This window comes from Mytilus galloprovincialis, chromosome 7 (genome assembly GCF_965363235.1).
Source record: "Mytilus galloprovincialis chromosome 7, xbMytGall1.hap1.1, whole genome shotgun sequence".
NCBI classification, from domain to species: Eukaryota; Metazoa; Mollusca; class Bivalvia; order Mytilida; family Mytilidae; genus Mytilus; species Mytilus galloprovincialis.
In genome coordinates, this window is record NC_134844.1 from 53432894 (window position 1) to 53504982 (window position 72089).

The window sequence follows — 72089 nt, forward strand, 5'->3', positions numbered from 1 at the left end:
GTCGAACGAATACTCTGTAAGTATTAAATTTCATATTTTATTGTTGTCTATTGTGATACGAATAGTCAAACACATGTTTACTGGTACAAAGATCAATGAGTCTTGGTTTGAGCACCATTAGTTATATTTTGTGGAGAGCATGAAGTTTTAATAATTGTATTCGACTTTAATACAAAAAATAAATCCATGTTGTTCTATTTTTTTTCATATATTTTTCAATTGAGTCCCAACTATTTTATTCATCGATCATCTGAAACAAATCATATTCGTTTCTAGAATTTAAGAACCAAACAACTTATTTATACAAAAAAAAAAACATTTTACTATAATTGGTCGGGTCCTTATGCATAAAAGGCTATGATAAGTACAAGTTCATGAAAAATACACATTCACTTGACCTTCGTGGCCATGGGTTGACTTGTGTATATATACTGACACTTTTACTTCTTCCATCCAAACTGCTTAATGGGAGTCTGCTTGATTGTGCAGAATGTATAAATACGCAACCATGTCAAGTCAGAACATTACATCATGGCACGTTTAGAACGAGCACCATCTCTTCTGGATATCAAAGATCGCGTAGTCCCTGGAACAATTCTTTGAGGAATTCTTTTGTAGTAAAGTTTAAAATCTTTGTCCTTCTTTTCGAGGGTTCTCGGATAATTAAATATCTTTGACCTGGAAAAGAAAACGAGGTTCGCTTGAATTATGACTTTAACATTAATCATTTCAATACAATCGTTCGCACGCAACGGACACATGTTTTGCAATAAATTCTCACTACAGCTGTTATAGTCTTCAGAATAGTCAAAAACAGCTTTAGAAATGTAATGAAATATGCCATTTTAATAATAATTACTGTGGAGCAGGATCTGCTTGCACTTCCGGAGAACCTGTGATCACCCCCAGTATTTGTTGGGGTTCATATTGTTAAGTCATTAGTTTCCTATGTCGTGTCATATGTACAATTATTTGTCTGTTTGTCTTGTTTTTTTAACCATGGCGTTGTCAGTTTATTTTCGATCTTATTTATATTTATACAATTTAATAATTAACATCATACAACGTAAACATGCAAAGTCCCCTGTCTAATGGTGTTCCTTTTGGGAGGGGTAGCATTCGATTATCTTAAATAAAAAGTAAATTATATTTGAACGTTATGTCTGAGCGTTGAACTATTGAAAAGCTTTGAAAGATATGGTAATACAAATGTTATTAAGATACAGTGCATGTATATCATTACAAAATCAGATGAATCCGAGAGGTATTTAAAATCAGAGCTTTCTAAACGTAACGTGAATCTGTAATTTAATCTTGTCAACGACAGTGCAATAATCATTATGTCATTTTAAATACAGTGACTATCAAATGAATTGCAAGCAGGAGTTCGTTTTATATTATTAATTTACTTTCACAAACAAACCACCAGTCCATAGTAACATATTAAAACAATTAAATATTAACATATTTTTTTCACACTTTATACTTACCCGACACCATTCGTCAAATTTTTATTTCATATGATACTGATAAATATTTTTTTTTTATACAATTTCTACGTCGTTCTAAAATTTTATTTAATTAAATGTTGAAATACTAAACAGATCTCGGATAAAATGCTAAAACAACACAACACCTAGGACAAAGACAAAGCTTCTTTTTTCTTTTCTATTTTGTTTGTATAGGGAATGGCGTAGAGCTTGCAATGTCTGCCATATTTTTGTTTCACACAAGTGGTCAAACACAGAATGTTGGTATAAGTAAGTGCCATATACTATCGCGCCAGCATGAAAATCATATGTGGTATCATGTCTAATGAGACAACTTACCACAAGATACCAAAAGACACAAAAATTAACAACTAAGTGTCACTGAAATGAACTTACACACGCCGATGCTAAAATTACACACTGAGATTATTATACAAATTACTGATAATTCAGCTGTTACCTTGTTTCGCAAGGTGAACTTTCATATTTTTGTTACGTTACTATGCTATAATATGCACTAGGGTAAAAATTTCTCGCTGAACGTGCATTGTTTGTCTTATTGCAGCTTGTTCCAATGTTTTCTTATCTATTATCAGGATTTTTCACCATTTAGTTATATTTTGTAATGAGAGTAAGTGGGTAATTTCTTGTTCTATCGGTCATTTAAAACGTAGTTACAATGTATCTATACGCTGTATTTCTAATATATACTTTTTAAATAACTAAATCAAAGTTCTTACGAGTTATGACCCCTAATTGTTTTAAGCTTGTCATAGGTCTCGGATAAGTATGCTTATAAGATATATGCGCCCAAATCTCATTAATTAATTATAAATTATCAGTATGTTTATTTTATCTCAGTGTGTCTTTTTGAAATCTCGATGCATGTTTTACTTAAAATTCTCAGTATGCATTGCTCAATTTCCAGTGTATTTTTTTTATCATTTATTGTAATCCTAGTGTGTCTGTATGAAATGTCAGTGTGTAATTTTTTATTTTAAGTGTATGGTTATAAGTTTTTAAATATCAGTGTGTTTTCCTAAATTACCAGTGTGTAAATTTTTGGTAAAATAGCTTAAACATAGTTTTGGCAAAACCGGCTTGCCATACCTGATTATCAATATTTACAAAATGAAGGTAATTGTTTGGTGATACGTTGTTAGAAAATATTTAATTTAAAGTACTTTATGTCAAAGCATTGTATAAAAGGTTGCTAAATTGAGTAAAAGTGATACTCATCTTCTGTGGAGTAGTTTGCGTCTTCCTGCCTTCACCCCTTTTTGAAACAAGAGGTTGCATTGAAAATCTAATTGTTGAACAATCTCTATGATTATGGACACAATATTATGTACAGTTATTTTAAACATGTCGATATACATGTTTGTTGATATTTAATCCAGTTATGTTTGTTGTTCCTGTGTTGTATACATCTGTCATAACGTAATATCGATTAAACAACACACATTCATGTATAAACTTACATCCTCAGAACAATATTGTGTTTCAACGTTCAAACATTAAGAGTGTCTCGGAGAACAGGTAATATATAATATATTCTTTTAAACATTTTTTTGTTTTTGAAAAAGAAAATATAAAGTGGACATTATCCTTTTAACGTACCGATCTTCTTATTATCTGTGGGCAAACATGGGATGCTGTTTAAAATAAACTATTTACTTGTCAAACAATTTAAAAAAAGATACAACTTAATTCATAGTAATACAAAATATATGCTAAACACGTCGACGAACAAATGACTAATTACTAGGAGTGTCAAAGGATCTAATATTTAATACTCGGATAATCGGTCAGGATACTCGAGTACTCGCTAGTACTCGGATGAATCTTAAACGTCTACTGAAAAGTATAAATTTTAGATGTGATGCATTATTTTTGTTATTACCTTGCATAAACATATTAACGAAAGACAAACGTACTTTTCAAATAGCTTGATCCTCTGTTTTTGTGTCAATTAAACAGTGAATTACCGACCGCCGTTTCTACAAATTACCTATCATAATATCAATTATTTTTTATGCACGCGTTCATGAACCAAATTCCAATAAAATCATAAATATTTGCATTTCAAGTCTAAGAAAGTAGGCAACATATGTATCAACTATAGATTAAAGCTGATAAAGATATAAATAAACATATATTACATTAAATGTACATCTCATACCAATCATGTTCACTAATAACTATTGATTAACAATAAAAGGTGATAAAATACGAGGATCAAGTTTACGGCTTGTAGTATATATGTTCCAGACCATACGAGTATTTGGACCGTACGCGTACGGTCCTGACCGTATATGTATACTCGTACGGTCCGACCATACGCGTACGGTCGGACCGTATGGGTATACGCGTACGGTCCAGCTGATCATACATGTTTTGGGATCATATGGGTTAAATGTTAACAAACATTTATCAAAATCTTTATTTTTAGTTATACAAATTGTTATTATTACAATTAGATGGATAAAGTGAATAAGCGAACAATTAAATATTAAATTTTGTTTAATTTTATATCCGTGAATCCTATTTTGTTACTCTGGCCTAAGATGACACTTGCTTCCACAAGGAACGTCATATATTTTTAACATTAACATGTTTTGTTCATGCATGTTCCTTTGCATATGCATTTTTTGTAAAGTTCCTAAACATTCTAAAACAATTGTCCTCCCACATTATGTTTACTTCCGATAACTTCAATTTCAATGAGCATACTTGGCTGTAATTAATGAATTACTGACATGCTAAGTACAGGAGATTAACAGATTAAATAAGCCTGATTTTTTACAAATAGTTAAAATATTAAGTTTTTATTTCAATAACTATTCAACTTTTTATGTTAATTTGAGATATAAGTTATGTTGATCTGTTATATACATTTGTATCTAATAAACTTGACCAAATTCTTAATATTAGTCAGACCGTACGTGTACGGTCCGACCGTATGCGTATATTGAAAAAGTACGCATACGGTCCAGACCGTACGCGTACGGTCCAAATACTCATACGGTCTGGAACATATATAAGATATTGACCCGTGTTTGTACACCGTTAAAAGTCACTTATCAGATGCTTGGGGTGCACCGATTACCTCAGGGCATACAGCAGCGGACATATCTTCCACCTGCGGTTCAATGCAGGTGACTTTTATCTTGTTTTTGTTTAAAAAAATTATCTGATCTACAACTTCAGCTGAAAGTCTGTTCTCAAGTTTAGTAACAACAAGTCCGGCACACGAAAATATCCTCTCAGAAGGAACGGACGAATACACGTGTGGCAATGATAGATACATGTGGGTATTTCGTCTCGTTCTCAAACCACCATTCAAGCGGAGATTTATTGAAATCAGATTTATCTAGTAAATAACTTTGTAGTTCTAACTCGTCTTTAGACTCCGGTTTGTCCGGTGATTTACTTAGGAAAAAGTCAATTCCACGTGGTTGTCGTTGTCTCTTTGGTGGTGGAGTATCGGAGCCGCTTGTCTCTATCAACCGTTTTAGAGGCATTTCATCGATGAGATCTTCTAAAAATTACTCTGCCTTTTTTCTTTGTTCAGAAGATAAGAAAGTTAACTGTTTGTATCGGGTGTCCATGAGCAATGCAATCACAGATGTGGAACAGGCAGACTTCATGTCATATTGTGGATAACGTTGATTCAACTCGTAACTGATGGCAACCTTGGTCTTACGAATTATAACTCCGTCAGCATCATAAAAGAGGGACAAAAGATACCAGAGGGACAGTCAAACTCATAAATCGAAAATAAACTGACAACGCCTTGGCTAAAGATAAAAAAGACAAACAGAAAAACAAAAGTACACATGACACAACATAGAAACCTAAAGAATAAGCAACACGAACCCCACCAACAACTAGGGGTGATCTCAGGTACTCCGGAAGGGTAAGCAGATCCTGCTTCACATGTGGCACCCGTCGTGTTGCTCATGTGATAACAAATCCGGTAAATAGTCTAATTTGGTAGGTCACTTTCATGAAAGGGAAAGGGACATATTTGATATCATTTGTGAAACGGTTATTCCATAACGGTCAACCAACTCGTGATGGCGTCCGTAAACTTTACGAAGGGATGATTTAAACTTCACCATTTGGAACTCTTGGTTTAATAGCTTCCTTGTGAGCAGCAACCCTCTATCAAGAAAATCATGATAGGAAATGCAAGCACGGGAATATCGTATCAATTGGGAGATATATACCCGGTATGCAGTTGCTGCTGGAATTTTGATATTTAGAAATGGAAAGTTCACAATTGGAAAGCTGAAATCATCTCTGTTTTAAACTTTAAACTCATTAATTCACATACAATCGGATAGAACTCAGACAAAGAAACGTTGTTTTCTGAACATATGTACGTCGTAACATCAGATAATTCCATAAGAACTGTGGAAAGATCGTTCATCAATTCCCTTTCATGATCTTTAGGAAGAAATACAGCGGAATCTGCTTTTTGTTGTCACTTTCTCGTCGAACAATCTATCCGTGAGAGTACGACGTTGTTCCAACAGACGTGAAAGCATTGCCTGTGTTGAATTCCACCTTGTTAAAACATCCTGTACTAACTCATGTTCAGGAATCACAAGAAGTTATTGTCTATTGCGTATTTCTGCTGTAAAATAGTAGTTGAATGTTTGAAATGACCAACAAGTTTTCTACATTTTTGAATCAATTTTGAAACAGACGCTTATTCAAACACAGGTTTGATACACAACTGCAATTTTGCTGGTGACTTTTAGTACGGATAAAGAACTATTCCATATTGTTCCAATTTGCTAATTTTATTGAATTTGGTGGTTTTATCTGACATGAATAGGCAAACATTTTTGGACAGTATTTGTTTTAAACAAATCACATATTGCTATCATCTTTGGACCATATTATGATAATCAATTATTTGACATAAACAAATGACATATATATTATCATATCAGAGACTGACCAAGGTCTAAAAGATATTTTTGTTTTTTAAGTAGCCACATTTGTTAATATATACATGTAAGAACTATAAAAAACCGATCATTCTAGAAACAGAAAGAAATAGAAATACTTATGGAAAGCCCCCAAAAGAAATGTATTGTGAAAACCTAACAGAAACCGATCAAACGATGGTAAGATCCCCTTAATTTTTCAATGTCCATAAAATTCGACGAAATCGTAGCCTCATTATATATGTATTTTGAATCAAAAGTATTTCCAAGAATATAGTCGTCTTCGATATCTACGGAGAGCTGAGATTTTGTTTTCGGGGGGGGCGGGGGGGGGGCTTTCTATAAATATTTCTATTTTTATTTCTTTATGTTTCTAGAGTGATCGGTTTTTGGTATGCATTAGATATTATATATATAAGTTTACATCTTTGGTGTTATTTTATTGATAAAAATCTATATAAACAAAATGCATTTTATGTAATGGTTTTTATTTTAGGACAACGAGAATTTACAACAATTTGAAAGGGGTCATAAAACGATTTCCTACGTATCTTTTCACTTTTCTCACATGAAACTACAATGTATGAAAGTTGTAAATATAATGGAATTTGATGCGACTGTCATACAATTGAGAGGTTTAGCCCTATAAAACCAGGTTCAATCCACCATTTTCTACATTTGAAAATGCCTGTACCAAGTCAGGAATATGACAGTTGTTGACCATTCGCTTGGTGTGTTTTATCATTTGATTTTGCCATTTGATTAGGCACTTTCCGTTATGAATTTTCCTCTGAGTTCAGTATTTTTGTGATTTTACTTCTTTTTCTTTAACAATCGGTGAAATATAAAAACAAAAGTACATTGATATGTATACTTATTAATATTTGCAAGTTGAGTATAGTATGTTGTTGTTTCCTTTGAAAAAAAAAAGAATTTTAATGTGTAAAAATAGTGTTTTCATTTATTCTTTTATTAGTATTTGGTAGCTTTTGATGGTTTATAACAGAATGGTACACAAGAGATTTGCAAGGACTTGAATTTTTACCATGTTTGTAGCACTTTGTCATCATATTTCTTTTAAATCCAATATATATATATTAAATATATATATATACAACTCGTCTAAACATCAACCCAACAATGTTAGATCTGTAAATTTGCTTTCGCAAATTTTTTGTTATAATAACTTTTTTTAAATATTAAATAAGCAACCAATAATGTTCCTGTATGATTTTTTACTTAATATTTCCGACGGCAGTTGATTTGACAGCAGTTTAATGTGGGAGTGGCTACTTGTAACTTTTCTGCAATCAGCTTTCCAAACCTGTTTGCACTGATTCCTTGAATATTGGCAATGATATTGTAAAAGATTTTTCAACTTCAATGTAACTTGTCAGAAAAGGGACGAAATTTTGCTCACGACACGCAGATATTATCGATCAGTCTCAGTGATAATATGCCAATCAATTAAATGTTACCTTTGACTTCGTTTTTCACTAGTCAAGCTTATTGTCAAAATGAGAAAAAAAGAATATGTTCCATTTAAATGTGCCGTAATCAAAATTGGAAATCGTAAAAATCATACACAACTCTTTCTACGTGGATGCAGTTAATAAGCAACGGATACATTGTATGTGATATATGTATCACTTATTTGACATCATTATTAAACTTTTCGTAGTTTAAATTCCCCGAGGGTATCATCAGACAAATAGTCAACACTTCAGGATGTACTGACATGCATTATCATCGATACGGTCATATTTATAAATTAACTGTCTACAACATTTTTTAATTTTTGAAATACTAAGGCTGTTCTTCCTCAAGAATAGATTATCTTAGCAGTATTTGGAAAAATTTTAAGCAATCTTTGTCCTCAATTCTCTTCAACCTCGTATTTGGCCTTTTTTTTTCTTTTTTGGGGATTTATGCGTCACTGATGAGTCTTTTGTCGACTAAAGGCGCGTCTGGCGTATATACAAAATTTTATTCTGGTATCTATGAGGAGTTTAATACAGATAGATACAAAGTTATTATTCTCACTGATATTTGACATTCATATTTACATGCGATAGTTTTTCATTTGGAGAATTTGGAATCTTATTGAAAAACATTTACGCTCGCGAGCACAAGTCAATTGACCGTTATGGAAAATCCATTATAATGATGATAGTGGATTTGTTCACTATGTCGTATCTACAATCATTTTCTCTTTTCCCAGAATGTAATCTACAGACTTATTATCGGGCCTGTACTAGCATGAGCAACACGACGAATGCTTCATGTAGATCAGGATCTGCCTCCCCTCCCGGAGAACCTGAGATCACCAAAGTTTTAGTACGGTTGGTGTTGCTCAGTTTTTAGTTTTCTGTGTTGTAATATTGTTTCTCTGTTTGTCTTTTTCTTTTTTTTAGCCATGGCGTTGTTTGTAAATTTTCGCCTTTTGAGATTGCATGTCCCGTTTGCTTCACTTTCCTGTAATATATAATAAATACATCAAATAGGTATATCAGCCCTACAAATATGCCCAAATAATTATTTCTTCATTTTAGAGAAGCGTTATAAATAACCCCTCTGTATAAACAAATTACAATTATTAGGTTGTGGTTCTAAAGCAATGAATTCCTTATTTTCTTTTTCTTGACAATTGTTTGTACTTGTTTGGCTTTATGACTCTTTTGATCTGAGCGTCACATATGAGTCATATGTAGACGAAACGCGCGTATGTTTACAAAAGTATGAATTTTTCGAAATACTAAGGATTTTTTTTTATCCCAGGTAAAGATTACCTTAGCCGTATTTGGCACAATTTTTTGGGAATTTTGTGTCCCAAATGCTCTTTAACTTTGTACTTGTTTGCCTTTATAACTATTTTGAAACTCAAAGTCGAATATATACTGACAACGGCATTGCGAAAAACAAAAGCAGACACACAACAGTACAGACTTCACAACACAGAAATGCCAAGACTGAGCAACACGATCCCCATTAAAACTTGGGGTGATCTCAGTGGCTTCATAATCGTAAGAAGATCCTGCGCCACACATGGCATTCGTCATGCAACTCATATATGTATAAACAGGGTGACAATGCTAATTTCGTAGGTCACAATCGGGGAAATCGGACGGGATTGTAGTTAAAATTCAAACCTATCCCTTGTCATCTGTGAAACGGATATTCAATAATTGTCTACCATCTGGACGTTGGTGATGGCGTCCACAAAATGCATTTTACATTTACTAGTATATGTAAAATAAAATTATATCGTCCAGATTAATGTTTATTCCTGTAAAGATTAAAATATACATTTGTTTTTAACAACAATAATTCTATTCCTCAAATATTGCTTGTTACATAAACCATCACGATTCCAAAAATCTCTTAACTTACCCTGTGTCAATCCACTGACTACCCAGATAATAATCAGCTTATTAGATTTATTTATATACATTTTGTTTACAAAATAGTATAATAACAATACTAGAAAAATTATTCATTGATTATGTTTCTTTTAATTGTAAGTAACAGTGAACATATTGTCTTATGTCAATTAATATTGGTATCTATTCTCTTGGTGTGTTCATTTACAATGTAACAATTCATTATGCTGTAGACTTTATAAAAACTTTCACTTCATGTTGTGACGACTGATCTTCTGTTTCAGAACCAACATTTTGAAAGTTTGAAATGAGTTTGCTGCTTAATACAATCTGAAAAAGCAACGTTTTCAAGTATAAAATTGTGGAAAATGACATGCTTAGTAAGTATTTAGCACAATTTTATAGTCTGTGTAATTTATTTGTTAGCCGTTTTGGTTGAATTGGGGCTATTTAGAACCTCAAGCTATTATTCATGAATAATTGTCGTTTGTAGAATGTAAGTAGAAAAAGAAGTGATAGAATTTTTGTAAGACGATAACAATAAAAACCAAGGAGTAATCAAAGACTCAAAAAACCAAAGGACATTTACATCAACAGTTATAAATAAAAAATAAGAAACAACACGAACTCCACTAAAAACCGGGAGTGAAATCAGATGCTCCGGAAGGGTAAGCATTTCCTGCACCGTATATGGCACCCGTCGTGTTAATCTTTGTTTTTTTGTAAATAAGACAAAATTCAAGCAGAGAAAAAAAAGAAGAGAATGTTAATACCAGTCTTAAGACTGTATGTATTTTAGTATACATTTGGATGAATACCAGTTTCTTTAATGTATACCCCTTATTTTTATTTTATTTTATCTCCACACAGATACGCTTGATTTCAGTAGTCATGCACGAAACTAAATTTAGTTCGAATAATAGATATAAAGCTACATTATAAAGTTTGTTGGTTGATTAATATCTAAATATTTTTTTCATTCAATTTAGAGAATGTGCAAGAATCTATCATTGACAAAAATGATTTGTATGAGTTTGGTATTGTGTAGCGTATTATACTTGATCCGATATAAAGTACTATTTCCAAAAGGCACAAGTTTACATGAAACGTTATCAAAAACAGAATCTTCAGCTTTACCAGTATTGTTTCCTAAAGGTATACGTGTACATAAAACGTTTACGAAAGCGACATCTTCTGCCTTACATGGAGAACGAGATTCACAGCGGAATGATTTTCCAGATGTATTAACATTTGCTGACAATAACTGGCAACATGAGAGTCTTTGTAAGCCATACAAAATGTTCCTCAACCATAGTGATTTCCTTTTACTAAGATATACAACAAACGCTGGGAGTGTGAAAATATTTACACATTCTTTAAAAGACGGAATGTCGTTAATAATCAGTAGATCAGGTGCTTTTGAACTTAAAACAATAAACAGAGTACTGTATCAGCTGCAACAAGATCCAAATTTGAATCTTATTGATATTGGAACCAATATTGGACAACATTCAATAGCTGCAGCACTGATTGGAAGGGATTCGATCGCCATTGACAATGCAGTATCGAATATCGAACACGCATGTGCGTCTGTTGATTATCTAAATATTGGTTCACGAATAACATTGATTCATAACATTTTGTCCGACTCGAGCGGGAAACGGATGTTTAGATACAGTGCTACCCATACTGATTTCGGTGTTAATCATGTTGATTCTGATGGAATATGGGACAAGATGAAAAAGAAATTCTACGAATTCAATTTCGGAAAAACTGTGCAAGAAAATTCTACCACGTTAGATAACATTTTGTTCCTTCCACAAATGCACAAGTTTCAGAAAATATTTGTAAAAATGGACGTAGAGGGTCACGAACATAGGGTTCTTCTCGGCGCTAAACAATTTTTTAAACGACTAGACGTGCATGGTATAATTATGGAATGGACGTGGCATGTAAGGCGGCCGTCATCGGAAATTATAAAAACTCTTATGGCTGAATGGAATTTCAAACCATATCAATTTTTTGAAACTACAGAAAGCGATCTAAGTTTAAAAAATTCTGACCTGTGGCCGCCAGATGTTCTGTGGCTTCCAATGAAAATACATTAGATATTTTATTAGCTCTTAGAAATACATATATTCTATAGTTATCAAAGGTACAAGGATTATAATTTAGTACGCCAAATTACAAAATATGTATAAAGCCAAACAAGTACAAAATTGAAGAGCATTGAGGATCCAAAATTCAAAAAAGTTGTGCCAAATTCGGCTACGGTAATCTATGCCTGGAATAAGAAAATCCTTAGTTTTTCGAAAAATTCAAAGTTTTGTAAACAGGAAAATCATAAAAATACCACATTATTGATATTCATGTCAACACCGAAATGTTGCCTACTGGGCTGGTGATACCCTCGGGGACGAAACGTTCACCAGTAGTGGCATCGACCCAGTGCTTTAAATAGATATCAAAGGTACCAGGATTATAATTTAGTATGCCAGACGCGCGTTTCGTCTATATTAGACTCATCAGTGACGATCATATCGAAATATGTATAAAGCCAAACAAGTACAAAATTGAAGAGCATTGAGGATCCAAAATTCCAAAAAGTTGTGCCAAATACGGCTAAGGTAATCTATGCCTTGAATAAGAAAATCCTTAGTTTTTCGAAAAATTCAAAGTTTTGTAAACAGGAAATTTCTAAAAATGACCACATTATTGATATTCATGTCAACACCGAAATGTTGACTACTGGCCTGGTGATTCTATCAGTGACCATTAATTACAATTTGTCAATTATGTTTACTTATCAAAACGTCAAAAAAGGGGAAATATATAAGGAACATGAACTCCGATATAGTGTTAACACTAATTGACTGAACGTTTCCAGTTTCATTAATTAACACCCATCATGTTACTCTAGCTTGTACGAAGTTTCCTGTTGATCAATATAGATTATTACATTGATACCAGTGGATTATCGGATTTATCCAATCGAGGTAGTCAAATTATCAATTTTAAAGTCCGATCCTAGGCGAGAAACTATATATGTAAGAATCTGTTTCTCTAATGAAAAAAACCCATTAATTTTCATTTTTTGTTAAAAGAAAATCCCCTTCGAGTGCTTTTCACATTCCACAAATTTGATGGTCAATTTAATTAACCATATCAACACCTGTGAGCACATTTTGATTCATCCAGTGAGTTGATTAAGGTTATGACCCTTTATCTCATCAAATCATCTTCTGAGATCACACCACACGTTGAACGATTCTTGTTATACAATGGGTTTCGAAAAAGGTTAAATTGCCACAGAATTAGTGAAGGGGTTTGGCAGAAGTAGCTAATGGAGTGATAATCATTTATCTATAACCATAAGCTGATTGTACAGATTCTATGAACAAGATTTCATTTCATTATAACAGTTTGCTCGCTACAGTCGCATTTTTGCAATAATTTCTGTCCTAACTACCTGTTATAATGTTCAGGATAGTTAGTTAGACAAAATGTGTTTTAATAGTATTTAAATCGTCATTTGTACAAACAAGTACTCATATAAGAAGTTGTTTTACAGTTTTGGTGCAAGAAGACTATAGACAGAGCCCATCATTTAGTCTTAGATGCATGATTTTTTTATTAGTTGTTAGATACTTTGAACTAGCTGTCAGTTAACTGCGAGTACTCTCAAATATGAACATAGTGTCTTTTTGTTGTTAGGATGTACAAGTACCCGTCCACGTCCACTTGTATTTTTGTCCATCTGATGAGTTAAGCCATTTTCAACTGATTTTTATAGTTCGTTCTTATGTTGTACTGTTATTCAACTGTCCCAGGTTAGAGGAGGGTTGGGATTCCGCTAACATGTTTAACCCCGCCACATTCTGTATGTATGTGCCTGTCCCAAGTCAGGAGCCTGTAATCAAGTTGTTGTCGTTGGTTTATGTGTTACATATTTGTTTTTCGTTCATTTTTGGTACATTAATTAGGCCAATAGTTTTCTCGTTTGACTTGTTTTATATTGTCATTTTGGGGCCTTTTATATCTGACTATGCGTTATGGGTTTTGCTGATTGTTGAAGGCCATACAAGGACCTATAGTTGTTAATTTCTGTGTTATGTTGGTCTCATTCACAATTATACCACACCTTTTTTTTATATTATACACATTTTAGTCTTTTCTGATTATAAAATATATTGGTAATGGTATTAAAGATTTACCTAAGACAAAAATGTATTTTTCCACTATATAGATATAGGAAGATGTGGTATGAGTGCCAATCAGACAACCCTCCATCCATGTAACAATTCATAAAAGTAAACCATTAGAGGTCATAGTACGGCGTTCAACACGGAGCCTTGGCTCACACCGAACAGCAAACTATAAAGTGTCCCAAAAATACTAGTATAAAACCATTCAAACGGGAAATCTACGGTCTTATCTATAATCTATTTTAAGACATACATGTATCAGTTATGCTAGTGTGAATGTGGAATCATGGGAAACATTTATTCAACTAGAAACCTAATTATTCCAGAGGAAACCATTTATACGACGGACTCTTAGTGACTGGAATGGGTCACTTGACCCTTTGGATTTAGAGGAGCTACATACAGTTGTACTACACAGAACAACTTATTTTTTACAACTGTGAAAATGAAACAATATAGAAATAAGGAGATTGTGTATGGGTGTCGATAAACAACTATCAACCAGAGTCCGGATGACGTGAAAGTCAGCAACTAATTAAAAGGTAAACACACAGCCTACAATAATATTAATTCAGTATCAATATAATTAACAAGCATTCTCACCAGTTTTATACAGCATGATCCAATCAAACTGATGACATTTTTTGGAATTTTTTTTTCCTTATTCAGACTTTTATTCAGGAACCCATTGTGCAGTTGTAAGTGTTCCTCTTTTTTTTTTAGAGATTAGACCGTTAAATTACATGTGTAATTACTTTAATCATACGTATGTTCCTTATACTTGCTGTTGGTGAGAGTCAACTTGAAGGCTACGCGTTGAATGCCGTACTTTGACCTAAAATGGTTTACTTATTACAAATTGTGACTAGGGTGTAGCGTTGTCTCATTGACACTTATAACACTTCTTTTTTATATTTATACAATTATAAAATTACCATCATACAAACCGATACAGTGATGGTTCACTGTCCAATGGTGATTCTTCGGGGAAGGGGGCATTTGATTATCTAAACTAACAAGTAGAGTTTGGCAATAAATTTATACTTGAGCGATTAGTATTCGTAAGTTATGTATGAAAGTCACACTTTGACTAAAGGCTTTGAAAGATATAATTATTCAAATGATATTAAAATACACTTCATGTGTATCATTACGCCACCATCAGAGGATTCCGAAAGGTATATAAAAACAGAATTTTCTAAGCGTAAAGTATACCTGTATTCTAATCTCATCAATGACATTGCAATAATCCTTTCCAGCCTAGTACACACAATTTAAATGTATACAAACCAATAACTGTAGTAAATTAACACCAAATAATTTGTCATTATATCCAGAGTTACTATAAAAGAGGGACGAAAGATACCAGTAGGACAGTCAAACTCATAAATCGAAAATAAACTGACAACGCCATGGCTAAAAATGATAAAGACAAACAGACAAACAATAGTACACATGACACAACATAGAAAACTAAAGAATAAGCTCCTGTGCATACATTTGAGGTTGTTCGTCAACCTTGGTCCTTCGACTCGATGATGGTTCAATAGCTGTCGGTTGCCTTAAACCCATTATGTTGTGACGTAGTCCGGAAACTAAGCGGTATTTGCCGATAGGTTATAATTTTCCTGGTTTTCAATGCATTGTAACCGACGTTTTCTTTTTCAATCTGATTCTTGGTATCAGAGGAAAAACTGCTATCCTGAGTATTAGTTAATTAATGTCTGATTCTCTTTTTCATAGTTGGCGATGAGTCCTGTTGTCGCAATTCCCTCCAAATATTCTGAGCAGAGTGAAAAAAAAAACTTTCAATAGTGATTCCTGGAAAGGATGCCCTGGCAGAATTTTGAGAAGCAAATTAAATCAATTTAAAAAGTTGTTAGGTTCAATCTAAAATTTATCTGACGCTTGTTGCGCAAGCAGCACAAACTTGACAGACGCACTGTATATGTTTACGCCTCTAGCCTAAAAAGAAGAACTTCACATTTAAGTTGTTCAGTAGATTTGTTCATACTAAATGATAATTGCGTTATCAAACCAGTGTTTCTAATCTGAAGTTCGCCTTCACTTTCACATATGTTGTTACAATGTTGGTGTTTTTTTTTTCATAAACAGAGAAATATGTTTCAAACTGGATTCGAACAACGTCATACTAAAAACTTGCTTGCTCTCACATTAAGTTGCGTGAGTATGTCTTTGAAATTATAATACCAATTATTTCCCGATCTCTCTTATCATCAAATTTGACAGGTCTATTCCAGAGACGTACACTATGACTCCAAACGACTCATATGTTTGCAATAAAATTGTTATAATAGTATAAATAAGCATTCTTAATTTGCTAGCATAAAGAGTTTCGATTCAGATCATATTAATTAATTTTCTTCTAAAAGTAATTCAGTTTCACACTCAGAGCTGTTCGATTGGTCAAATGTCCGTTGTATTGGTTCTTTTTGTCTATATAGTTTTGAAAATACGCAGACAATAAATATAAATGCAATAAAAATAATTCCACAATGCCAAGTAAATATTAAACCTGTATTCATCAAGCTGTGTTTATCGTTACTTTTCCAAGGTTCAGAGAATGGGTTTTTGTATAATATGCAGCCTACTTGATAAAACCAAGTTCCTTGTAAAATCAAAAGATACGACCGAAATAATGGTATAGTTACTACATTTTTAAACTTCATTTCTAATAAGGTAACAACAAATGTTGTCAAGATTACAAATATAAGCAAATGATGCAAGACCACATTGAAAGTGTCCCGTCCAAAAAGATGATATTTGAATAAAATTGCTTCCATTATCAATGCAAAGCTTAGGGAGACGTAATCGAGATCTTTTATAGGAAGTGTGTTGAAGAAGACCATAAGATCTATTATCCCTGTTAATCCGAAGAAACCGTACATTGTTGCATGTTGTTTATTGTGTAATGCTAATTCAGCAATAAGTCCAATTGTTATTAACAATACTTTACCCACCGCCTCTATAGGAAACCTCTTTAACTTGAATGTAACGGTTGATGAAAAGGGTACATTGCTGTTTTTGGATTCAAAATATCTCCTCAATGTCTGTACCATCCACCATATTCCAATGATTATAAAAATTGACCCTGGAAAGGCATGTCCCATAAAACTTCCCATTATGATTACCTAGAACAAAAACATAATTATGTAAACTTAAAAAACAAAAATGTGTGAAGAAACTCTTTATTTATGCTAAAAAAAGACACTGTTATTTCAAACACACTGATTTATGAAAGACAATTGTGTTATCATGTGGTTCTATGATGTTGAATGTGTAAAAGAGTTAAATATATATATTTCTCTAATTCTTAGCTGAGATTCTTAGCCGATTTATTCTTTTCCTGGCCTGTTGGTTATGTTTTATTCAATCAACGTGTTGTTCGTTTTTCGTATATCACATTTATTTGAATTATGACGTCAAGTGTTCTTGCTTTCCTATGTATTTTCTATTATGACGTCATTAAAAGAACACATCTTCATTCAGATCATTTGAAAAAAACGTCAAGTTTGTAAGCATATCTTCTAAATGTCATTAGAGAAACAGATTATACTTCCTTATCTCTTGCAGTACGATATCTATTCATTCTCGACAGTCACATTTTGAATATTTAAAACAATCGACGAGCCTCGCGTTTTATGTAAGAAAATGTCCCCGTCTCGAGTTGAAAAATAATGTACTACACTCGATGCAGTATGTGTTGCAATAAATAATATATAAATGGAGAACCCCATTATTAGACGACCCAGGATGACAGATGACAAACACCTAGCCTTGATGAGGAAACATCCATTTTTTTATATCAATATTAATTTAAAATCTTAAACATAAATTACGATGTATATAAACTCATCATAGATACCAGGATTAAATGTGAATGCCAGACGCGAGTTTTATCTCTGGAAGACTCATCAGTGACTCGAGAATAAAAAAAAGTTAAAAGGTCAATAAAGTACGAAGTTAAAGAGCATGGAAGACCCAAAACTTTGAAAGGTTTTTCTTTAAAACAGCGTAAGGAATGTCTACTCCTGGGGTAGGATATCCTTTAGTATCCAGTTACCTCATTGATATTTAATAATCTTATAACATAGATAATTAGTACCTCACCATATGCCTGTATTTGATCAGACAACTCCTAGTTACTATTTATCCTAGGGCTAGGATGAAATTTGAAAAAGCAGGGCAGGAGTTTTTAGTAACCAAAAGGCAGGATGAGCAACTTGGCAAAAAAAGGCAGGATGACAATTTATGTAAAAAAAGTCAGGATAAACTAATGAAAAAAAGCTAGTACAAATAGAGTGAACAATAAAAAATCAGGACAGAGATTACAACAAAACAAATGCAGGACAATATTTTTCATCCTAGACCCAATACCTTCTTTTTTCGTAACTTTGATATCCATAAATAGTAAAATGAAACTGCTTTAACTCTCGTTGTTTCGAACTCGGTTGACCCGAAATTTCGGATGAGTCGAAGCTTTCACGTGGTCCCGAACTTTGTTCTATATAAATGTACGTAGTTCGACTCCTGATGAGTCGAAATTGGATGAGTCGAACTAAATTTACGATCCCAGGGTTAACAGAAGCATTCAAAATTCATTATTTATCTCGAACTAATACACATATGTCAAAACATAACCTAGCATGTTTCTCTACTGTCATAAAAATTCATAATATTTATTAAAATTAATAGATTTAGCTAACTAAGTCCTTCAATTAGGTAACTGTATTTGTTAGTGGAAAATTGTTTTAATGTTAATTAGGCTTAAATTAAAAATTGTTTGCTTTCCCCTCTCTGTGATTAAAGTAAGATAACTCTGGTCAATTTTCCTAACATTCTATCATTATGGGAAGATGATATAGTTCTGTTTTCATTTATAGTCTTTTTCAGAAAAAGTTCTAATTGTTTTTGGTAGGTCTCAATTACAATTTTACACTCTAGCATTCGGCATCAGTTAGACGCTTGTGGAATAAAGTGGTGGCTATGGTGTACTGTTTTGTGTTTGTGCGTATGTGTGTTTGTGTTAGGCGTTATTACACTTCTTTCATGTATTTGTCTTAAAAGATCGAGTAAAGCAGATAAGCTACATCAGCTTTCTGCTTCATTTGAGTTATGGCATAATGGTATACACCATATCGATCTTAGAAACAAATGCCTTTACGAGTAGAAGGACGAATGCTGTTGTGCATTTTTTTATGCATACCACAATTGAAACAGTGTATTCTTGACACATGTGACAGCACAATTAATGTTTTTCACCGGCATATTGTACCTCAAATTAAAAGTAGGAAAAAAGTGGGTTTTTTTAAAATAATTTCCAGGATATGGCTTTAATAGAGAGCTATTTCATGAATACTTGGACGATGCTTTTTCTGTGACATAGTCACTTGTTTCAGAATATTTCCCCCTATTTACCTTAATTATATATTAAGGTATAATAATTACATTAGATGTATGTTTCATTTTGATTGGCTAACTGCACATCACGTGTTATTCCTTAAGCAATTGCATTACTCAATAAAACTTACCATTCATGATAACACGTGGTCCCACAATAAAGTGCACAGGTGAATTAAATAAAAATAATTTAAAATTCGTGTTTTTATGATCATAGCTTATAAAAATGTAATTATAAGTATCGAATGCTTAACTTCATAGGGTTGTAAAAGCGTTGACAGTGCGCACATTTTTAGAATGAAGCGCTTCTCCGCTTTATACAAAATGCACTTTGGTCAACGCTTTTACACCCCAATGAAGTTACAAAAAGAAGCATTCAATTCATAAATAAAGGAAATTTATATTCTGAAACGAGTGCCTGTGATCTGTGATTTAGTACAGTTTGTCTCTTCGCTCTAAGAAAGTTAGTGATGATGAAGGTAGATTTTACCTTGCTTATTTGTGACGTCTAAACAGGGTGTGAAGACTATCAGATAACAAAAACATACTTATAAGATAACAAAATAATTCTTTATATTGGTATATATTAATTTTAAACATTTCAAAACAAATAAAAGAAATTATAGATATACATCAATGTCTTTGATAAATTAATGAAAAATGCGAGTATCTAGTACATAACAGATTTTGTAACGATTTTGAATTCAATAAAAAAAAAACTACATGTATAAGATAAAATTATAACCTTGTTCAAGGTAGACAATCAACATATTGACTTTATGAAATTGAACATAGACTCATAGTTCAAAGGAATATAACTCGTGTATACAATTGACATATCAATCGAATTATTTAGCTGCGAATTTGTCCGCCACCTTCAAGGAAGATTCTAAATTATCAATATAACCACAAGTTGTTAATCTATAGATACTGACGACTTATGAATGCTAACCACAGTAAAGAATATTTGTTTGAAATTTTTTAACACTTACTCAGAAAAATGCTCGTACTACTTGACTTTCAAAGCTCATAATTAACGTGTTTACACACATATATAAAATGGTTGTTAAACATTACAAACCTGTAATCGTATAAGACACTATACACCTGGTGTGCTTGCATTAACTTATCCAAAAATATATTTATTTCAAGCCTAAATATTTCGACATGCTGTTAACGTTTTATAAATTTTTTAATTCTAATTGTGTCACAAATTCCGGTTAAGATTTGACTAAATACCAATATCCTGATATTGTCAGGTTAATAAGCTACATGATAACCTCCGGCATTTAAATGGATTGAAGAGTTAATCTGACAATACACGTGTAATTAAATTTCCAGTCACTGATCACTGAATATATTTATGACATGCTATTTCCACGAGTGTTTACCTAAGATTATCTTTTATAGAATTTTTATAAATAATTAGTGATACATTGTTAATGTTCGTAAGTATATAAAATGTTTACAAAACAATTAATTGTGATTTACACTAATGAGCTTGGGTGTGTATGAAGTAAGGATTATGACATCCGTTGATGATCACCTAAAAACTACTCATCGGCGTCTTTAATCTTGTTGTATTTTCTTTTGAAAAGAAAGAGTGAGATAAAACAAAATGAAGAGGAATATAAATTTTCTAAAGTCTCTTGTATCCGAGAATAAACAATTTTGTCAACTATAAACGACCTGAATAACGAAACTATCGATTGGAAATAACTCTCTCGGATAAAAGTCATAGGAACAAATTGTAACTGAAACAATTGAATAAGTAAAAATAATGTTATTATAATAATGAAAGACCATGACATACAAATACATCGATCTGATACCAGAATATCGATCCCCTTCCCATATTCATCCGGATTTATTTTAGCTTTACCAAGCTAAGCAAGAGTTTGTCCCTTGTTCTGTCAAACTTCCGGTTTTCGTTTGAGTCGAACTACGTGTATCTCGAAATATTTTTCTGGTCCGGCTGTCTTCGAGACAACGAGAGTCGACTGTAGTAGGCAAAATTGGTATTTGACCACAAAATCAATTTATTTAACACATTACATTTTTTTCAAAAAAACTTGTTGCATCTAGGAATGATGATAGCATAAAGATAAAACAGTTTGGTAAATTGTTGAAATGAAAATAGATAGGCAATATGCCAAAGACGGAGGTCCGGTAAGGGCTATTGTTGGCATAATATTTGAAGTACATCTGATGAAACGTTTTTGACATTTTTTTAAATACTTTAGTAACTACTTCAGTCGATTTTATTCATTTATGTGAAAATTTGAACTGATTTGTTTATTGAAAATGTACATAAATCAGGTTTGGGAATATTTTGACAAATGTTCAAACTCCTTCTTTTTCTCTATACATGTAATACAGGGTAAAACATTGTGCCCCATAACACCAATTTTGCTTTTCATTGAAGACTTCAATAGCCCATCAATTGTCCTTAACCAAAATTTAAGCAGATTCCAGAAAACAGCCCATATTTATGTAACAACAGTATTCTACTTCCAATAAATAGATTAAAGTTTACATTTTTTACAAAGGACAAGGGGCTAAAAGGGCCATTTTTAACCCCACCCCCAAATTTCATTTTATTTGTCATGTTGTAACTCTATACCAAAGACCTTCTGAAAATGGTGGCATTTTGGGTCTATCTCGTATATTATGTTGCCTAGCAACCATTTTAATGAGGGAAATAAACTCATTAAAAATGCTAAATATACAGCTTAATCTATCTAATTTTAAAATCAATGCTGTTTAATATGCAGTGATATTTACACTCATACATAATTAAATGCATCTCAATATAATGCACATTTCTTGGTAAAATCATTGTAATTTCTCCCTAGCAACAAATCTTTGTCCATAGCAACGGCAATTTGTTTTCTATTTTACAAGATTTAACTTTTAATATTTTGCTACAAAAAAATGATTCAAAATGCACATTGTAAAAAGGAATAAAAATCCAAAGTAAATGAATAAGAATCAATGTTGAAATATCAACAAACAAAACTACAGACAAACAAAAGTACAGAAATTCTCTAAGATAATGTAGTAATGAAATGCACTTCTAAAGTTCATCTGTGGTGTAAAATATTGTAACAATGCCCTTACGGTAAAATTGCTGGTTATTACATTGTTTTCATGAATTAGTATGCGTACACCTTACATATTCTTTAAATCCTATTACATTATCATATTTTGTCTCTAGTGTTGGGTGGAGTCCCTGGGGTTTCACTAGTAAGCGACGAAAAAAATGATTTAGCCACAAGAAGACAATGTTAATATTGATATTAATTATCTAAAATGAAGAAATATAGAAACATGCATTAAAGGGTGTTTTCCTCTATATCAGTGTATCTTCATTTTTCTTTTAAAAATGTTATATTTTGGTGCCAAAAAGGGGTCTTATTGGGCCTACTGGCTGAGCAGTTATGTTTTCATAGTATGAAATTCAAAACAGTGTGGCTGTGGCCATTGATTGACACATTAAATTCATCCATTGACTGGGACAATTTACGTGAACGTTTGTCTGTAACGACCACTATTCACGACGTACCTACGATAGACATTTAAACTGTGGGGTCACCAAAGGTTTCTTAACGCCTTTAATTATAAAGTAATTCGAAAAAATAATCAGGAATAACCTTTATGTTTTGATTTATATAATTGGTATAAATCAAAACATCGTGTTATTTCTGATTAATTTTTTCGAATTACTTTATTGGGGTGTTGAGAACCTTTGGTGACCCCATAGTTTAAGTGTCTTTAAAAAGTACATAATGATCAGTGGTCGTTACATACAAACGTTCATCTAAATTGTCCCAGTCAATGGATGAATTTAATGTGTCAATCAATGGCCACAGCCACACTGTTTTGAATTTCATTCTATGTTGAGGAAAGACTTTTAAAATGGATAAAATCCATAATTTTTCAAGCAGTAAGTATATTATTAGAAAGACATGACTAAATAACCCGATATAGATCGTTACCTCACGTGACCGAAATAAGAAAATTATTGTTTTAAGTCATCCTAGAAATTTGGATTTTAATTAGAGTTTTAATAAAAAAAAGAATGTGATAAGAAGATATGTCTACAACTATAAGATATAACTTATTATATTGAAAATATTCTAACATATTCACTACTGATACATGTTAATGTATCATATCTAAAGTTTCCATTTCCAGAACTCGAGTTGGAGTTATTTGCCTTTGCTGGCCACATTGAAGGACAAACAGATTGATTTTCTTATCTGACAAAACAAATTTGAACTTGTGGTACCAGCAAGACTGATAAAACAACTTACTAGATAACATTTTGTAAAATAACAGAGCCCGCGCCACAATCAATAAAATGGTTAAATTATAACGACACCTGTATTTGTTGTTCTTGTAGCATTTATCATTGAAATAGTTCAAATTGTTTGGGATAACTATTTATATTATATTTATATATAGCTGATGATCAGGGGTTTAGTTATATTTATATATGTATATACAAATATGTTTTATGTTATTAAACTAGTTCATATTTTCTAACTATATTAAGGTAGGAATTACACATACTTATTCATAAATATATTATTTATGCAACTCCGTATTTTAACACATGTATATTTCACGGATATTTTTCTAAGACTTCCGATTATCAGCCGCCCTGCCAAAATTTTAAACATTATGATACTCTTGTTAGATGCTTAATTTCAAGGACAGTATATACAGGTGAATTTATCTATAGAAGATTTCGATATCTTTCCCATGTCAGAGAAAACAAAAGAGCATAGTACATGTATCATGTGTATTAAGATGTAATTACTTAAATGTGTTCATAGTTGAATTAGTTCGTTATATGTAATGATAGGTGTTTATTCGCATATAGTATGCATTTAGAACATAATTAGGTTTTAACTACATACAAAAGATAGCTTCCATTAGGGATTGTGATAATAGTTAATCCTGGTATTTTATAATATCATTTTTTAAAGTTTTATAGGTGATGTGCTATCTATAGCAGATTATGATATGTTATATCAATTAAAGAATACTTACATTGATTAAACTTCAATATGTAAAAGTTTAAGTTAATTGATTGACCTTGACCACTGCAGAGGTTATTATATCTGACATATTTTTGATACGTTTGTAGGCAATGATAGGTGGCCGACTGAATAGTTTACATGCAGTAGGGTCATTAAGTATAATTGACCAATGTTTCCGTAATAATGATGATAGCTTCCGAATCGAGGGATGGTACTTACATTGTAGTCACCATAGTTTAAGGGGTGCCCTTGTTATTAGATTTCTATTTATATTTCATTGCATTTTCTCTTTTGGTATTTAAGGCTGAATTTATGCAATTGTGAATTTCGTTAGACGAGTAACCTCTCTCTAATAACTTAGATTCAAAATGTTTGATAAGATTTTCCAGATTAGATTGATTGCTGTTTAAACGTAAATGTCTTAGGCTTTCTATGGTGGCCGGATGCGGCCATTTCGCCTTTTCGCGTTTTCACGTTTTCTCCTTTCACTTTCACGCGAAATCGAGAAATCGAGAAATCGTGAAATCGGGAAATCGAGAAATCGAGAAAGCGAAATCGAGAAATCGGGAAAGCGAGAAATCGAGAAAGCGAAATCGAGAAATCGAGAAATCGAGAAATCGAGAAATCGGGAAATCGAGAAAGCGAAAACGCGAAATCGAGAAATCTATTTCATTTCCCGTTTTCGCGTTTTGCTTTCTTGATTTCTCGATTTCGCGTTTTCGCTTTCTCGATTTCTCGATTTCCCGATTTCCCGATTTCCCGATTTCTCGATTTCTCGATTTCGCTTTCTCGATTTCTCGATTTCCCGATTTCCCGATTTCTCGATTTCTCGATTTCGTGTGAAAGTGAAAGGAGAAAACGCGAAAAGGCGAAATGGCCGCATCCGGCCACCATAATCAAGCCGTCATCGCGAAATCCTTTGTGTAAGATAACTTGTTTATTAAATGGAAATTTTTCCAAGATCGAGCTTATAAATGTGTAAGCTCTAACATCACATATAGAGGGTGACGGAACTGCACCCATTGAACAACCAATTCTCTGGACGAAATGGTTTCCGGCAAATTCAAATTCATTAGTATGTAGTACTAGTTTAAGTATATTTATAAGATAATTTTTTTTTATTAATGGGATTTCATAATCGCTTTGTCTCATGTCAGTGTACGCATTTTCTATGGCTCTTTTAGGTTCATTATAGTACATGTTGGTATACATGCTTCCTAAGTCATAGGTGCATAAAATTATATCATTAGGACATATACAGTATTTTCTGACACTTGAAATATTTGTGTAGTGTCCCTAGTATATGTATTTTGTCGTTTCACTACTGGTTGGAGAAAGTAATCTAATAATCTACCAATTAATTATGTAGGGGAACCACATTGTGAGATGATGGGTCGTCCAGATATCTTAATTGTAATTATATTATGAATGTTTTCTAGATTGTTTATTATACTGCCAGACAAGTTTATGAACTTTTGACAAGAAATATAATCTACCACATTTGTTATTTTGAAATCCTTGTTCAAGGAACTTGTAAGTGGTCTTATTTATTTCGTAAGTGAGATGAAGATGTTCTACTAGTGCTTGAACATCGCTCTGGATCATGTGTGTGTTTGGGGCTTCAATTTTTCGTAATGTAAGTTATCAATATGCATTAGACCTTGGGATATGTATGTATTGCTTTTAAGTATAACTACAAAATGTATTATAGTTTCGATTGCATTATTAACAAATTGAGGTGTATATACAGATTAAACATAAAAAGGATGTAGTGGTTTGTAATTACCGTTATCTAGCGGAAAATGAGATGTAAATTTGAATTAGATGACGGTAATTACAAATCACTACATCCTTTTTATGTTAAATTTTATGGGAAATTCTTTTTGGTCAAGCACAAGGTCACTCTTACGGAATGCCTCCTCGCTTGCCAGGTCCACCCCGTCGCGGTAGGGGGCGTGGTAATAGTCACAATCTATGTTTTAAATGTAACAAGCCGGGTCATTTTCTTAGGGATTGTCCAGCTAACCGAAATTCTGCAAGTTCAAATTAAATTATTTACATAATTTTAAAAGCAAGTAAAATACATCTTCCATTCCGTTAATTAAATTCATACTTATTTCATTTCAGGATGCATTCGGTTAAAACCATGGGAATTAAAAATAAATTTGGGAAGAGATCCTACTTCAGTAACAGTTAGACGCCCGACGTTTGTTAATTTTGAAAACAAAATTGTTGATAATAGTAGGGAGGTAGTTTCAGCAGAAGAGGTTTATTCAAAAGCCATGGATGATGTATCTCCAGATATACAAAATATGATTTTTTTGAATCCGAAGAATTTTGTTGCTGGACAAATTCATACAAGGTTAAAGCAATGGGAGAAAGTATTAGCTTGTTCGTATTCTTCAGATGAAATTTTAGATTGACTAGTTCATGGTGTAAATATTAATTATTACATGGTACATTTTAAAGGAGATTTCTGGGGACACCATTATGATGATAAGTTCCCACCTAGCAGAACATTCAATAACTCAAATAAATGCAAAAAGTTTTCTACGTTCATAACAGAAACCGTTGTGGATAGACTTAGAAATGGTTCAATCGAATGCTTAGGAAAAGTAGGTTTAGTTAAACGACCCCACATTGTAGCACCTTTAACCATCGCGCCAACAAAACCTAGATTATGCATTAATCTAGTGTATTTGAACAATTGGATCAAAGATGTACCGTTTAGTTTAGTCACTCTCAAAAATGTACATCGAGCCGTAAGAGAAAATGCATATTTTACCTCAATAGATGATAAATCAGGTTTTGATAATGTTATGTTATCCGAGGATTCCCGTGGACTAGTGGGTTTCCAGTGGGGTGGATTTTATTTCATTTTCAAAACATTACCGTTTGGTTTTAAACTTTCTAGCTACATTTATCACACATTAAATCTGCAAGCAACATCGTATATTAGGAGAAAGTTTTTGATTCCTGTACATTTGTATATGGATGATCGTCTTGTCGAGGAAGTAAGAAATTCTGGTTTAAAAGCAGGTGTCAGTTCCGCTTTATTGGCAAATTACATTGTGTGTGAAGTTATAACTAGATATGGGTATTGCATTAATTTAGACAAGACCGTGTTTATCCCGTCCCAATCAGTAGTATTTTTGGGATTTGTTGTTGATTCCGTAGCTAGATGTTTCAGAATAACTGAATCCAAAAAACAAAAATTTATTAATTTACGCGAGGATTGTTTAAGGAAAGGTGCTATTACGGTGCTAGATTTTACAAAAATTAGTGGGTCGTTATATTTCTTTTATGTTCGCTGTTCCGGCAGCAAAACTTTACACTCGGGAGATGAATAATGCAATTTCATTAGGAATCCGCAACCAAACAAGCATCCCAATGACAAAAGATTTAAAGGACGAACTTAATAATTGGCGGTTTTTGGATTCATGGACAGGAAATTTAGAATGGAAGAAAGAGAGACATTTAGTTGTAAACATTTATACAGATGCTTCTATGTTCAAATGGGGTGGATATTTTAGAATAAATGATACAGAGCATAAAGTGGGCGATTCGTGGGCACATGAAATGTTATCGCTTCCTATTATGGTACTAGAGGCTAAAGCTTTGTTATATGTTTTAAGATCCGTACGGGAAGACATAAAGGGTAGTCGGGTGGACGCAAACGTAGACAATCAGGCCTTGATAGGTGCTTGGAATAACGAAGGTTCCAAATCTATCCACTCTTAAAGAAATTTTTCAATTGACTTTGGATTTAGACGTAATGTTAAATTTACATTTTGTACCATCTAAATTGAATTTAGCAGATGAGCCATCGAGAAAACTTAGTAAATCGGATGCGAAATTAGATAGCGATATATGGAGTACAATACAAGAGTATTTTGGTGACATTACAGGACACACGATCAACTTGATGGCTTTAGATTCTAATAGCATGATAGACAGAAATGGTAAAATTCTAAAACATTTCACTCCAACTGTTTCTCCATTGTCGTCAGGTGTAAATTTATTTGCCCAAGCCGTGGATAAAAGTGAAATCTGTTGTACGTATTTCCTCCTTTCGCATTATTATTACCGGTGTTGTCTTTCATCGGGGAGAATATGTTAAATTGTACCGTGATATTACGTGCGGATGGAGTAATAGCCACATGGGTTCCAACATTTTATGAATTGATACACGATGCTTTTATTGTTGGTAACAAGGGACAAAAGGGTGTTTTGAAATATCCTACAAAGAAAGGTTATGATCCAAATGGTATAAGGTCATCTGGAAATCTGTGGGCAGTTCGCATAAGTTCAAAGCAATCCCTGTGTTTTAATTATGGAAAATTATTATTTCTTAATGAACCACTTATTTCTACTAAATTTCACTTGTTATGTATTGGTGATTCAATAAGATTTTTACAGTGGCGAAAAGATTTTAAAAACCCAATGGTAAATGTGTTTTCACAAGGAGGTGCTCTTTTGTGTGAAATAACACCCCAAATTGAGAGACTAACTAGAATGCATCCTCCTAGACTTTTGTTTATTCATGTAGGTGTCAATAATGTAAGCAAATCCTTTCTGTTTGAAAGCGAGTTCAGCCAGTTATTAATTACAACTCAACAAATAGAACATTTAGCACTTATACTTCAGTACACGCGTACGAGTGATAGGCACGTATCTTTTGTATTATCATCAATAATCAGGTGTAAAGATGAAGCTATAAACGCAAGATCGGCTATCATTAATGAAAATATAGAAAGTTTATGCAAGCGTAATTGTTGGATGTTCATGGACAATTCAAACATTAATTGTAGACATTTGAGAGATTGTGTGCACTTGAATGAAGAAGGTCAATTAATTTTTCTAAACAATTTGTATGGTGTATTAAAAAATGTTTGGTGATTTTTCTTGTGTAAATATATATATATATATATATATATATGTATGTGTTATAAAAATTTGAGTTAACACTTCACAATGTATTTTGGTTTTTATTATCAGGTTTTATATATTTTGTTTTAGGAGTATCTCATGAAAAAATTTGGTGCCCCTACATAACGTGTTCAGCTATTCTAAACAGAAATGTAGTTTGAAAAAAGAGATTGAATTTTTTTTTCATATTTTTAGATTCGCAGAAAAATCTTACTAATGCGAGTCCAGAGGACATTAGGAAATTTTTCATTTTCAAAGAAAAGGGTGGGAAAACACAGTTACACGATATTAGCTGCCCTTTACGCACGACACACGGCCTTCAAACTTGCCAATGCCCAAGGATTTTGGCATCAAAGTCAGTTGATTCTTTACTGGGAAAAATCAGAGCATTATTTAGAGACGAGGGCAGATCAGGAGAGTGGAATCCTATGCTTCTTACGGGTAACCCTGTTGCCTCACATTTGTTAAAAAACATCTACATGTCATAAATCAGGAGCAGGCTAACGCTAACATTTCTGTAAAACAAGCTCCTCCATTAATGTTTAGTAAGTTGGGGAAGCTATGCAGACATTTATCATGTAGAGCTTCAGTTGAGAAAGGTCCTATTTCGAACTTTCTCTATGCAAGAGACCTGGCTTATTTCTCAATTTTATGTCATTCTGGTAGCAGAGGGGGCGACCTTGGTTTATTGACAGCAGACAGATGTTTTCAAATACCCGACTCAGAGGGCATTTTTGTGTCTCAAACGGCCGGAAAAGTCGATAATTTGGATAATCCGAGAAATTTCATAGTTCTTCCTTCAAAGAATTCTGATATTTGTCCGGTTAAAAACTTAACAAAATACATCACCAACGCTAAGGAGTTAAGCATTACTCTTGTTGAAGGGTATGTTTTCCGTATACGAGATAAAGTGTCACGCAAAATCGTTAACGAACCAGTTACTTCATCTTGCATGACAGAGAGACTCAAATTATACATTTAAATGTGTTGAAATTATACAAAAGGGAAACTTCCCATAGCAGTAGGAGAGGATGTGCAATTACATTGCGTATGCTAGGTGTTAATGATGAAGGGATAAATCAACACGTAGGGTGGGTCACAAAAAAACATGGTTGATCATTATGCTAATGTAGGGAAATTGATAAGTCCTAAAGGACCGTCCTCAATTTTGTCGCAGGTTGCGGAAAATTTAGTGAAAGGAAGTTCTTCTTTTGATAAAGTTTCAAATCAATATACTGGTTTGAGCAAATTGAAAAGTTTCAGTTTCAATTAGTTATGATTGTGTTGAACAAAAGAATAATAAAGTCTTCTTCTAACATGGGAAAGCTTTTTTATAAGTATTGGATATGTTTTATGGTAATAGTTGTTGAATAAAGAGGTTGGAACATTGCATAAGGTTTTGTATTTAGCCAGTCAGTCATGTCAAATCATTTCAATGAGACCCGTTTATACATCGTTGGTTTGTTGAATCCAATATCTTATATATGAGAGGAACCGTTGTGAACTTGTAATATTCCACTATTCCAAGTTACCCCTTTCGGTACCTCGAATGTATAAGATAGCGCGGCCACTCTTGGTCTCATCGTCACTCAATTGGAGGTCATAGTTAGGGCATAATCGCTATGTGGACCGAATACATAAGCGTTGCTGATTGAGTGGTCATTGTGTTTAAAAAAAAACAAAAAACAAAAAACAAAAAACGCATAATACATAATACATAATACAAAAAGCTAAAACAGAAAAACAGGGGGGAAAAAAGCTCGGCCTGTCACATGGGTTTTATATAAACTTTTGTTCCTGTTCGTTTTTAGAGGTGTTCGGATATTATGGGTTTTGAATATGATATATTCGGTAGGTACAAAAATAGACATTATTTCGTTTACTCATTTGGTGTGGTCGGAACCGAAGTAGTAACGAATACTGGAGATTGTAAAATAGATGGTGAAATGGCCACAAATATTAATAAACAGATTACGCAACTTTGGGACTTGTACTTATTTGAACCTTTAGATAGGCTGTGCTTGGTATATAGTATGAAGCTTTTGGTATTTTATTTTTGGAACTGAAATGCGCATGAAATATCTAAACAGCTTCAAACTGAACATGAGATTTAGCGATCGTTTAACACAAATACGAGTCTATTAGAATGTTATGTGGTCAACTGGTCATTTGAAGAAGCCAGATGGTTAATATCTAAGAACCAGGTAATAGTTCGTATTAATTAGTTCACTTGATTCCTTTCACCCCTTTTCAAACTCTTATGGTTTGTTGAATCCAATATCTTATGTATGAGAGGAAACGTTGTGAACTTGTAATATTCCACTAATTCAAGTTTATGAGGCGATCTTGTTATCAATTTTTATTGCATTTTCAATCAGATTAAGAGTGCGTCAGGGAAAGCGGAATATATCAAATAGGGAAAACCGTGTTTTATTGGTATGACTGTTTAACTTTTTTTACAGGTTATCCACATAGAACTAAAATGACTCAATACACTGTTATCACAGAGATATGTCTCGCTTTTTTTGTAATTGTGATAATGCAAATGTTGAAATTAAAATAGGAGTACTTTAACATGCAATTTTTGCAAATATTCAAAGTCAATGAACCATGACTGAAGGTGCATGGCTAAACAATCTTCATGGAAATAAGATATGCCAATGCTAATACAACTGCAAATACCATCGACTTATCTTAAGTAGTTCCCTTTAAACAACCCTAAACACAGACTTATACATGTAAACTATGCAAAATTTCAAATTGAATACATCATAACTGAGGGGGCAGGGTAATAAATTCTCCTTGGAAATGAGATATGCGAATGCTTATACAACTGTATACCAATTATCATTAACTTACCACTAGTGGTTACCCATAAACTGACCTAATCACAAATTAATACATGAAAACCAAGCAAAAGTTTCAAAGTCAATAGACCATAACTGAGGGGCCGGGGCCAAATAATCTCCATGATAATGAGATATGCCAATACTAATACAACTGCATACCAATTTTTATTAAACTACCACTAATGGTTCCCCATAAACTGACCTAATCACAAACTAATATATGAAAACCAAACAAAAGTTTCAAAGTCAATAGACCATAATTAACTGAGAGGGCGTTGCTAAAACATCTCCACGGTAATGAGATGTGCCAATACTAAGACAACTGCATACCGAATATTTTTGACTTACCACCAGTGGTTCTCTATAAACTAGACCTAATCACAAACTAATACATTGTTGACGCCACCACCGTCGCGGACGCCGGAAACAGCATACCTATGTCTCTCTTTTTGACTCCGTCAGACGAGACACAAATAGGATGCCTTATGATATTCGTGAATATCATTGAAGGTAGAGCAATGAAACCATAACGGTAGTAATATTCGTTTTTCATGCAGATTGCTCTTGGTAAACCTGTAATGTTGCTAACTGTTAATAATGTAAAGTATTATAAAAATGATTCTACAAAACAACTTGTGCAACTAAATTAAAAATGTTATCGTTTGTTTTCTTTAAATTTTGGTACAACTACAAAGGAACATTAATTTACAGTTATAGTGTCTACCTGTAACTTGTTTAATTGAATAATCGCACCTGTCTTTTTGCACATGTATTTCCTGATTGTTTTTTTTATTTTTTTTTTAATTATTTCAATTCATTCTATTTCGGCGACTTCTAAATCTTAACTCACCATACATTAACAACTTATGCTATTTTAAATGCATCTATTTGTGATAAGTTTAAGTCAAATTTAATGGATAATTTGCCATTATTTTTTTGGGCAAAACCAGAAGCATCATTTGTGATACCAGAGACATATAATACAATTGTATTATATGTCTCTGGTGATACGACATGCAATGTATGTCCTGTCTTTTTTATTTTTTTTTTCTATTGATGAAGATGATGAAGATAGATGGATGTTTAACGTCGAGTAGCAAATACATATGCATATTCAGGACGAGACTAATGTTAGATGAATATTTATGGTGCTTTAAACCCAGGTTAAATCCGCCATTTTCTAAATAAGATAATGCCTATACCAAATCAGGAATATGGCAGTTGTTTTCCATTCGTTTGAGGTGTTTGAACTTTTGATTTTGTCATTTTATTTGGGACATACCTTTTTGAATTTTCCTAGGGGTAAAGTATCTTTTGTAATTTTACTTTTACTGGAGTGACACGCTGTGGTGAACTTTTGACGTGCTAGCGCACTATGCAACAGTCCGCATGTAGACATATCACATTAATTGGTCACTGTATTCTGACTCAGTCCAAGCTGGCCAGTCTGACAAGTATGCTCTTACTCCTGAATGCCACGTGATTGGCAAAGAAGTAGCAAATAGAAATTCTTAAGTATTTGGTTTGACCCGTCCGGGGTTCGAATTTACAACTTTCCGCACTCGAGGCAACTAATATAAACATGCTACCCCGAGACCATGCATCGACAGAGGCGGTCCAGCTTTACCCCGAGACCATCGACAGAGGCGGTCCAGCTTTACCCCGAGACCATGGACAGAGGCGGTTCAGCTTTACCCCGAGACCATCGACAGAGGCGGTTCAGCTTTACCCCGAGACCATCGACAGAGGCGGTTCAACTTTACCCCGAGACCATCGACAGAGGCGGTTCAGCTTTACCCCGAGACCATCGACAGAGGCGGTTCAGCTTTACCCCGAGACCATCGACAGAGGCGGTTCAGCTTTTAATAATCTATTCAACAAAATGCAAATGAGACATGCCCAACATTTTTTTTTATCTATAACGAGTGTTTGTTTTAGACCGTTGGTTTATCGTTTTGGTTTTACACTTGTCATTTTGGGGGCCCTTTATAGCTTGCTGTTTGGTTTGAGCCAAGGGTCCGTTTTGAAAACCGTACTTTGACCTATAATTGTTTACTTTAACAAATTGTTACTTGAACGGATAGTTGTCTCATTTGCACTTACACCACATAAGAAAGCATTTATACCACATCTTCTTATATATATATGTAAGACTCAGATCGACGTCCGGCCTCTAATCGACGTCCATTCCTCAAATCGACGTCCGTTCCTTAAATCGACGTCCAAATCTGACGTCACATTCTCAAATCGACGTCCAATATTTTTATACTCTAATCAGACGTAATGTATTGCCAAAACGTCGTCCGATTGATTGTAGTCGTCTTTAATTCATGTTCAATATCAATAAATAATAAATTACTGGACTTGATTTACACTTATACGTATACATGTTTTGTAGGGTTCTTATGACAACTAAGTTTTCAAACATTTATACATACTTTCCATATACATTTCTTCAAACTGTTACCTGAGAACATACATGAAGGCGTAACATTGAACCATAATGGTTCACTTTTATAAATTGTTATTTGGACGGAGAGTTGTCTCATTGTCACTGATACGTCTTCTTCCTATATCTACATTAATGTTTATCTTGATAAAAAGTTAATACAATTGATCCACATTATAGTGTGTGATTCCTATTCATAATAATAAATTACAAGCATGTGAATGTATGGCAATTAGTAAGCAACCCAACGACAAAGAAAACCAAGCGAAAGCTAGGAGCTTTTTCAATCTTCAAAAAGAGACAATAAATTGTAAAGATGCACAGCCAATTGTTTTGAGAATATTATAATTCGGACTCTGTAAGGTTTTTTTTCAAACAGATTTCTTGAAATTTACACGGGGAATGAAACGTAAACGCAAGAAATTGGCATTATGTTTTGCTGTTACACCACTGTGTTAGATTAAATGCGGTGCTCACTCACATGTTTAACCCCGACATATTCTGTACGGGCCTGCAGTGCATTGGTTTTTCGATGGTTTATGTCTGTCATATTTGTTTTTCGGATTTTTTTATATATAAAAGACCGTTAATTTTCTATTTTGAATTGTTTACATTATTTATGTCGTGGCCTTTAATAGCCTTTGTTGTATGGGTTTTTATCATTGTTGAAAGCCATATGGTTAATAATTGCTCACTTTCATTTTATTTGAAATCTTGTGTATAGTTTCGAAATTCTCTCTGCAAATCATACCAATCTCTAAAATTTATATAAAAATTGATATCACAACCTTTTTACATCCTTAGTCTAGTATGTATTAATTTGGAAGAAAAAAAACAACACACATTTCTTTTTAAATAGATTTTATTTGTCTCACATAATTAATATGTTTAAAGGTTTAAATGTTTCAGCTGCCATCGGTTCACTTCTGTTTTTAAGTTTGTGTCCAAAACGGACGTTGATTAGATAGACATAAAATTGGCCGTCGATTTGGAATGTTATTTCATTGTGACGTCAGATTTGGACGTCGATTTGAGGAACGGCCGTCGATTAGAGACTGGACGTCGATCTGAGTCTTACATAGCAGTCTATATATAAACTCAGTAGAATATTGAACCTAAGCATTAAATAAAACATCATTCCATTCTCAATTTTATCATAATAATAAATCTTCATTAATAGACAGATTATGATAGTCAATTGTCATACATATATTCAAATTAGAAAAACAAAGTCTTAGTAGGCTACATAGAGAACATTATGATGAATATTATACTTGTAAAAATCAAAACAAAAAAACTTTGAAAATATGAAAGTAATACAAAACGAAAACTGTACAAAACATCGCAGCAATTGTTTACTTTTAAAGAATTTGAGTTTACAATATAGCTGTACAAAGTTTTGAAAAATTTATTGACATTCCAGATTAGAATTAACTTATCAGTCCTGATATCCTGATTACCCATGCCTCTTTATTAGGTAACATATTTATAGGTATTGCTGGTATAGTAACATTAATGCCTCCATATTCGTTTGGTTTCCATGAGAAATTGCCATCATAACCTAACATGTTGATAACAGTTGTAGTTGATGTCTTAATTGAGGACCCAAGGACTAACGTGTTGTTGTATTTTGGCCAGGATACCATAATTGCATACACGTAGACATCTGATCCAATCTCTTTGGACGTGTACCTGTAAAATAAAATTTAGAATGTTAATGGGGATTGTGTCAAAGAGACAACAACCCAACTTTAGAGCAGACAACAGCCTAAGGCCACCAATGGGTCTTCAATGCAGCAAGAACTTTCCGCACCGGAGGCGCCATTATGCTGGCCCTTAATCAAATATATATACGAGTTCAGTGATAATTGACTTCATACTAAACTCCGAATTATACATAAGAAATTAAATTAAAAATCATACAAGACTAAAAAAGGCCAGAGGCTCCTGACTTGGGACAGGTGCATAAATGCAGTGGGGTTAAACATGTTTTTTTCTGATCTCAACCCTCCCCTTATACCCTATAGCTCTAACCAATGTAGAAAAACAAACGCACAACAGTACGTACGCATAGTAAAACTCAGTTTAAGAGTAAGTCCGAGTAAAAGTATATATATTTCCTTTTGTTCATAATACTTTCAAGCTTTCAACTATCAATTCAAATATCATCCCAATTATAGCGTTGTTTGTGATGACGCAACTCAAGGCAACGTATTACAGTTGCAACGTAACGTATAACAATTATAAAGGCAGTGGCTATTTGACTTGCACCGGCAAAATAGCAAATTTGCTATTTAGCCGGCACTGATTAAATTGTATCTCAATAATCTCACTGGCATTAAAATGTAAGAATAATAATTAAATAGAATGAAATTCAAAACAGTGTAGCTGTGGCCATTGATTGACACATTAAATTCATCCATTGACTGGGACAATTGACGTGAACGTTTGTCTGTAACAACCACTGTTCACGACGTACCTACGATAGACATTGAAACTGTGGGGTCACCAAAGGTTTCTTAACGCCTCTAATTATAAAATAATTCGAAAAATTAATCAGGAATAACCTTTATGTTTTGATTTATATAATATATTTAAATTAAAACATCGTGTTATTTCTGAATAATTTTTCGAATTACTTTATTTATGTGTTGAGAACCTTTGGTGACCCCATAGTTTAAGTGTCTTTAAAAAGTACATAGTGAGCAGTGGTCGTTACATACAAACGTTCACCTAAATTTTCCCAGTCAATGAATGAATTTAATGTGTCAATCAATGGCCACAGCTACACTGTTTTGAATTTCATTCTATCAATTTTTTTATTCAAAACCTTTTGTTACTGTTGTTCGTATACTGAACACTTAACCTTCTTATCTAAAAAAAATTTTATATACACATACACATGGAAAATTTGAAAAAAATTAAAATATGGTGAATCTATTAAGAATAGAAGTGAAGTAATAAGATAAATTTAAAAGTAAAAAATACAAATATGATAATAGTCCCTTTGTGGCTATACTACATTCTGGAAACTAGTATACTCTTTTCATTTACGGAACCAGCATTGTGATTGTGTTGCCGATGCAATGGCAGAATGGACTTGGCTTTCAGTACCATGAGAAGACTTGAGAAATACAATTATAATCAAGCGATTATCTGGCTTGGTCTTTTGAACATAAACCGTGAAAAAATAAAAATTTCATCAGACACATTTTTTTTCAGTATAAGAAAGGAAAGGAAATGGTCCTTGATTTTTATAATTATATATGAGAATTAAAAGTTGAAAAAAAAGATTAAAACATAAAAATGTAATTGTATTTATTTTTGTATTTTCTCATTTAAAAAATATCATGTAAGTTACACAGACGCTGTTCCTTATTAATCTAGCTCAACCCAATACACATTAGAAATTTGTTTTCTCTAATTATTTTTTTTTCAAGTTTATTTATCATATACAGTTGTATTGAGTTTCAAAAGTTGATTTTTAACTGCTGAAAATATGATTTTTGTGAGGTCATGTTAAGCCCCAGGAAATTGTGAGAATGCAGGATTTTTCACAATTAACACCAAGCAAGCAACTATTAATTTTGTCTTTCATGTCTGTTTTATGATGTATTTTTGCATAACACTATTTTTATCACTGGCAGGATATTTAAACCATAGATTTTACACAGATTTGAAAATCAACTTTTTAATAAATATTTTAGAAAAAAATATATTTAATAATGTATTTACAAATGTGTGTTCATGCTTTTAATCAATATTATGAAGTTATAAATTATTTATTTATGAAAATCTTTTATTTTTGAGTGTACTGTATTTTTATTAATGCTTGATATTGTGATAAAATTATTTTAAATTATTATTAAGCTTTTTTATTCTCTACTAATCACATCAATGAACAGTTTTATTCAGTGCCGGCTAATTAGCAAGTTTGCTATTTTGCCGGTGCCGGTCAAATAGCCACTGCCAATTATAAATCAATCGATTTGAAAAAGCAATTTGCCACAGGTATTTTGCCTTTATGTTTTTGGTTTTATAGGATTAGCGTTGATTAGTTTATAGAATACATTTGTGATGGAACTGGTATAGCTATGATTTTGTCTATTTCATGATTCCTAAAGACCAAAATGAAACGTACATACATGTATAAGCTGAGATTATGAATTACTATAACGTAGTCATACATAACTTAATCTCATAGTGTACTAGTCAAGTACTAGTACCTGTACAAAGGCAAGGGCAAGTGCACGTTAATTTCTGTGCCATTTGGTTTCGTGTGGAGATCTGTATCATTGGCAATCATACCACATCTTCTTTTTTTAGTGTGTTTTACTGTTTTGTATACAAAAGACATTTGTAAAGGGTGATGCATAAGCATGTAAAACTTTAATACATCTACGCTTGTTGTCGGTACTAACTCGGGCAATCTGAACGATATGTTATTCGTTCTTCGTTTTAGTTTGACATTGTTTACACGTTTTATTTCTCAGAGAGTTTGGCGATGGTGGTTAATGGTTTTTTTTTTTGGTCTGTTGGTATGTCCAATATTTTGATAAATTGTTGTTCTTTTTTTTTCTATTGTTATTGAAATAACATATACAAATATGATAGCATATAAATGTACATTGTTAAAAGAACTAATACCAAATTGATACCATAGTGCGCATGTACGGAAGTGTTTCAAGGGGTAGCTAAATTTCTTACCAAACGTCGCCATTCACAGTGTCGTTTTGGTACAACCATGGTCTAGAACCATAAATAGCTTCTCCATTGACTTCAAGCCATGCACCAAGTTTTAACAAATAGTCCTGATATAGTGGACTGATTGTCCCTTCTTTGGTTATTCCGACATTAATCAGTATATTTCCATTACAACTGTAAAAAACATATATAGGTATGATAAAATTTCTTACAGTTCAAATAATAGTATTTTTCATGAAAACTCATTGCATGGAAAAGTGTCTTGATTGTCACTGTAAGGGAAGGTTAATCGACTTAGAATAATATGTTCAAAGGGTTCTATCATATGTAAAACAAAATCTAGCATTGATAAATTGAAAGTGTTAAACCTAGCAGACTAGCAGTGGTTGCCTAAAGTGTTAAACCTAAGAGACAAGCAGTGGTTGCCTAAAAGATTTAACCCTACAGACAAGCAGTGGTTGTCTGTAGTGTTAAACCTGACAGACAAGCAGTGGTTGCCTAAAAGATTTAACCCTACAGACAAGCAGTGGTTGTCTGTAGTGTTAAACCTGACAGACAAGCAGTGGTTGCCTAAAGTGTGAAACCTGACAGACCAGCAGTAGCTGCCTAATGTGTACAACTTGATAGACTAGCAATAGTTACCTTATGTGTTGAACCTGACCGACTAGCAATAGTTGTCTTATGTGTTGAACCTGACAGACTAGCAGTGGTTGTTGAACCTTACAGACTAGCAATGGTAACATTATGTGTTGAACTTGACAGATTAGCAACGGTTACATTGTGTTTTGAACCTGACAGATTAGCAATGTGTGCTGAACCTGACAGACTAGCAATGTGTGTTGAATCTGACAGACTAACAGTGGGTGTTGAACCTGACAGACTAGCAATGGTTCCCTTGTGTGTTGAACCTGACAGACTAGCAATGGTAACATTATGTGTTGAACTTGACAGACTAGCAACGGTTACATTGTGTGTTGTACCTGATAGACTAGCAATGGTAACATTATGTGTTGAACTTGACAGACTAGCAACGGTTACATTGTGTGTTGTACCTGACAGACTAGCAATGGTAACATTATGTGTTGAACTTGACAGACTAGCAACGGTTACATTGTGTGTTGAACCTGACAGACTAGCAATGGTTCCCTTATGTGTTGAACCTTACAGACTAGCAATGGTTGCCTTATTTGTTGAACCTGACAGACTAGCAATAGTTACCTTATGTGTTGAACCTGACAGACAAGCAATAGTTGCCGTATGTGTTGAACCTGACAGACTAGCAATTGTTGCCTAAAGTGTTTAACCTGACAGACTAGCAGTAGTTGCTATATATGTGTAAAACCCGAAATACTAGCGAATACGAATACGAATACTTTATTTCTCATAAAACTACAATTACATAGTTATAGAGAACACACATAAACATAACTATAAGGTACAATTTTTACAAGCATGTGTGAACAATACAATGAAATTAACTTGGAGGACTGACTTTTACATTTATAGCTTTGATAATTTTACATAGTTTTTCTAATATTACAATATTACATGAATTAAACAGTTGATTACATTTATAGATATTAGGGTTTGACCAACAGTATGTAGGTAAAAATTTCTTTCTTTCAAACATAAAAGATCCACAATTCATAATGTAACGGTACTCGTCACCAATGTCGTTTTAGTTAGCAATGGTTGCCTTGTGTGTAAAACCTGACATACTAGCAGTGGTTAATTTTTGTGTAAAACCTGACCGACTAGCAGTGGTTGCTTTATGTGTAAAACCTGACGGACTAGCAGTGGTTGCCTTGTGTGTAAAACCTGACAGACTAGCAGTGGTTGACTTGTGTATATAACCTGACATACATGACTGTACTTGCAGTGGTTGCCTAAAATGTTAAACTTGATATACTAGCAATGGTTGCCTAAAGTGTAAAACCTGACACAATAGCAGTGGTTGCCTTAAGTCTAAAACTTGATCAACTAGCAGTGGTTGCTTGACGTGTTAAGGACTATGTAGTGCAAGTTGAAAACTGGTAATTAGCTTAAAAATATATATATATGAAAAAAACGCACCTGACAGTTTGAGCGACCTGTGTCAAAAGCTCATTCATAGTAAAATAGTCCGAAAGTTTAGAGTTCCTCCTGTATCCAGCAGAATGTTTATCTATTGTCATCACGTTCTCCCATTTTCTCTTATGTAGTACCTCTGTGAAAAATAGGTGAAATACAACATAAGTTTTTCTCGTTTCTCGTTAATACTTATAGATTAGACCGTTGGTTTTCCCGTTTAAATGATTTTACACAAGTAATTTATGAGGCCCTTTAAAGCATGCTGTTAGGTGTGAGCCAAGGCTCCGTGTTAAATACCGTATTTTGACCTATAATGGTTTACTTTAAAGTTTATAAAATGTGACTAAGATGGAGACTTGTGTCATTGGCACTCATATCACATCTTCTCATCTATTAGTTTTTAGAATTGAACTTTTAGTATCAGGTGCCTTAAATTTCACAAATGTTTCTATTGTTACGAAAACTAAGAAACGAATGTATGCATTAAAGTGTAAAAATGCGTCCACGGGTACCCCTGATAAGTATTACGTGATAAATTTAGAGTATAATCTAATGTGGAGTATAATCTAATGTGGCGTAATACCAAGATTTCAGGAAATGGGACCGGTGTGTTATAAGATACGTATACATAACCAATGGATAAAAACGAATTAAACAAGATAGTTATACTCGGAGTTATAACCCTTGGTTACGTTTATATCCTATGTTAAAAGATTTAACCAAAAGATTAACAAACAGGTCCTAATGTTCACATCCTTTTACATTATTAATGTAGGGAACTTATAATAACATAAGAAAACATCTTTATATGTATACCTACATATTGTATTATGACATTGGGTATAAGGCATTGTATTCGTGTGCTGTTTTGTTTGTATACTTTGTTATTTACGTGAATCATGATCCTATTAGTACATACTCCTTGTCATTGATCTCCATTGGGGGATCTTTTAATTGGGTGAATAAAACGTTTTATTTTGACCTATACAATACGTTTAATTGAATTTCATATCGCGCAAATTACCAATTTATTTGTGTTCAGGAAGACGTTTAATCCTAGTTAGTCTCAATTTTTTAAAAATACATAATTGTCAACGTGCACGATGCTGCCAACATCATTGTCGTTATAAACTCAATAATATCCTCAATCTTGCGAAATTTGCTGAGTTAGATAATTTACCACCAAACCATCGATAAGATAGAAACTAATCATTTTAACCTAGACAGTCCCACTGGCTAATTATTAAAATCAAATACTTACTTGGATTAAATTTGTCTCCGCAATTAACAAATCCGCCATGTTTGCATTTGTCATTGAAACCCCATCTATCATTGGTCACAACATAGTCTTTAACTGGACTACAATAATATAATATAAAACATTGAAACCCTATCTATCATTGGTCATAACGTAGTCTTTAACTGGACTACAATATTATTTAATATTAAAGTATATTAGTATGCATTAATAATTTTACTTTTATTTCTTTTGTATATCTTTATGTGTCATCTTTAATTAACCCTTGTTGAGATTAAAGTAAGCATACGGTTGTGACAATAAAAGGTAGAATCATAATCAGTAACCCGTTTGGTTCACTCCGGAGATTAGACAGATTCATATTAAACAATACGTTCGGGATAAGACAGGTTGTTCACGGATTTTTACATGATTAAATGTATGAGCGTTAGAGCGTGGTTTCCAACTGTTAATGTTCTAATGATACCATACAAGTCACTGGCAAGTAAGACACCGTTTACTTAGTTTTTTGTTCAGTATACTTTGTACCTGTCATTATAGAGCCAAGCAAGAAAGTTTGTGGAGTTCCAGTAAGTGTCATTAGCAACCCAATCACCATCTGACCATATGATTTCCGGTTTGTACTTATTGACAATCTCATACAGTTCTGGCATTGTTTTAGCCTACAAAAAATGATAATTAATTGATTAGTCAGACTTCCTTCTCTCACTTCAAAATGTGTAGATATGGGACTGTAAAAATAATATAAAGAATGGCTTCTTTTGTTCAGTAGATTTAAATATTTTCGAACACTAATAGCTAGGATCGATTCCAGGATAATAACGTAAAATTATACAAAATGGTTATGTTTGAAATGAAAGAAAACGAATGAACAAATCAATGAACCAACAATGATGGAAAATTCATTGATCCTGATCGTTACATCGTATTATCGTCTGTGTTTACCGCGTAGTATACACCAGATTGTTGTTCATTATTGCAAGTTCGGGATAAACAGATTTAATTTTTCTTACCAAATTATTCAGCATAACTTCAAAAAAATATAAATATAAAAATGAGGAGGTTGTCAATGCAATAACTTTCAACAAGTGGTACAATTATTTCAATTCTGATTAGGACAATTAAGGTAATTGTATATGTCCGATAAGTACAAATGTATAAGACTAGTGTAAAAGCGTTAGTGTAGACTCTTCCATGAACCTCCCTTGTTTGTTTGTAAAGAAGCAAACGGCTGGCACTGATTTTTCAGAGGGAGGAGTTTGAACAGCCAGCATGAACGGTTGTCGTATCTAGGTCAAATATGTCAATTTCCATTTGTAACACATTACAGTCATAATAAATCAAGTCAATATACGCATTTGCAAAAAATTTTTATTGGAATTAGAGCATGGGTTTGTTCGCAAAGCGAAAGAAGCACGTCGTATTAGAATGAAGTAATAGTAATCATATAAGCCATTGTATGGACTTCAACATTGAAAAATTATTGTGTTTCATATATAAGATCCTGACATGAAAAACAATTCAAAGGATATTAAAACCAATGATTATTACAATGATACGTAGTCCTTAAAACTAACTGGACTATTATAGTATTGGACTAAAGAGCGGCCCGACTAGTGAACCTCTGCCTGGCATAGAAGTCGTAAAACTTTCTAGTTAGTTTTTTCTGATCATACTCCAAAATTAACAAACCAAAATGCTGGATTTTATGTTTCGAGCATGACCTCTGTGCTCCAAGCACTATAAAGCAAAGTGTTACGACTTCAACCCCTGGACTTTATGGCTGCCTACAAAACAGGTAAGCATGTACTTCATTTGTTAACGATGCATTCTTTGAAGCAGAATTTAAAGTTAAAAACGAACTCTTTTGGCATTTGGTTGTGATGATGACGTGATGTTGCACAATTGTAGCAGGTTAGGTGCGGGTGGAGCGTTGAAACATATGGTAGCTCCTCAACATTCTATATATAAAATAAAATTGAGAATGGAAATGGGGAAATGTGCCAAAGAGACAACAACCCGACCATATGCCTGTCCAAAGTCACGTGCCTGTCTATCTCCATTTTTTCGTTTACTGTCAGTCTTGAATCAGACCTTTGTGTTTTTTTGTCTGAATTAATACATATATAAAATAGTGAAAACATGTTTCTATGTCATTCCTATATGAAAGAAGATATGTTCATACCTAGAAAGCTGAGACTACTATAACACATAGTGTTATAGAAGTCTCAGCTAGAAAGTGACCCTTTGTCTAAACGACCTAGCGTTCAATGGTGCAGACTGTTTAAGAAGAAGAAAAACTTACAGCAACAAACTTTTGGGTTTTGAAATCATTTGCCTTATCTTCCAAATAAAGTCGATTAAACCACTCAAACAAGGAATGGTAGAGTCCAAAATGGAGGTCTGTATTCTCCCTAATAGCGTCTGCAAGCTCACCTTAAATGAAAGAAATTGCACATAAATTAGAATAATATAATTTCGGATGTAACACGACTTGTGATTAGAAAGTTGTATGTTAAAGCTCATAGATATAATGTTTTCATGTGACCGTCAGATCAACAACGGTTTTCCCCATTGATTTTCTCCTTAAACAAGAATGGGTCCAAAGTACATGGGTGTCCCACTTGCCCTATCATTTTCCATGTGCTATGAACCGTGAAATGGGGTAAAAAAAATCTAATTTGGCATTAAAATTAGAAAAAATAAAACATGTCAAAGGGAACATTTGTATTAAGTTTCAAGTTGATTGGCCTTTAGCTTCATCAAATACTACCTTCACCAAAAACTTTAACCTGTAGTGGGATAGACGGACGAACGGCCGGACGCACAGACCAGAAAACATAATGCTCTCTACTATCGTAGGTGGGACATAAACATGATTTTTTAAATAGTTAAATTGTAAGTAATGATTGTAATCTTTTTTTTTTTTTTTGTTTCATTTGAATTAAACTCCAAACTATGGTGACCCGCTACGTGGGTATTTTCAGTGGGTATTACATTTAAGATTTTACTTCTTCTGCATACACAGACCAAATATTAGTCATTCCTCAAATATATTAATGTAATTATAGTTTCACTTCAAGTTTATTGTTGGCACCGTAAATCGGTTGGTTATAAATTAAACTGGTTTCACAGTCACCTTTTTTAATAATAAATTACAAGTAATTTATAACAACATCAAACAAGACGAGACCTCTCTTACGTAATAGGTACATGTGTATGTTTTAAAAGGACAATAATTCATTCTTAAGTGTTTGCCGGTTTATACATGAAAATTGTTAAATCTATGATCAAAAAGTATAGTTACTGTACCTTTTTTATGATTATACAAAACAAATGATTGATTGATATGTGCTGAATGTTCAGTGGCAAATATTTCATGCGTGTTTGAAACGAGAGGAAATTAACCGGCAATGAATACAAAAGCTATGTCCTATAAACGAGGCCGTTCGGGTTAAAGGTCAAGGGAAGTTGGACTGTCACTGGAATATTTTTGGTATATTGGATAGGTACAGAAAATTTACGGATCCCTCAACTGGTTTTACAAGTGATTTTATTGTACAGAAAGCGTGAAATTCTCTACTCGAGGCATCGTACTCAATGTCGCCTTTCTGATCGAACGTGGCTACATACTTATACATATACATATTGAACAGTCAAACGGACTACTATTTTGCAAGGGTAATAAATTAATTTGTTATGTATCTCTGCTTATATTGATTTGAGCGGGAGAGCAAGTCGTCTGTTTTTGTGTAATTATTTGAAACGGCTTCTGTTTTTTTGCAAGAAGACATGATACGTTCATGCTGTTCTAGTTCGTGGACTGACACTTAATACCATCCCTTTCTGGATCATTATTCCTTTTTAGTTATAAGAAAACATTTACCAACAATATCTCTTTTTGGGCCGACATCCATACTGTTCCAATTCCAGGAAAAGTTGGAAGGCCACATGGTAAAACCTTCATGATGCTTGGCCGTTAATACTACATACCTGTAAATAAATATGAAAAAGATATCATGTAAACATGTAAATCAACTAGATTTAACAAGAGTGCATACGCTGAAATGTCTCGCCTTCTTTACTAATCATTGATAGCATGTTGATAGTCCTAAATATAAAGCTTTTAAATCATTACAACTGCCACATAAACTAAACATTTACCAAGAAAACAAAACATTGACCAATGAACCATGAAAATGAGGTCAAAGTCAGATGAACCATGTCAGACAGGCATAAACAGCTAACAATTCATCCATACAACAAATAAAGTTGACCTATTGCTTATAGTTTAAGAAAAACAGACCAAAACACAAAAATTTGAGCACTGAACCGTGACAATGAGGTCAAGTTCAAATAAAACCTGCGCGACTGACATATAGATCATAGAATATTTCCATACACCAAGTATAGTTGACCTATTGCATATAATATTAAAAAAAGACCAAAACTCAAAAACTTAACTTCGACCACTGAACCATGAAAATGAGTTCAATGTCAAATGACACCTGCCAGCTAGACATGTACACCTTACAATCATTTCATACACCAAATATATTAGACTTATTACATACAGTATAAGAAAAACAGACCAAAACACAAAAACATAACTATAACCACTGAACCATAAAAATGAGGTCAAGGTCAGATGACACCCACCAGTTGGAAATGTACACATTACGGTCCTTCCATACACCGAATATACAAGACCTATTGCTTATAGTATCTCAGACCACCAAAACTTATCATCCTTGTTCACTGATCCATGAAATGAGGCCTAGGTCAAGTGAAAGCTGTCTGACGGGCATGAGGACCTTGCAAGGTACGCACACGCCAAATATAATATTAACTTTTTTTCAAGTAGTCACTGAACCATGAAAATGAGGACAAGGTTATTGGGCATGTGATTGACGGAAACTTCATAACATGAGGCATCCATATACAAAGTATGAAGCATCCAGGTCTTCAACCTTCTAAAATATCAAACTTTTAAGAAGTTAGCTAACGCCGCCATGTCACTATCCCTATGTCGAGCTTTCTGGGACAAAAGTCGCAGGCTCGACAAAAACAACGGGTACTTTAGCTCTAAACACTACACCACGGCTCTCTACCTTAATTAATTGTGTCCAACGCAAAAGAGAATACAAATTTCAGAAACACAAAATGCTTAAACTTTTTTTTTATGCAACTCGATTCTGTCGCACTTAAAACTTGTTAAGGTGTACATTATGTCTATACCCTTTGAAATGTTGACTTAGTCGAAACGTGGCCATTAAAAAAAAATATTTACAACCTGAATGTTTGTTTATGAAATTACAATTTATATAGAAGTATTTGAATATGTTCGGAAAACGGTTAATATAATGATTTCAATAACGGTCGGTTAAAGAGCTCACCAGAGCTCATGTTTGCTTGTTATTATGTATATATATATATGCCGACTCTTAATAAAATTTACTTAGTACTTACTTACTTAAAGGTCTAACGATTTTATGAATTATGCAAGCCAGTTAAAATATAAGAACATCAATATCTACTTTTATACAATGCAGACGACGACAGGCAATGCATGTGTATACATCATGTACATTGTATCATAGATGAAGTGTTACATCTATGATTGTATATAGTATTCTAAAAACTGAAGTTCATTTCTAAATTTAAAATATTTAAGCATATAGTATGTACAAAATATAGATTTGCAATAACTTAAAATCTTGAACCTGATCCTAAGGTCATTGTTTAGTTTGACGACTGGTCTCTTTGCGCTTTGAAATATCAAATTACTTGTTTTGAACATACATGTACATGTAATAGTATGTCATTTGGGGGAGTTCATTGACTTTTTAAAAAGACGTAGTTCTTACGTTCCCTTTACATATATATATAAATATACAATGTACTTACTTAGCTCCAGATAGTTTCAACAAGTTCGCCCATTCTTTTGCATCGAAAAACTCTGCTGTTAATTGTGGTGCAAAGTCTGCGTAAGTAAAATCTGGTCGATAATTCTCTTTCATGAATTTCATTAGAATAGGACTTTTCCATCCTAACCACTGCTCCACGAACCATTCGGATAAGATCGAAGGAACTGAAAACACTCCATAATGAATAAGAATGCCGATCTTGGAATCATCGAACCAGCCAGGTACAGGCCTTGAATCTATGGACTCCCAATTAGGTTCATATCTTATACATGAAATACCTGCGATTAAAACGAACAGTAATAGAAAAGTCATAAAACACCCAATGCGTAGATGCATTTTTAAATGTTGACAATCAATCCACTATGAGATTTCGCTATTGAAACAGCCACACTTCTCCGTGTGTGGAAAATCGAAATATGAATATTTTCTGTGTCAGGACAATGAAAAATCTACCATGTAAACAACTAATAATAGCTCAAGTCACATGAATAGAACTCAATAATAAAACCAAAAATCAGTTAAGCATGAAAAACATTTAAATCGTAAAATTACCTTCTTCGACTGTAATTTATAAAATCAATGAAAACATCAGGTAAATTTGAAACTATGCTGTGCGACTTGGACTGCTCAATCGCGTATTATGCACGTATATAAAATATTGAATATATTTTACAATACATTTCATTTACAGTACGCGTGCGTAGTTGAAGAAAGAAGAAATACAAGCGATAGCCTTTCAAAAAGTGCTATATTCGACTCTTAGCTGATGAAAATGGAAAGTGCTCTCGCTTTGTAGATTAATTCATTTACTAGAATAGCCACGTGCATCAATCAACAAATTTTACCACACACGTGAGGTCACACGTTATGAAGTAGTATCGTTTAACGTTGTTGTTTACTCCAGAAGATTCGTCTATAATTTTATAGATAAAAGTTACCTGTGTAAAATCTAATTGCTAAAAAAGAGACGACAAATCCGATACTCTAGGGATTGAAGGACATTTACTAGGTTTGGATTGTTCTAACCAATCAATAAATTTTGATTATTCACGTCTCGTAATATCTTCCAATCAGGTAGCAAGAAAAATTCACGCCCTAAGTGTCCATCGTTCAATTCTTAATATCGACTCCTAGGAGTCGATAATAAACAATAAATCATTTAACAAACAATATATGATTATTGGGAAACAATAAATGATTGCTTACTTAACTTAACTTAAAAGCAAACAGTCAGTATTTGTTTTTCTAGTAAACATAGTAAAGGGAGCTACCATTTGATTTTAAATAGGGGGATGGGCTAGGGTGAAATTTTAAACGAAAGGGAGAACAGGAGTTTTGAGTTAAAAAAAAAAAGATGATCATGAATGAGACACTTTTGGAAAAAAGGCAGAATGACAATTTTTGAAAAAAAAATAATATAAAAAAGGCAAGAGTGAAAAATAAAGAGACAGGACAGAGATTACAGCTAAAAAAAGCAGCACATTTTTTTTCATCCTAGCCCACCCCTATGAAAATCAAATGGTAGCCCCCTAAACAAACACTCAATTACTACTACTTTAAAAATTCAGCTACTTTTCATAAATTAAAACCATGTTCCATTAATAAAATATTTTGGACTGCGTAAAGACACTAGCTGCGACAAGTTATTCAACTCCAATCGTTACTTCTTGTAAAAAGTCCGTTTTCAGAGACAAATAGGCTTTGAAAAGTCTATCATCTCTTCACGATAAGCATGTTGTTGTTCTAGCGAACAAGGCTTCAAATGATATTGTCTTTGTATGTAAATCGTACTACTACATATTTGAGTGTCTTGTAAAAGAATTATGAATAAATGAGCACTCAGGTAATCTAACATACAAAAACATATTTGACAAGGATGAGATTTTGGCGAATCATACGTCCTTCGTGGCTTAAAGGCAACATTACGTAACGGTTCAACAGCATTTCGGAGGACCTTGTTTGTATTGGATCCTTAATCTTCACAAAATAACGTACACACAAGGGTTCATATCCATGTTAAACGAAAGAATTGTCCGCAGTGAAAGAGGGTCTTCAAAAATACTGTTTACTTGTGTAGTGGTATTAACCATATTAAACTTCTGAATAAATTAAAATATCGATCTTTCTCTGAAATTCTATCAAAACTTTTGATTTTTCAACCCTGTATACAACCATTCCCCATATGAAGTTGAAAAATCGTTTACGAGAATTAATCCACAATGCTTTTCAACATAAAAAATCTTGTCTTTCCTTTTTCCTTAGATTGTTTTATAGTGATTGGTATTATAACACAATGTTGACTGCTACATGTATATCCTTATTTTTGATATGTTTACCCTTTGTCTGGTTTGTTTTTTGTTTTTGTTTGTTCACACATCGTTGTAAATATAATGGAATTGTATGCGACTGTCAGTGAGAGGTTTAGCTAGCTATACAAACCGGGTTTAATCAACCATTGTCTACAGAAGACATTGCCTGTTCCAAGTCATGAATATGACAGTCGTTACTCATTCGTTTGATGTGTTTGATCTTTTGATTTTGCCATTTGATTAAGAACTTTCCATTTAGAATTTTCCTCCGAGATCGGTATTTTTGTTATTTAGGTAAACTTAGTTGTTGTTTGTTTATGTAATGTATACGTGTTCATCGGTTCTCGTTTTTTTATATAGATTAGACCGTTGGTTTTCCCGTTTGAATGGTTTTACTCTAGTAATGTTTGGGCCCTTTATAGCTTGTTGTTCGATGTGAGCCAAGGCTCCGTGTTGAAGGCCGTACATTGACCTAGTATAATGATTTACTTTTATAAATTGTTATTTGGATGGAGAGTTGTCTCATTGACACTCACACCACATCTTCCTATATCTATTATATTGATTATATAGCCTGATATTTCTCTACACGAGACCAAGGATCTAAAGATCCTGTTCTTATACCGGGTCTGGCTGTTTATTTATACATCCCATACAATCAAACGGACTACAATGTACATGCACATATGGAAAGGCTTGTTTCCGTTTGTTTTTTTTTTTTTTTTTTTTTGTTTTTTTTTTTTTTTTTTTTATAAACTAGTTGAACCGATTAATCATCATTCCAAAACTTATTCTTTTACAGAAATATTAATGCCTAAACGCTATTTAGTTAAATGTAGAAAACTTATACTTTTTAAAATTTGTAATTTTGTTAGAGAGAATCGTCTTGGTTAGGTCTTTATAGAAAGATACTGACTATCGGTGTTAGTTTTAACGACGGATGCAACGATTGGGAATGGATTTCGTAGTGCTCCGTAGTTTTACGAGAGTTTGTATTGCTTAATTTGTAGTTTTCTCTGAAATTAAATATATCTTTTACTATTATTTTACAGTTGTTTGTCTTGTCGATTTGTTTTTGTCACTGTGTTGTCTATTTTCCTTTGACTAGTGGCTTCCGATTTTCCCTAAGTATCACCGCGATCCCTATTCAAGGTACAATGTAAGAATTTGACCTCGGTGTTCAAGTGGTGTAAGTAGTGATATACACTGTATTACTAGCTTGTAAAAATTGAGACTGGCATTTTGAAACCCGCAGGTGCGTTTGTCACTTAATAGTTAACTTTCCATTTCTGTGTAGCAACATCCCAGTGGCACCTGCATATGGAGTATATTTGTCTGAATTGATACGTTACTCTAGAGCTAGCTCAAAGTACGTTGATTTTGTTGAACGAGACATACTACTTTCTCAAAAGTTGCTAAGACAGGGCTATGAATCAATCAAATTAAGGTCATCACTCAAGAAATTTTAAGGTCACCATCATGAGCTGATTGGCCATTATGTCAAAAGTGTGTCAGAAATCATATCTGATATTCTTCCTCAGTCATAATAACATTCCATCATTACCGAACTGAACAAAGAAATAACACGACGAGTGCCGTATACGGTGCAGGAAATGCTTACCCTGATTTCACTCCCGGCTTTTAGTGGAGTTCGTGTTGTTTGAGACTTACTGCAAGATAAATGCATGCTTACACATATTTGTGTAGCGTTTGATTATTTTGACCTGTCATTGAAATCAAAATAAATTGTAAAAATTTTACTGTCACCGAAAGCATGTTTCCCGCCTAGGCTATAGTAGATTGCGGCTCCTGTGCCCTAAATGGGTCTAAATAAGGGAAAAGTCAAATAATTATTGATAAAACAAACTATGAATAGTACCGCAAAAGGCATGCATCTAAAGCGAGCATGTCCTGTATAAACTAGAAAAAAATTTCGAGACAAATATTCAAATTAACTTTAACCCGCTATGTACAAGTCTATGACAAATGTGCCCGTCGATGATATGTATTTCGTTTGCCACTGGACGTTAATCAGTCATACAAGTCCGGTCTGTGTTTATGTTACTTGTTTTCTGCATCGATCTGATGAGTTAAGCCCTTTTTAGATATAATTTTTATAAAATAATAGTTTATTCGTATGTTATGCTGTTTTAGGTTAGTGAAGGGTTTGGAACCCACACACATGTTTAATCCCGCCACATTCTGTATGTGCCTGTCTCTAATCAGGTTTGGAACCCACACACATGTTTAATCCCGCCACATTCTGTATGTGCCTGTCTCTAATCAGGTTTGGAACCCACACACATGTTTAATCCCGCCACATTCTGTGTGTGTGTGTCTCTAATCAGGTTTGGAACCCACACACATGTTTAATCCCGCCACATTCTGTATGTGCCTGTCTCTAATCAGGTTTGGAACCCACACACATGTTTAATCCCGCCACATTCTGTATGTGCCTGTCTCTAATCAGGTTTGGAACCCACACACATGTTTAATCCCACCACATTCTGTATGTGCCTGTCTCTAATCAGGTTTGGAACCCACACACATGTTTAATCCCGCCACATTCTGTATGTGCCTGTCTCTAATCAGGTTTGGAACCCACACACATGTTTAATCCCGCCACATTCTGTATGTGCCTGTCTCTAATCAGGTTTGGAACCCACACACATGTTTAATCCCGCCACATTCTGTATGTGCCTGTCTCTAATCAGGTTTGGAACCCACACACATGTTTAATCCCGCCACATTCTGTATGTGTCTGTCTCTAATCAGGTTTGGAACCCACACACATGTTTAATCCCGCCACATTCTGTATGTGCCTGTCTCTAATCAGGTTTGGAACCCACACACATGTTTAATCCCGCCACATTCTGTATGTGTCTGTCTCTAATCAGGTTTGGAACCCACACACATGTTTAATCCCGCCACATTCTGTATGTGTCTGTCTCTAATCAGGTTTGGAACCCACACACATGTTTAATCCCGCCACATTCTGTATGTGCCTGTCTCTTATCAGGAGCCGGTAATTCAGTTGTTGTTCGTTTGTTGCTGTATATCATATTTGCTTCTTTGTTTATTGTATCGTTCATACATCAGACCATTAGTATTCTTGTTTAAATGTTTTTTGTTCGAATGGTTTTACTTTTGTCATATTAAATCCTGTATAATTACAGACTGTGCAATAAGGATTTTGCTATTTGTGGAAGGCCGTCATGTGACCTACATTGTGTATCTGTCAACTCTTATATCATTTGGTCTGTGGTTGAGAGTTGTGTCATTTGCAATCATATCACATCTTCTTGTGTAAATCCATCATTCATCACTATAACTGTTTTTAATCATTTGATCTAATTATATTATTATGATGATGTACTTGCAAATATGTTGCTAATACCAATCAAAGTACTGGAGAACTGAACATCGGATGACATAGTGATGGTCTCAGAAAAAAAATAATATCTTTAGACCTGAGAGTAAGGTTACGGTATATACTAGATAACATTATCTTTTTTACTGAGACAAGTTCCTGTGTGGATGATGAATATATGACCGGAATAATATCCGCGTGTTTATACATTTTTGTACGAAATTCGTTTGGTAATCAGTGAAAAGCGGTAATATAACACCGGTACAGTATAATCTCTCAAGGTCACATCCGATGTAAAAATTACAAACGATATTTGTGAATTACATATTATTTAATTTATTTTAAAGTTGTGGTTATAATCGGAAAATAATAATAACTCGTAAAATGTTATCAAAAACATAACATGAATGAGTGAGTTAAGCCGTGAACAACATTTTGCTATATATAGATGGAAAAAACTGAATAAAATAGATACATGTAAATATGGTATTATAATGTGTAACACACCTTTACTAAATCTGTCGAATTAACTTTAACGGTCTCGTTTCAATTTTACGACTCCAGATGCTCTTTAATCAATTATCCTCGATGCCAAATTAATTGAAAATATATTCAAATTGAAACACTTGAAAACAAAACATGCTATTTAAGTTTCTTAAACATATGTATTTATAGTGGATTGGGAAACAAGTTATTGCAACTTATATTAGTCCCTTTCCACTTGGCGGAAAGTTTCTTTGTTGTTATTACTCCTATTCGTACGACCCAACAAGGTTCCAAGTGAAACGACCGAGGTTTGTAACTTAAAAACTGGAGAAGGCAACAGTGACGATGAATGTTAACTACTCTAATACAAGATGATACTTACTCATTAAAATTCAAAGTAAATTTTACATACTAATAATAGGTTTATATACAATACTGGTGTTGTGGATAGCTTTTGAATGAAATCATTTCTTCGATAGATCAAAGTGTACACATGGGTTGGCATTATCTACCTCCCCTTTTATGAGATTCAGTAATCTTTCAAGATCTTGGAAGTCATCGACGGCAAATAAGTGGTCAATAATTGGTTTACTGACATACGATGCAAGTTCTCTTTTGCCTTCGAGTGTAAAATCGCCAATCATTAATCCAAATACATCTGCTTTAGCGTGCAACGTTGGTAATACGGTTGAAATTGATCTTCCGCAGTTGGATTTTCCATCAGATACAATTAAAACTTCATGTTTGGTTCCTTGACGCGCACCTGAAACGACAATTTATGTACACTTGTATAGAATTGAAAAGCAAAGTTTTATTAACATAAAATGTTCATAGAAACAAATTTTAGGTGAATAACTATAATTCTTTAAACAAAATTAAACAGAAATATGTTATATCCACCGCCACCCCCACCCCCCCCACCCCCCCCCCCCCCAACCCCCACCCCACCCCACCCCACACACACAAACTAATAAATTTAAATGTTTACTGTGATATACACTGATAAAAAGTGTGTTTATTTGTTCGGATTTTTTTACCTGCAGGACATGTAACTGGGTGTATTCTTACCTTTAGACGATGTAAACATTTGTATTGCCTTATAAAAGGCATCTCCGGTACAGGTCATTCCATTTTGATATGGTACTGCCTGTATTGCTGCTTTGAGTTCTGCTATGCCATGCTTGTCATCAAAATCAAATTCTTCAACTGCGTTAGTAGAAAACTGAATAAGTGCAGCTCGGTTATAGCCATTGAGTCTTATCGAATTGAAGGGATCTGGTACAGGGCATAACAGACCTATAAGTTCACCTGTTTGTCGTTTTGCAATTTCATAGCTACTAGAACCTATGCTACCAGACGAATCAATGATTATCAATAAATCTCTAAACAGACCAATCGGATCGGATCTTTTAACCATTCTTCGATGAGACGAATGAGGTTTCAGATTTCTCTGCAGAAAACCGGTGATGACTTGAGTGGCTGTTGCTTGAACAGTAGGTTTCTGTGCTGAAATTGATATTTATTATAATTATGCAATATGTAATCATACATTGTATATGTAAACGTTCATAAACTAGAGTTAATCAACTTATTTTGAGTCATTTGTATTTATCGTACGTATACTATAGTAAATGGAAATCATATGTTAATGAACTTTTTGTTTTACAAGGATAAACGCAATAATTTAAATGTATGTATTACACGATATATTCAATGTACATGTAGATGTGCATATATGCATTAACTAATTGCATGTGCTATTTTGTTTCAAAAGTTTCACAATCTTTATGAAACTTAATGATAGATGTCGACTTTAACACATGTCTTTTACTTTTTTTCCCCATATGTCATTTATACAGAAAAAAAGGTAAGCTGTGGTGTAGTGGTTAGTGCATCGGACTACTAACTCAAAGGTTCCTGGTTCGATTCCCGTTCCGGGATGAAAATTTCAGGGACTCAATTTTCGGCTCTCCCTTGACACCATTAGCGAGTATGGTCTTGAGGAAACGATGATAGTCCGTCGGAAAGGGATGATAAATGACTGACCCGTGTTAGGAGAGAGCCATATCTCTTGCACATAAAAGACACCCTTGTAGATTTAAAAATAAAAAGAGCAGTCTAATGCCGCTACAAGGCAGCACTCGCACCCGCAAAGTGGAAAGGGATTAATAGAAGCTGCAAAACTTGTTTCCCAATCCACTATACATAAATAGTTGTATGTTTAAACTGAAAAACTAATTTAAATAAAGTTAAATGAAAATGCAATGATTTTCACAATTCATTAATCATTATTGCACATGATATATAAAGTGTTGTGGAAATATGCATAACAATTGATGAAATCATTATAAATGATTTTACTTGTAACTTACAAGTGATCTCTGTAATTTCCGTATCATTAGGACATGGCTTGCCACCGTTGTCAGGATACCTAAGAATGACCCTTTCTTTACGCCGTTCTCCAAACCCGTAAACATCGCTCCACTCGCTCCATGGCGACATAAGACAGTCAACTTTTTTATTGTTAAAGATAAAACTTTGACAAGAACCACACGTAAACGCCAAAATTATAAAAATCTGCCTAAAACAATTCATCATGAATTCGCTGTCTAAAAATTAATACTTTGCAAATGTGTTCACTTATATCCAAACGCGTACATGTATTCCCCAAAAATGTTTGATACATACAAAGCATTAAAAAAATTATACTTTTATACTAATCCGCTTTCCGCGAACCTTGAATAGGCAACAAAATAACAACTTTTGAGGTGTGTTTTAATATAACAAACGAAGTAACACATATATTGTTTTTGTGAGTCGTATTTTCTACATAGGAAAGCATTAGGGTTGGGTTCTGTTTGTTTCTGCTTTAATTTCCTCATATGTCTATGTAGACATGTACGGGGTCGACATGCATTTTTAGCAGCCAAAACATGATAATGTACATGCAAATTGATACATGTAACAAGTTTTTCTCGATTGATTGACTGTTTGCTTTACATCCAGTGGCAAATATTTCAAGCATGCTAACGATGAGAACAACTGATGCATGTTAGGTAGGCCCTATAGTTGATAAGTCAACGTCGGTGAAGGGCTAAATTAAGAATTTCACCGGCATATACTATATCTGATAAGTAATTAGCACGTTTGAAACAATAGGCAGATTTGGTTTTTACTATACGCATGCATTTTCAATACCAAATGTTTTAAAGGCGTTGAGTTAAATAAAATATCCACTGCAGTTGCTTTCCGAAATTTCAGAAAAGAATTCATAGTAACAAATGAGCTAATTAGTAAACAATATACTAGTAAAGGAAAAAGGTCTATCCTTCTTTGAGTGGTGTTTAACGCCTCATTCGACTTTGATAAAACTTCAGATCTATCGTTACTCGCCAATTCGTCGAAGAGTATAAGAAAATAAGAGATCTTTATTTAAAAAAATGATTGTCTCAAGGCATTTCATCTTCCACCATAATGAACACTGGCCGCCATAATATACATGTAGCCAAGTGTTCTTGGAATGGGCTTAAACACCAACAATCAATCATGTCGTGACCTTTTATAGCTGATTATACGGTTAAGGGTTTGCTCATTGTTGAGGGTCGTATGGTGACATATAGTCGATTTAATTATCTTCGTTCAGACTACTTGAAATTGGTTTCTCATTTGGCAATCAATCTAAAAATATGTATGTTAAAGAGGATTTCTAAAATTTGACAATATAGAAAGAGGCAACATAGATTTAGATAGAGGAACGGGGAGGCAAACTAATTAGAAGTGTGAGTTAAACAACGCTTCAATTTTACGAAATAAATTTTCGTATTATCTGTTCATCTTTATCAGATATAACTGACAGCCAGGAGTTAAACCCTAGAATGTGTTATTTTGTTAGATACGTATAATGTATTAAATAGTCACCAACTATTACATTTATGTTCTAATTCATAACTTCAAGCGAACATAAATCATTTACAAAAATAAACTCAACACCTTTGAATGGGATCAGCTCGCCTAACAGCGTGCAGCAAAGCTTTAATTTTATTAAAGACAAATGCAAAATACTAAATGTTCATCAGTGTTACTGTCTGCCTAGGCCGCTGCATGTAACGAACACAAAAATTAATCTACAAAGATAAAAGCAATTTTCATTATGTACTCAAAGACAGATCGAGTATATTTTTCTGACGAGATGGTGCACAATTATTGTACATAGTTTTTTTTATGTTAAAACTAGAGGCTCTAAAGAGCTGTGTCGCTCACCTTGGTCTATGTGAATATTAAACAAAGGAAGCAGATGGATTCATGACAAAATTGTGTTTTGGTGATGGTGATGTGTTTGTACATCTTACTTTACTAAACAGTCTGGCTGTTTACAATGATCTCTATCTATAATGAACTTGGCCCAGTAGTTTCAGTGGAAAATGTTAATAAAAAATTATAAATTTTATGAAAATTCTTAAAAATTGACGATAAAGGACAATAACTCCTTAGGGGGTCAATTGACCATTTCGGTCATGTTGACTTATTTGTAAATCTTCCTTTGCTGAACATTATTGCTGTTTACAGTTTATCTCTATCTATAATAATATTTAAGATAATAACCAACTAGAGGCTCTCAAGAGCTTGTGTCGCTCACCTTGGTCTATGTGCATATTAAACAATGGACACGGATAAATTCATGACAATATTGTGTTTTTGTGATCATGATGTGTTTGTAGATCTTACTTTACTTGACATTCTTCTTGCTGCAATTAGCTCTATCTATAATGAACTTGGCTCAGTAATTACAGTGGAAAATATATTCTAAAAATTTACAAAAGTTTACAAAAATTTATGAAAATTGTTAAAAAATGACTATAAAGAACAATAACTCCTGAAGGGGTGAACTGACAATTTTGGTTATGTTGCCTTATTTGTAGATCTTACTTTGCTGAACATTATTGCTGTTTACAGTTTATCTCTATCAATTATAATATTCAAGATAATAACCAAAAACTGCAAAATTTTCTTAAAATTACTAATTCTGGGGCAGCAACCCAACAACAGGTTGTCTGTTTTGTCTGAAAATTTCGGGGCAGATAGATCTTGACTTGATCAACAATTTATCCCCGTCAGATTTGCTCTAAATGCTTTGGTTTCAGAGATATAAGCCAAAATCTACATTTCGCCCCTATGTACTATTTTTAGCCATGGCTGCCATCTTGGTTGGTTGGCAGGTCACGCCACACATTTTTAAAACTAGATACCCAAATGATGATTGTTGCCAAGTTTGGTTAAATTTGGCCCAGTAGTTTCAGAGGAGAAGATTTTTTAAAGGAATACTAAAATTTTAGAAAAATGGTTAAAAATTTACTATAAAGGGCAATAACTCCTTAATGGGTCAACTAACAATTTTGGTTATGTTGACTTATTTGTAGATCTTACTTTACTGAACATTATTGCTGTTACAGTTTATCTCTATCTATAATAATATTCAAGATAATAAGCAAAAACTGCAAAATTTCCTTAAAATTACTAATTCAGGGGCAGCAACCCAACAACAGGTTGTCCGATTTGTCTGAAAATTTTAGGGCAGATAGATGTTGACCTGTTAAACAATTTCTTTCCTGTCAGATTTGCTCTAAATGCTTTGGTTTCATAGATATAAGCCGAAATCTACATTTCGCCCCTATGTACTATTTTTAGCCATGGCGGCCATCTTGGTTAGTTGGCCGGTTCACCGGACACATTTTTTAAACTAATTATCCAAATGATGATTGTGGCCAAGTTTGGTTAACTAAAATTTGGCCCAGTAGTTTCAGAGGAGAAGATTTTTTAAACGAATACTAAAATTTTAGAAAAATGATTAAAAATTAACTATAAAGGGCAATAACTCCTTAATGGGTCAACTAACAATTTTGGTTATGTTGACTTATTTGTAGATCTTACTTTGCTGAACATTATTGCTGTTTACAGTTTATCTCTATCTATAATAATATTCAAGATAATAAGCAAAAACTGCAAAATTTCCTTAAAATTACTAATTCAGGGGCAGCAACCCAACAACAGGTTGTCCGATTTGTCTGAAAATTTCAGGGCAGATAGATCTTGACCTATTAGATTATTTTACCCCCATGTCAGATTTGCTCTAAATGCTTTGGTTTTAGAGTTATAAGCCAAAATCTACATTTTACCCCTATGTTCTATTTTTAGCCATGGCTGCCATCTTGGTTGGTTGGCAGGGTCACACTACACATTTTTTAAACTAGATTCCCAAATGATGATTGTGGCCAAGTTTGGATTAATTTGGCCCAGTAGTTTCAGAGGAGAAGATTTTTGTAAAAGATAACTAAGATTTACGAAAAATGGTTAAAAATTGACTATAAAGGGCAATAACTCCTAAAGGGGTCAACTGACCATTTCGGTCATGTTTTCTTATTTGTAAATCTTACTTAAAAGTTTGCTGAACATTATTGCTGTTTATAGTTTATCTCTATCTATAATAATATTCAAGATAATAAGCAAAAACTGCAAAATTTCCTTAAAATTACTAATTCAGGGGCAGCCACCCAACAACAGGTTGTCCGATTTGTCTGAAAATTTTAGGGCAGATAGATATTGACCTGTTAAACAATTTCTTCCCTGTCAGATTTGCTCTAAATGCTTTGGTTTCATAGATATAAGCCGAAATCTACATTTCGCCCCTATGTACTATTTTTAGCCATGGCAGCCATCTTGGTTAGTTGGCCGGTTCACCGGACACATTTTTTAAACTAATTATCCAAATGATGATTGTGGCCAAGTTTGGTTAACTAAAATTTGGCCCAGTAGTTTCAGAGGAGAAGATTTTTTAAACGAATACTAAAATTTTAGAAAAATGATTAAAAATTAACTATAAAGGGCAATAACTCCTTAATGGGTCAACTAACAATTTTGGTTATGTTGACTTATTTGTAGATCTTACTTTGCTGAACATTATTGCTGTTTACAGTTTATCTCTATCTATAATAATATTCAAGATAATAAGCAAAAACTGCAAAATTTCCTTAAAATTACTAATTCAGGGGCAGCAACCCAACAACAGGTTGTCCGATTTGTCTGAAAATTTCAGGGCAGATAGATCTTGACCTATTAGATTATTTTACCCCCATGTCAGATTTGCTCTAAATGCTTTGGTTTTAGAGTTATAAGCCAAAATCTACATTTTACCCCTATGTTCTATTTTTAGCCATGGCTGCCATCTTGGTTGGTTGGCAGGGTCACACCACACATTTTTTAAACTAGATTCCCAAATGATGATTGTGGCCAAGTTTGGATTAATTTGGCCCAGTAGTTTCAGAGGAGAAGATTTTTGTAAAAGATAACTAAGATTTACGAAAAATGGTTAAAAATTGACTATAAAGGGCAATAACTCCTAAAGGTGTCAACTGACCATTTCGGTCATGTTTTCTTATTTGTAAATCTTACTTAAAAGTTTGCTGAACATTATTGCTGTTTATAGTTTATCTCTATCTATAATAATATTCAAGATAATAACCAAAAACAGTAAAATTTCCTTAAAATTACCAATTTAGGGACAGCAACCCAACAACGGGTTGTCCGATTCATCTGAAAATTTCAGGGCAGATAGATCTTGACCTGATAAACAATTTTACCTCTTGCAGATTTGCTCTAAATGCTTTGGTTATTCAGTTATAAGCCAAAAACTGCATTTTACCCCTATGTTCTATTTTTAGCCATGACGGCCAACTTGGTTGGTTGGCTGGGTCACCGGACACATTTTGTAAACTAGATACCCCAATGATGATTGTGGCCAAATTTGGTTTAATTTGGCCCAGTAGTTTCAGAGGAGAAGATTTTTGTAAAAGTTAACGACGACGGACGACGACAGACGACGGACGACGACGGACGACGGATGACGGACGCAAAGTGATGGGAAAAGCTTACTTGGCCCTTCGGGCCAGGTGAGCTAAAAACGGGGAACGAAGAAACGTAAACAATGATGTTTATCATGCAATCGTATAAAAATATTTCTCCGATGAGTTGGATAAAAGAGGGACGAAAGATACCAAAGGGAAAGTCAAACTCATAAATCTAAAACAAACTGACAACGCCATGGCTAAAAATGAAAAAGACAAACAGAAAAACAATAGTACACATGACACAACATAGAAAACTAAAGAATAAACAACACGAACCCCACCAAAAACTAGGGGTGATCTCAGGTGCTCCGGAAGGGTAAGCAGATCCTGCTCCACATGTGGCACCCGTCGTGTTGCTTATGTGATTACAAATCCTGTAAATAGTCTACATTCATGAAAGGGAAGGGGATTGTAGTTACGACGTAAGGAACATATCCGATATAACCTTTCTATCCACCTCGATATTTGTACATGTAACTTTTTATCAGTAAAAAATATAGAAAATCTGCTATTATATAGTAAAGTAATAGGAACTGATTTTTTTCTTATAAATTCTAAAGTGCCCTTACTACAGTGACGTCATTTAGAACTGTTCTACAGTCCTGACTGATTTAGTCAGTTCTGCTGACAGTTCTACGGTTAGAACTGATTTGGACAGTTCTACCTAGAACAGTTTAAGACAGTTCTACCCTAGAACTGATCCTGACAGTTTTACCTAGAACTTGATTTAGTCAGTTCTACCTAAAACTGATTGTGACAGTTCTACTTAGAACAGTTCTAGGTACTGCGGAACTGTTCTAGGACAGGTTATAACAGTTCTATGACAGGTTATAACAGTTCTATGACAGATTATTCTGACAGTTCTAATGAGAGGTTAGAAGTGATCTCCACTGTATTATGAATCAATTTAAAGATTCTGTTTTTACTCACATTATTCACAATAAACAAAAATAACATAAAAAAAATATATCAACTCGGGTGGGAGGGTGGGAAACTTTACTGCACCAAAAGCGAACCTCGAATGACAATATCTTAAATTCGCACAAACGCCAAAAGTACAGCACGAAATATTTGAATTGACCTTATTCAAATATTATGGTCAGTTCTAACTCGACAAATGAAAAATATTTAACCTATTATATACTTTCAACACGTGTATAGTTATAAACAAATACACGTGGTACTGTTTACATACCAGTGTACGTAACTTTAATAAATATATGTATATTCATCGTTTATAAGCCTGTCTGTCGCTTTTTAATTCACATACAAATAAAAATCCTTTTAGAACGATTACATTTTATTGCGTTTGCTAGTATTTTGATTTTCATCTCCGCATAAACTTGTTTTACACGACACTTTTAACCTTATTAATACATTCAAATTGTTTCCTCGTATAGGAAATGCGTTTTTCAAATACAAATAATACATGTTTAAGTACATGAATGATTTAGGTTTAAATTTTATATTAAGTCGTAATTTATTAACTCCCCCTGTTGACCAAGATTTTATGTAGTCTACTAAATTATAGTATACACTTGGATTAGGTGTTAGCAAATATTTCTTGCCTTGTAAGCAATTCCTTGCATTTGTTTAGGTTTGACTTCGATAGATGGATGTAAAGAAGACGGTGTGGTATGATTGCTAATGAGACAACTCTTCACAAGAGACCTAATGACACAGAAATTAACAACTATAGGTCACCGTACGGCCTTCAACAATGAGCAAAGCCATACCGCATAGTCAGCTATAAAAGGCCCCGATACGACAATGTAAAACAATTCAAACGAGAAAACTAATGGCCTAGTTTATGTACAAAAATGAACGAAAAACAAACATATAACACATAAACAAACGACAACCACTGAAATACAGGCTCCTGACTTGGGACAGGCATATACATACAGAATGTGGCGGAGTTAAACATGTTAGCGGGATCCCAACCCTCCCCTACCTGGGACAGTGGTGTAACAGTACAATATAGGTACGAACTATAACAAGAATGTGTCCTCAGTACACGAATGCCCCACTCGCACATTCATTTTCTATGTTCAGTGGACCGTGACATTGGGATAATAACTCTAATTTGGCATTAAAATTAGAAAGATCATATCATAAGGAACATGTGTACTAAGATTGAAGTTGATTGGACTTCAACTTCATCAAAAACTACCTAGACCAAAAACTTTAACCTGAAGCGGGACAGACGGACGAACGGACGAACGGACGCACAGACCAGAAAACATAAAGCCCCTCTACTATCGTAGGTGGGGCATAAAAATCAGTTGTAAAAGGCTTAACTCATCCAATGGATAAAAATACAAATACTACAAAAACAAGCGGACGTGGCCGGTTACTTGTACATCCCAACAACAAAGAGTCACTATTAAGTAAGTACTGATCTGAGAGTACTCCCAGTTACTGTCAGCTAGTTCAAAGCCACTAAATAACAGAGGTTTTTATAAATATTTTTTGATAATATCAGTAACATCTATACTAGTATCTATTATTTTTACTTTTTTGTGTCTTTCAATTTCTGAGTTCAGTCCTACATTTATTTATATTGCATTTAGTTTTCATCATGTTTTGGGATTGATTTTTTTCTCGCTCCTCCATGGCGCTTGACAATCAGAAGATTGTGATATGTATAATATCTAGATTCAATTCTGGGGAGAATATTGCAATAAGTTCTGACTTCCAAGAATATTGCTCCATGGTTCCTATAAAATTTGGACCTTTTCTTATTCATTGCATCGATGTCTGTATTTATGGCATAAAATGATGTTCCTATTGATTTGTTTCCCTCTAGTTTGTAACGGTTAAAACGCGGCACCTTAGTTATCTACTAAGATTTGATTTGATTGATGTTTAGTGTTTTATCTACTAAGATTTAATTTGATTGATTTTTAGTGTTTTAACGCCACTTTTAAGCACCGCATTTAGGCTATTTCGTGGCGGTCAGTTTTTATTGGTGGAGGAAGCAGGAGTGCCTGGAGAAAACCATCGACCTTCGATAGTAAAACTGACAATCCTAGTCAATTAAGATTGGAAGCAAATTAAAATGCACCCGCACGAGCGGGGTTCGAACTCACAACCTCAATGTTGACTGGCTAGTGATTACACTAGTAACTACTAAGACCTTTCGGCCACCGAGTCCCCTTATCTACTAAGAACTTCAAGATACTAAAAAACAGAACAGTCGATACGAAACTGCTTAAACACTTTGATACTCGAATAATAAATAAGAAAATATTTGTAATAATATTGGAGAAAAATTGAATATTATTAATAGCAAGATTATACAATTTTCATTTTGAGAGAAGGATAGGAAATTTAAATGAATTGATTGCTAGACAGATGTTTTTGTTAATGTTTCTGATGGAAAATGAAAACAAACTTGTTAATTTCTATTGATAATTGATAAAGTTTAGCTTTTAAATTTTGTTGGATTCTTATATGAAAAGATAAACCTTCAGTAAAACACATTTCAATGTATCAATTTACTGGTTATTTAAATGTCAGGTGCATGTATATTAGGTACAAACAAATGACCACAAGAAAGAATTTAGGAACACAAAAAGAGTCATGTTTAAAATTTTGCTTTTTTAATGGTATTACTGCTCCTGAACACTTGGGCATGTCTCTTGGTTGATGACCAAATATAGTTCTATATGAGCTTCAGCACTCACAAGAAAACATACAGCTAAAGTAACCCAATCAAAAACACGTAACAGATTGCAGTTACGACGTCTGCCATTATATGACGCCATTTTGTTGATATTTTTGTTTTCCTGAGGGTTTTGACATTTGTCGTCTGCTTCATTGTTCATGTCATTTTTTCTTGTTTCAAAACAGACTAAGTCCTTGAAATCTCCGTTCGCAATGGTATCCAGAGGTAATAAATGTGGCTGGATTCTACCATTTCTAGGCATCATTGATGCATTGCCAAAATAACTCATAACAACAGAATTGAATATTGCTACAAGACTACTGCTGATTAGTTGTAAGAAGTATTTACCTGGAAAAGAATAATTGCTATATGAATCACATATATTTTCAATTAAAACCATGAATCAATGCACTGTCATGTTTATCATTATTTTTTTTAAATTTTATTTATTTTATTTAAATTGATTTTCTTTCTGACACCGTTTTTCGTTCTTTCTTGTCGTAGTGTTATTGTTTTATCGTCGACTTATGCATTTGTATTGTCGTTTCGGTATCATTCGCCTCTTTTTTGTGTCCATGGGGATTTGGGATTATGTGCTTTTTGGAATGACTGATACTTTATGGGGGTAAACAACTTAATAATGAAGAAATGGTTGTTCAATCCTACAGTTATCATGTACATGTATCTATTTTACTTTGTTTTGGTATTCATTTTGGTTTTTGTTGCGCTTGATCTAGCGTTCTGATACTGGGACATCCCAACCAGTTTGTTCGAGTACTAGCAATCAAGAACAATTATTAACTATTAAACAGTTATAATAAAGAATGAAATTTTAGTTTTCTTTGCTGTGTTTTGTGTGGTATTTTTAGTCTGTGTGTTTTTTTTTTTTTTTCTTATAAGCATAGTGTTGTCAGTTTATTTTCGATCTATGAGTTTGAATGTCTTTCGACACTCTTTCATCGACATGAGCAGTTGTTATCTTAAATCTTATAATTTCCAAATCTTTGAAGATAAAGAAAACTTCAAAGAAAATTTTATAATAAAATTGAGAATGGAAATGGGGAATGTGTCAAAGAGACAACAACCCAACCATAGAACAGACAACAGCAGAAGGTCACCAACAGGTCTTCAATGCAGCGAGAAACTCCCGCACCTGAAGGCGTCCTTCCGCTGGTTAATAAATAAACACAACAAACTTACCTATCGTTGATATGTTCTGTGAATTGACAGGTAACAGACTACTCACTTGAAGCATTAAAACCATAAATGTCAGATATATCGTCATCCCAAAACTCACACGTTCACCACCATTTATTGGTATAAAAAATGTAAACATAGACAGTAAAGACAAGGACGAGGCAGGAAAAACAATATTATATAAATAATATTCTGGAAGCCGCTTAAGAACTAATTTCATTATCAACGTTCGGTGAGCTTGTATCACATAAACTCTTTCCATCGACCAGAGTGCGTGCGCATCTTTTACTACATCGAAATGTATAAATGACCTTTCACCATCCCATTTCAAGACTTGGTGATTGTTGAATAGCGACACGGCCATTATGACCTCACACTCATGACAGTCTACAGGAAACTTTTCAGGATCCACGTCACATCTGGTCTTGAGTTCTCCTGTCAGTATAAATCCTACTGTTCCGTTTGCTAAAACTTTGAAAGTTTCTTCTGTCATTCCATCCTTCAATACAGCCGAATCTACTTTCCTTAAATTGATAACAAGTTGCAATGGATTAATTTTTGTGAGCGTACGGCAATTCTTATTGTCTGTCCTAAACATCACGATCGACCGTCTTTACAGATTTTATGATTAATATATCTTTTATTGATTTATTTGCCACTGTACGTACTGAAATGTTGCATCCGCTTTTTACTGTTTTTTTTGTCCTGCACGTTTTCCACAGATATTGCTTTTCATCAAGGCAAAATTTCACAACCTTTTTGATATCTGGTATCTTACAATCATGAAAATCAACAACCATTTATCTTTACAAGCAATTTGTTCTTATGTTGTGCACAAACACGTTTTATCCCGCCCTATTCTGTATTTGCCTGTCCAAAGACACGAACCCGTAATTCAGGGGTTGTCGTTGGTTAATGTCTATATAGTATTTGTATTTTGCATATACTTTTGCAGTGTATAAGGCCTTTAGTTTTTACGTTTGAATTGTTTCACGTTTTTCATGTCGGAATCTTTTTATAGCTTACTATACTGTATTTATGTTTCTCGCTCTTGAATGACATACGGTGGTCTGTTATTCACCTTCTATTCATTTCATTTGAACTCTGGCAGGTAGTTTTCTCATTGGCAATACTACCATATCTGGTTATTTTCATATTTACATAAAATCAAAAAAAAAAATGATAAATGATACATGTAGCAAAATACTTATTACTTACTTGTTCAAAATTCTGAAATCAGGGGTCCAAACCTCGTCCCCTTTTACTGTAAGATAATCCAATCCTCCATAATCACGAGGGTTCCATATTAAATATTCATCAATCCAGGTCTGTAAAATAAAGTAAATTAAAATGTTTAATGTTGTTTTTTTTTTTAAATGGTTAAGAAAGTGTAATAGATATTAGAACTCAATATACAAAAAAGAAGATGTGGTATGATTGCCAATGAGACAACTATCCACAAAAGACCAAAATGATACAGACATTAACAACTACAGGTCACCGTACGGCCTTCAATAATGAGCAAAGTCCATACCGCATAGTCAGCTATAAAAGGCCCCGATAAGACAATGTAAAAGTGAATTCTGTGGATTTATTGTATGTACAGTATTCTATATTTGTTTCATATACCAGACTGAGTTATGATTCACATTTTTTATATAAATTACGCACACTCAGGCATTTTGTTGTGTATAGTTTCACTATGTTCCAACTTGTTATATTCTTGTCATCCTAAACGTTCTGTCTGACTATTTTGAACCAATAAAACCTTTCATGCTCTTCTGTGATCCCAAAAACAATGGTTTTATTTAGGTAGCGGTTGGTCTTAGAATAATCTGTAATACGGAGCTCCGTGCCAAGGGAATTCAGAAGTTCACTTTACGGCAAACAATATGAAATGGGAACATGAACTTACAGATGCGTAAGTGCAGCTAACTGTCAAAAATTGAAGGTTTTGAATCGTTTGGAAAAATAACGGGGAAAACATACAATGTACCCATTTACATGTTCAACTCTTTTAATGTATCAAGTCAGGAAATAACATCAAATGTAATATTAAACTGTATACTGCACAACAGAATAGACAAACATTGATACTATTTATCACACAAATATGCAGCACTTAAAAAAGAAATTTGAATTTTTATTGGTGTAATCTTAATGTCTAGTGGCAATAAGTTCAGAACAAGAAAAAAACGAAAAAAAAAAAAAAATATTGAAGCTCATAACACACACACAAAAAAAAACAACAATAAAATAATTGTATAAATGTAAGAGAGTAAAATCAATCCATACAGAAGCAGGACTACAGACTTCATGTATGAAAGCTTATTAGGATCATTTTATGCTGTAGAAAAAAATGTAAGTCGTGGCCACGATTTACCGAAGTTATCCGTGACCTCGACATACTTCTCCGTGGCAACGAATTACTTATTCGTTGGCACGATTTACTAATTCGTGGCCGCGACTTAATTGTCCTTGGCAACGACTTACTTCTCCGTGGCCACGACTTAGTTATCCGTTGCCACGACTAACTTGTCCGTGGCAACGACTTACTTGTCCGTGGCCACGACTTACTTGCCCGTAGCCACGAATTAATTATTCGTGACCACGATTTACTTATTTGTTGGCACGATTTACTAAGTCGTAGCCACAAATTACTTATTCGTGACAACGATTTACCTATTCGTGGCCACGATTTTCTAATTCGTTGCCACTACTTACTTATCCGTGGCCACAATTTACTAATCCGTGGCAACGACCTAGTTAGGGGTTCATATCATCATTTCTATAATTCTATATCTTTTATATTTTACCATTTCACTTTATTATTCTTTATCCTTTGATCTCTATTATATTTGTTCTACACATGCGAAAATTATTTGCGACTGGTCATTAGGCAACCAAAAACAATCAACGTATTCTCTATATTTCGTCCTTTCTTTATTATGTCATCTATAGGTTTGGTCCCGCTTCTTATCTATTTTTTGCACATTATTCTCTCTATGTAAACCCTGTATGTCCTGATAATAGGTGACTTATGCATAGCATGATATGTGGTAATTAAAAGAATAAACATATTTATATAATAATTTACTGTTTGTTTGGACATACAGATAGATGTCATAAGCCCATATCATGTAAAAAAATTAGGTCTTATAAAAATACAGTAGCATTTTAATAATTATTATATATATTTAACAACTCTAGGCAACAACTTTAAAAATCATGTCCACGAATTAGTAAATCGTGGAAACGAATAAGTAATTCATGATCACGGATAAGTAAGTCGTGACCATGAATTGGTAAATCGTGGCAGGACAAGTAAGTCGTGGCACCCACGGATAAGTAAATCATGGCAACGAATAAGTAATTCGTGACCACGGATAAGTATGTCGTGGCCACGAATTAGTAAATCGTGGCCACGATTAAGTAATTCGGGTCCACGTAAAAGTAACTCGTGGCCACGGACAAGTAAGATGTCGCTTCAGATAAGTTAGTCGTGGCCACGGACATGTAAATCGTGGCCATGAATTAGTAAATCGTGGCCACGGATAAGTATTTTGTGGCCACGGACAAATAATTCGTGGCCACGAAGAAGTAAGTCGTGGACACGGAGGAGTAAATCGTTGCCACGAATAAGCTATACAAGATCTCAAAAGACTGTGTTTAACAAGACATAAAAAGATTTAGTGTAGTCAAAGTTCACAGATATAAAAAAAAAATCAGTTCAAAAGGAAGAGCTTACCAAATACATTTCAACACTTTGTGACAGCACTCCATCTTTTTCTGACTAAAATAATAATCATGATGTATTAATTAACAAACATCCTATTGGTGTCAATAGTGGAGCAGACACGACTTACCCTTCCGGAGCACCTGAGTTTAATCCCGGTTTACGTAAGTTTTCATTCTTTGATGTTGTTTTTTTTTGTAGTATTTTGTAAGCTTTGTTTTATTAAACTTTGTACTTATATTGCCTTCTTGGATAATTCTCTCCTGTGTTTTCTTTTGTTTTTAAATCTTTTTAAGATGCAAGAGGTCAATAAAAAGATTCAAATATTGTATTGAATAAACAGATTTCTGTTGCTACAGAACATTTATGAGACTTCTAGATGTCATTTGTTTTGTAGGTTTTGTGTCTCCTTGAAATCATGTCTCACATATCTTTATATCAATATAATTTACTAGTATCATAAATAAACTGCGTGATATTTGATAAATAGTGGTACTTTCAGAATCATATATACAAAAAGAAGATATGGTATGTTTGCCAATGAGACAACTCTTACAAGAGACTAAATGACACAAAAATTATATTTCACCGTAAGGTAAGGCCTTAAACAATAAGCAAGGCCTATACCGAATAGTAAGCTATAATAAAAGGCCTCGAAATGACAAATGTAAAACCATTAAAACGATTTAATTACATACCAGTTCTTCTAGTCCTATAAACTTGCACTTG

At 33.6% G+C, this 72089-nt stretch overlaps 3 protein-coding genes and 1 long non-coding RNA gene across 4 annotated transcripts in view; all 4 read right to left on the reverse strand.

Moving 5' to 3' along the window:
- Positions 1-14200: 14200 nt before the first annotated feature.
- On the reverse strand, positions 14201-20768 carry LOC143083275 (transmembrane protein 45B-like). The gene is made up of 2 exons (XM_076259545.1): positions 20539-20768; positions 14201-17188 (listed from the first exon to the last, which is right to left on the reverse strand). The coding sequence occupies exon 2, from the start codon at positions 17177-17179 to the stop codon at positions 16412-16414; it is 768 nt and encodes a 255-aa protein (XP_076115660.1). The 5' UTR covers positions 17180-17188; positions 20539-20768; the 3' UTR covers positions 14201-16411.
- Positions 20769-35576: 14808 nt separating this feature from the next.
- On the reverse strand, positions 35577-49152 carry LOC143083271 (alpha-L-fucosidase-like). Its single transcript, XM_076259542.1, has 8 exons — positions 48672-49152; positions 46651-46757; positions 45070-45200; positions 43293-43426; positions 42768-42865; positions 41510-41642; positions 39440-39610; positions 35577-36424 (listed from the first exon to the last, which is right to left on the reverse strand). Exons 1-8 carry the CDS (start codon positions 49025-49027, stop codon positions 36163-36165), a joined length of 1392 nt encoding a protein of 463 aa, XP_076115657.1. The 5' UTR covers positions 49028-49152; the 3' UTR covers positions 35577-36162.
- Positions 49153-54682: 5530 nt separating this feature from the next.
- On the reverse strand, positions 54683-57545 carry LOC143083277 (uncharacterized). Its single transcript, XR_012980610.1, has 3 exons — positions 57229-57545; positions 55925-56362; positions 54683-55619 (listed from the first exon to the last, which is right to left on the reverse strand). It is a non-coding gene; the product is annotated as an uncharacterized LOC143083277 (long non-coding RNA).
- An 8800-nt stretch (positions 57546-66345) lies between these two features.
- The window catches only part of LOC143083272 (neuronal acetylcholine receptor subunit alpha-9-like), a 5894-nt gene continuing 150 nt past the window's right edge, over positions 66346-72089 (reverse strand). The window contains exons 1-5 of the mRNA XM_076259543.1: positions 72059-72089; positions 71373-71417; positions 68843-68952; positions 67628-68148; positions 66346-66775 (exon numbers count right to left, since the gene is read on the reverse strand). The exon at positions 72059-72089 is cut by the window's right edge and continues 150 nt beyond it. Coding sequence (XP_076115658.1) covers positions 66372-66775; positions 67628-68148; positions 68843-68952; positions 71373-71381 — 1044 coding nt within the window. The 5' untranslated portion in view covers positions 71382-71417; positions 72059-72089 and the 3' untranslated portion in view covers positions 66346-66371. The remainder of the gene's footprint in view (positions 66776-67627; positions 68149-68842; positions 68953-71372; positions 71418-72058) is intronic.

Coding starts and splice junctions, on each gene's coding strand:
- LOC143083275 (XM_076259545.1), bottom strand. CDS start 17,179: ATGGGAAGTTTTATGGGACATGCCTTTCCAGGGTCAATTTTTATAATC.
- LOC143083271 (XM_076259542.1), bottom strand. CDS start 49,027: ATGCATCTACGCATTGGGTGTTTTATGACTTTTCTATTACTGTTCGTT. Junction 46,758..48,671: donor TTGAAACTATCTGGAGCTAA/GTAAGTACATTG, acceptor ATTTATTTACAG/GTATGTAGTATTAACGGCCA. Junction 39,611..41,509: donor CAGGTCGCTCAAACTGTCAG/GTGCGTTTTTTT, acceptor TGTTTTTTACAG/TTGTAATGGAAATATACTGA.